Below are 72,089 nucleotides of genomic sequence, written 5' to 3'. Positions count from 1 at the left end.
AACAGCAGGACCAGTGGTAGCACCCGCTCCATCGACTCTGCGGATTACTATGGCCGCCAGGGCAAGGCGGATGTGCCAGTGGTGAGGAGCAGGGCTTTTTAGCTGACAATCGAGGAGGCTCGGGCAGCACCTGATGTGGTGACGGGTATGTATCTTCTCCTTATTAATGGGTTTTATGTACTCTAGCATTCCTATGGTGCACATACAACCCTAATGCTTTGGATCTAAGTTTTCTCTAATTATACATGCAATATTGGTTTCCAAAGCATGAAGCCTAAACTAGCATACAAAATTTCATATATGAATCATAAAACTAGTTAGAAGATTACCTTTTGATGTAGCTAGTAGAACTTTGGCCTTAAGAGAACTTATCACCCCAAGTGTTGTGCCTCAAACAAGTCACAAACACCAATAAACAACTAGATGGATATGAGAGAGGTTATGGAGACTCAAAATCGGATTCTTCTTCTTGGAATGCAAGTGGTAACCGATTTTAGGGCTAGAGTTACATATATATATATATATATATATATATATATATATATATATATATATATATATTTATATATATAGTGTAGAATTCCAAGAGTCATGAGTAACTCTAATTCTTACACTTAAGCTTATGATCCATGCATTTGATTTGAACTAATACTTCATGGACTAACCTACAAGCTTATCCCATCACAAATCATTCATGGATCATTAGCCCAATCCATATGTACCAATTTAATTAGTCTATTTTGATCACTAAATTAATTCTAAATTAATTCTTGACCAATACTAATTAAATAATATGATTTCTCAGTTAATATATTAGACTTATAATATATTAATAAATCACAAATAACCTCTTTCTCAAATATCCATCTATCAAATTGTTCTGGTGAAGGTAACCCGAAATGGACCATGCTACTATCGGGTCAAGTACATACCAATTATAGTTATGGGCTTAGAGACCTAATCCAACAGTCTCCCATTTGGATAAGTCTAATAACTATAATTGCCAATGCAACTTAAAATCTAATTAGCAATCGTAGCTCTCAAAAAGCCGTTGTCATACTCTGATGCATCCATTAGATAAGTGATCATATAATCCTCTGTTCTTCAGGATATCGTGTGGACAAAGACATGGAATATAGTCATACTCATTGTCCAACAGTTTGTTTCCCAATTTCTGATTTGTTTGACATGGAACTTAATTGAACACATCAATTGAGTCCTGACCGGGCCCGACACATAAGTCAAAACAAAATCATCGAGGGGCCCAAGATATCGCTTTTGATCCTCTTAGGATAAAAGGAACAGATAAACTTCGACTTATATGCTTGTAGTAACTATTCGTTAAATCATACACAACAACACGTTTTATAACATCAAGTTAATGATGCGTTTTCGCACTGTCAATGTACAACCAACTCATAATCAACAACTCATATATCTCGGTTTGAAGACTATACGATATTATCATCTCACAATCACTCGTGATAAATTCCATGAAGTGATTCATGTGAGTGTGGGTTTAGTCCAATTCTCAAATATTATTTCAAGAGCACTCATGAATGTTTGTAGCAAACTTTGCTATGTCTAACACCTTATACAATCTTACAAAAACCCATTCATGACAGTCTACTTTCATAGCCTACTTCCAAAGTATGATCAAATGTGGATGGTTTGAATAATCTTATTATTCTGGAAGTCAAAACATGCAAAATGAAACAATAGTAAATAATTGACACAAGATAGTAACTTTACTTATAAATAAAACTCCTTTTATTCAATCATCAAATGTCAATTACATTTTAGCTATTACAAGTTTCTAAATGTCTATCTAATCACTAAAACTAATATCGTCCTTCAGCCCGATACTTCTAGCGTGCTGCAAGTGCTTAACCCTACTCAGTCCCTTCGTAAGGGGATCTGTTGGGTACTCCTCTGAAGATACCCCCTTCATTATGATGAGTCCTTCTTCTACTCGATGTCTTATGAAGTGATATTTTCTGTCGATGTGCCTGGATCTGCCATGATCCCTTGGTTCCTTGGCTAAGGCGACCGCACCTTCGTTGTCACAGAAAATCTCCATAGGCTCCTTTATAGCTGGTACAACTCCAAGGTCTCCGATGAAGTTCTTTAGCCATATCGCCTCCTTCGACACTTCAATTGCTGCTATATACTCTGATTCGCACGTTGAATCAACTACAATCTCCTGTTTGGAACTTTTCCAAGTTATTGCTCCTCCATTCAGGGTAAATACCCAGCCCGACTGAGAGCGGAAATTATCTCTGTCGGTCTGAAAGCTGGCATCACTATACCCTGTCACTCTCAAGTCATCACTCCCACCGAGGGTAAGGACCCAGTCCTTAGTCCTGTGCAAGTACTTAAGAATGTTCTTTACCGCAGTCTAATGAGCTTTACCTGGATTCCCTTGATATCTGCTGACCATGCTCAAAGCAAAGGCCACATCAGGGCGAGTACAAGTCATAACATACATGATCGAGCCAACTGCAGAAGCATATGGTATTCGACTCATTTATGCTATCTCAGCATCGGTACTCGGACTCTGAGTCTTACTCAGTTCGGTATTGCTCTGGATAGGTAATTCTCCTTTCTTGGATTCCTCCATGCCGAAACGCTTCAACACTTTGTCCAAGTAGGTACTTTAACTAAGTCCAATTAGTCTTTTACTCATGTTTCTCAATATCCTTATCCCTAGAATATAAGCAGCTTCCCCAAGGTCCTTCATAGCAAAACACTTCCCAAGCCAGGACTTAACCTCCCTGCAAGGTTGGGATGTCGTTTCCTATGAGCAGTATGTCATCCACATACAATACCAGAAAGCTAACTATACTCCCACTAGCTTTGACATATACACAGGACTCATCCTCGTTTCTCGAAAAACCAAAATCTTTGACTTTCTCATCGAAACAAAGATTCCACCTGCGAGATGCTTGTTTCAATCCATAAATGGATTTCTCAAGCTTACACACTCTATTAGGATACTTTGCATTGACAAAACCCTCTGGCTGATTCATGTAAACATCTTCAGGCAACTTCCCATTAAGGAAAGCAGTTTTGACATCCATTTGCCATATTTTATAATCATGAAATGCAGCTATGGCTAGCATAACCCTTATAGATTTAATCTTAGCCACCGGTGAGAAGGTCTCATCATATTCAACTCCAGGAGTTTGAGTAAAGCCCTTCGCAACCAATCGCGCTTTATAAGTGTGTAGTTTCCCATCCATGTCGGTCTTCTTTTTGAAGATCCATTTGCACCCGACTGTCTTACGACCTGGTACATTGTCAACCAAGTTCCAAACATGATTGTCATACATGGACTGTATCTCGCTGTCCATAGCCTCTTTCCATTTTGCAGACTCGGGGCCTACCATGGCTTCCTTGTAGTTATTAGGTTCATCCAAATTTACCAGTGTACTATCACTGATAAATGTATCACCTTAAGTAGCAATTGTTGGGTTTTAAACATTCTAACACTCCTATGGTGTACATGCAACCCTATAAACCTTGGATGTATGTTTTCTCTATTATACATGCAAATATTAACTATTCCAAGGTTTCATCCTAACTAGCATATTATGAAGCACCTATACTACAAAGTTCTAGTTAGATGACACACCTTTTGATGTAGCTTGATGTCTTCAAGCTTTAAGAGCTTAGCCCCAATAGTGTGGAAGCCTCAAATGGAATCACAAATCACCAAAACACCTTGGAAGAACTTGAGAGAATATGTATGCACACTAAAATCGGCCCACTCTTATTTTCACACACTTGTTCCATTTTGTGAGCCAAGGAACCCTTTATATATTATGGAGGATTAGGGTTACATCCATGTAAACCCTAATACCCATGACCTTTCATTTACATAGGATCCATAGGTTAAAAGCTCCATGGACCATCCATGAAAGCTTAGCCCAACCTAAATGAACTTGGCCCATTCCATATATATAAGAGTCCATATTTAATTAGTTCTTTTTGATCACTTAATTAATTCTAAATTAATTCTTGATCAATACTAATTAAATAATATGATTTCATATTAATATATTAGAACTTATAATATATTAATATAAATCATAAATATACTATTCTCAAAAGACTATCCATATAAATTGTGCCGGTGAAGTGCAACCCAAATGGACCATGCCGGGTCGGGTCAAGTACATACCAAATATAGTTATGGACTTAGACATTAATCCAACAGTCTCCCACTTGGATAAGTCTAAAACTATTATTGAGTATGACTTCAAAACCTAACTGGCAATCGTAGCTCTTAAAGCCGCTGTCGAACTCTGACCTTGTCAATGACTTATCCATTAGATAAGGGATCATATATTCCTCCATTCTAGATATCATATGGACTGAGACATGGATTATAATCATTCTCTCTGTCCGTTTGTTGTTTCCCGATTTTCGATTTATGATGACTGACTGATTGAACAAATCAAATCAGTCCTGGCTTGGCCAAGCACTCACATGTGTCATCGCTAAATCATCGAGGGGCCCACAGATATCGCTTTTATCCCGAAGGTAAAAGGAATGGATAAACTTCGACTCATATGGCTTGTTCTACTACTTGTTGAATCATACACAAAGGCACGTTTTATAACATCGAGTTACCAATGCGTTTTCGTGCAATCAATGTATAACCAACTTATAGTAACAACTCATATCTCTAGGTTTTAAGAATATAAGATATTATCGTCTCATGATTACTCGTGATAAAATCCATGAAGTGATTTAAATGAGCGTGGATTGAATCCAATACTCAGAACTTATGAGCACTCATGAGTGTTGTAGCACCACTTTGTCCACCAACTTGGACCTCTACAAACCAACCCATGACAGTATTGATTCATATCTACTTCCAACATATGACCGACTGTGGATGGTTTGAATAACTTAATCATTCAGGAAGAGCGACTTAGTTATTCTGGAAGTCAAAACATGCAAAGTGAAACACAAGAATAAATGAATCAAATATGGTATCAAACCCTATGAATATAAATAAACACTTTTATTTATCACCATACTGATTACTCATTATTCATTGTTTCGGTTTTATCAACTTTATACTTGAATTAAAAAACACTAGTTGTCCCATGCTCCAAGCATGTACACTATGTTTTTCTTAAACAATAGCTTTGCCATACACCAAGTATGCACTCTATGTTTGTCTATGATCCTTACTTTGTGAAATAAACCAATTGAACATAATTTCAATGATTCTAATTTCACACTCCCAAATCCTTATCGAAAAATGTGAGAATTTCAAATTCCTATCATTTATCGAAATCTGTTTAGATTTTTAAACTTATATGCACTGACCCTCCTGTAATGAATATGTACAAAGTCACAAAGACTTGTCAACAGTCATTATAAGGTATTCCAATGGAGATCAACTCCATGGAAACTAAGTCTCATATTCAAAGTACATTGCTTTGGACATGCTTCTTGCATTAAGTTTTCTAATCTTACACAGATAACTTCCACCTATGGAGACAACTCCATATTCTCATTTTGACTATCACTTCTGAATAAGAGATGCCTCTTTTCAGAATATGTCAATATGGTCCTTCCAAAATTAGCACTATACTTCCAACTGTCCCTGAGCAACCAATCTTTGGTAAACCTCAGATTGTCCTCGACAATTTGCTTAATCATTTTAGTCATAAAGACATGATTCTAGACCAGTCTTTTGCTACAATATTTTTATTTGCCATGTTCTCAAAATTTGACTATGAAGAGGGATGCCGTAATCATAATCGAATTTTGAGAACGCAATATATAGAATTTTCTTAAGTTTAACCAATCCAACATGAAATTCATATATATATTCTTGACTAAAGATGATTAAGGTCTCAATCTAAGCCTTTAGAAATGAAATGAAGTATATCCTCTCCCTTAATTATAGCAAAACAACTTTTTCAATCCCTGTAGCCTCACGAATTGAAACTTTTGTTTTCTATAATTAACATTGCTAACTTGCAACACTAACAATAATTATCATGCTCCCACTAACATGATGATTATTAGCATAACACTTATGCTCCCACTAGCTTTGACATGTACTCAGAAATCAGCTGGACTTCTATAAATCAATACTTTATTGACTTTCTTACCAAAGTTCAGATTTCTGATACGAGATGCTTTGATAAAACTTTATCAAAATCATACACCTTTCCTTAGATAGCATGCATGTGTGTCTAAACAATTTCAGAACTATGAAAAGGGATGCCGTAATCATAGTCTCAATTGTTTAGACCTTTTGCCATCTGCTTCAAATCTACTTGGTGGAAGTGTTTCCTCACCATCATTTTCATGAATCGGAGAGAAACCTTATGACCCTTAGATTTTATGGTGTATGTGTTCTTATCCATGTGAATCGTCAAAACCATAGTCGCAAGACAAGGATAATGACATATCCAAACTCATATGGACTGAACTTATGCAATCTTAACTTCTTGCCACCTGGCAGTACAGGGCCTGCCATTGCTTCCAAGTTGTTATGCAACCAATTGAGAACTTTCAGAACTCCTATGCAAAGCCAACTTTAACTGGAATGGGCACAGAATATGTCAACACGATATGTTATAAACCTCAAGTCGTGTGCTAGTGAAGAACCTCAGGTTTTATTCTTGATTAGTTCTTGAAATTCTTTTTAGGATCTTTAAGACTCCCACTATCCTCTTGACATATAAGACTATCTTTCCAAATATTCAAGAGATAGTGCGGATTCTTTATCAAGACAAACACTTCACACAATTGGCTTTAGTTGGTCTTTGTTTTATCCAAAACATCACAACTTACCAATTTCAAATGTACAAGAGTAGCACACTTTTACTCTTACATTTGACAAGTGTTTTAAACATTTCTTTAAGATATGTCACTCAAGTTACAATCTTGGAGCATGACTCTAAGAATTGTTTTGGAACGAAGTATGACTCATCTTCCTGATCTAACCATTTCAACAATTCATGACTCCTCTTCTTAGTCATAAGAATGCACTAAGATGACCTTTAGAGGACTAATTGTGATATGACTTCTAAATCATTAAGATGACCACAAACATGATACTAAAGTACTCTCCCATCTTTTCAGATTTGAGAAACTTTTATCTGTCTGCCTAATTTGATTCTTCCCATTCGTTCTGCCATACATTGAGACTTTTCCAATGTTTCAGAATTATACTTAAACTTGTAAGTATAACCATATTTACTAAACTTTAGTAAATCAAATAGTCTTAACGAGCTTTGTAGTGGACATGACCAGTGCACAAGAATGTGTACTCGATCCCTTTAGTCCTTCACTTGACTCACACATCTATGTGAACAAGTAATTAGTCTTGATTTTCCAATGCTTGAAAGTTCTCATTCATCATACTATTCAACTTGCATGATTCCAAGTTTCGGTCCAATTGAAACTTGGGTGATGAGGAACTTTCCTGATTTGGTAAATTTAGACACTACCACAAATGAAAGAATCAAATCCATTTTCCAATATTGCTGTCAGTGGAATCATATAAGCAACAATTTTCCACAAATGCCATTGTAAGGATACTTCAAATAAATAAAATTAAACAATTTTCTTTTATTTTAAAACTTTGCGGAAAAACTTATCCGTACAATCCACATGGAAAATTGTTGTTATCTATTCCTTAGCAATATATAATAACTTCTTAAGCAACTGCTCAAAATTCTGATGCGATCGAAATCCACCTTCGCGATCAGAATCAGCATATACTTCCTTTAAGATTTCTCTCTATTCTTTGATTCTTAAAACATCAACATGTGACCCAGTCACATCATGTAATGAGGATCTCAGAATAGAACTTAACAGAGTTAGATAATGGGCTCTACCTGATGTAGAGTCAAACTTATTGACTTTAACATCCTTAGGTAAATTTGGCAGCTTTGCAATCAACGCCCCTTCCTTTGGCAAAATAAACATATGGACCCTTTGGTAATGGGACTATCTCAGACTTAGCCTTTCTCTTTACCATTTGGTCAACCGGGTTGACTATGGCCAATCCCTTTCCATTGGGAAGAGAATGTTTTTTCTGGATTTCCAGTATCACCATTGTCACTGTCCATAAAGTTTTTGGGAAGTTGATCTTCTAATCAAATTTGCTTTACTATCGTTCCAAATCATTGTTGATTCAGCAGCACCAAGCAAATAGATATGATCATTAAGGTTCATGTCATAGTCTGTTTCATAGTAGTCCTAAAGGAACTCACTATGTGACTTAGAAAGTGATTGAACATCCAACTTTCTCAAGACTTTGACACCCAACTCTCCCGGCTTGTCAATATGTGACTTCATCTCTAAGATGTGATCACATATAGACCTTGCTTGCCATTAGGGCTTGAGTAACCTTGAACTTGTGGGTTAGGGAGAATAATTGGAGGAGGTGGAGGAAGAGAAGTATGACTTCCATGAGCCAAACTCGGGAAGTCATATTCATTAGGAAAGCTTGGTTTGGGAAGATCATTGTTGTCTAAACCAGACATCAACAATGGAAGAAATTCACGTAAAGTTGATTTAAGTCCTTAATATAACACCCAATATGATATATTAAGGCTAGGAGCCAACAAACTATTTTTATAACTGGAAGAGGGATGCCGTAATCCAAGTTATAAAATAGTTGAAGGTAGGTAAATGACGATTTACCAATTTCCACCATGAAAAACGAAATATAATTAAGTTTTAATTGGATTTGAAACTCCTAGATCTTTTGAGATACATTGAACTTTCAATGGCATGTTTGAATCTCGAGTGTCCCCTTCAGGTTTTGTGACTGGGATGCCGAGGATCACAAAACAAGGTGTGAATAACCATGCAAATATACTTGGTACCCTTAATATTTACCCCTCAATCGATGTGCCGGTTAACCACACACGCTCCACCGATGCTATGATAAACATTAAGTTACCCTTTGCCTACCTTGTTAAATCAAGCTAGTGTGCCGGTTAACCACACACGCTCCACTAACTGACTTAAGAAAGTGCAAAGTGTAATTTCATGGGTTAGCACCAAATTCACATTTTCCTAAGTAACTAAGATTGGGAATTTATAAATGTTTAGTTACTTAGTATTTGTCATTAATACTTTTAATGAAGGGAGAATTATAGTCCTTGTCCTACCCGTTCGGCTAACGACCCTCCACCGGTCAAGGAAGCGGTGGGTGAGAGTGGACACCCATTAAACTGCCATTTTATAGGCAGTAACCTTATACCCCCCTTATAGACCGACTTCGTGAATGAGGCCTACTAATGGGAAGACGACTTGCTCTTATACATATATATAAATATTATTAACTTATAATATTATAAAGTATAAGGGTTGAACTTTAACTTTTAAAATTCTAAGGGCTTAACTTGGAATTAAAGTATTCATGGGAAAACTTTACAAATTCCAAAACTTGAGGGCATGTTTTTGAAACTATTAAAAAATTTTCATTTCATAACTTATGAGTTTAATGGTTCATTAAAATGAAGACTCTTCATTTTTTATGTAACCTCTTATTCTTTAATAACACTTTTAAAGAAGTGACTCTTAAACATCCATAACTTGAGGACAAGTTATGGAGTCATAATACTATTTAATGAAAAAGACTCTTCATTTTTTTATGTAACCTATGACACTTTTATGAGTTTTAAGATTCATAAATATGACCTTTTATGTAACTTGAGGACAAGTTACAAAAACACATTTTATGAACTACCTCTAGATTAATTAGGATTGAAAACAACTAAAACACAATTTTTTTTTCATTAATCTAAACTAACTCATAAATCAAGGAAACACAAAAAAAAATAACTTTTGGATTCCATAACTTATGGAGTTTAATGTTTTGTTTTATGATGAAACTTTTCATGTTCCATAACTTAAGAACAAGTTATGGAATTCTTTAAAACATTAAGACCAAGTTTTGTAACTCCATAAAAAATTTTGAATCAATTTTTTTTAAACCTTTTCATATCCATAACTTATGGAGGTTTCAAAAAACTCTTTAGATCAAACTTTTAAAACTAATAAAATAATCATATCATTTTATCTTTTACTAAATTTGACCTAATTCAACTCATATAGCAAATGATTCAAATTTTACAAATAATTAGTTTTTCACAAAAACAAGTAATTATCTTAAAATTTGACAAACGTCATGTTTTTTTTTTCCTTTTTTTTCAACTTTGAAAATAAAACATTTGCATCAATATAACAGAAAACAACCCATGGCTCTGATACCACTGTTGGGTTTTAAGCATTCTAACACTCCTATGGTGTACATGCAACCCTATAAACCTTGGATCTATGTTTTCTCTATTATACATGCAAATATTAACTATTCCAAGGTTTCATCCTAACTAGCATATTATGAAGCACCTATACTACAAAGTTCTAGTTAGATGACATACCTTTTGATGTAGCTTGATGTCTTCAAGCTTTAAGAGCTTAGCCCCAATAGTGTGGAAGCCTCAAATGGAATCACAAATCACAAAAACACCTTGGAAGAACTTGAGAGAATATGTATGCACACTAAAATCGGCCCACTCTTATTTTCACACACTTGTTCCATTTTGTGAGCCAAGGACCCCTTTATATATTATGGAGGATTAGGGTTACATCCATGTAAACCCTAATACCCATGACCTTTCATTTACATAGGATCCATGGGTTAAAAGCTCCATGGACCATCCATGAAAGCTTAGCCCAACCTAAATGAACTCTGCCCATTCCATATATATAAGAGTCCATATTTAATTAGTTCTTTTTGATCACCTAATTAATTCTAAATTAATTCTTGATCAATACTAATTAAATAATATGATTCCATATTAATATATTAGAACTTATAATATATTAATATAAATCATAAATATACTATTCTCAAAAGACTATCCATATAAATTGTGCCGGTGAAGTGCAACCCAAATGGACCATGTCGGGTCGGGTCAAGTACATACCAAATATAGTTATGGACTTAGACATTAATCCAACAGTAATAAGGGAACCATAAAACTCAGGTGCCATTCTAACTCTACTGGAACGCCTCAGAGGTAAAGACTCGTCAATTGGTTCAACATGAGTTTCCTCATCGGGTTGAGCGCTAGTGTTTGAGGTTCCTTCATCACTTAACTCTTGAAGCTCTTCAAGGTCAATTTTCCTCCCACTGTCCTCTTGGCATATGAGTTCCCTCTCGTGGAAAACCCTTTTCCTCGCAACGAAGACAACATTGTCACTCGGTCTATAGAAGAGATATCCAAAGGATTTCTGTGGGTAGCCGATGAAAATACATCGCTCACTATGAGGTTCGAGCTTGTCGTGAGTCTCTCGTCTTACGAAAGCCTCGCAACCCCAAACCTTGATATGTTCTAACGAGGGTACCTTCCCTGTCCACATTTCGTGAGGTGTTTTGGCAACCTTCTTAGTTGGGACTAGATTAAGGATATGGGTGGAAGTCTCTAAGGCATAACCCCAGAATGAGATGGGTAAAGAAGCTCGACTCATCATAGAATGAACCATGTTCAACAAGGTTCGATTGCGCCTCTCAGCTACACCATTAAGTTGCGGTGTCCTAGGTGGCGTCAATAGTGAAACAATTCCACATTCCTTAAGATAGTCGTGGAACTCGATACTAAGATACTCACCACCTCGATCAGATCGGAGCATCTTTATCTTCCTACTCAATTGACTCTCCACTTCTTGTTTAAACTCTTTGAACTTTTCAAAGGTTTCTGAGTTATGCTTGATTAATTAGATATACCCATATCTGCTATAATCATCAGTAAAAGTCACATAGAAGCGGTTAGCATCCCTTGTGGCAGATCTGAAAGGTCCACACACATCTGTGTGTATGAGATCCAACAAATTCTCACCCCTTTAATAAGAACCAGTGAAGGGTGACTTGGTCATCTTTCCAAGCAAGCAAGATTCACATGTGTCATTTGACTTTAAGTCAAATTACTCCAAAACTCCATTCTTTTGAAGTTGAGCTATGCACTTCTTGTTGACATGTCCAAGACGACAATTCCATAAGCATGATTTATCCAAACCATTGGACGAATCAATATACAACACATTATTTCCTAAGTTGTCTACAACCATCATAGTTTCATATATACCATTACAAGGCAATGCTTCAAAATAAAATACACCATTATAATAAGCATTAATACTACCAATTTCATTATTAAACGAAAAGGTAAAACCTTGTTCATACAAACCATGAAAGGAAATAATATTTCTCGCCATATCAGATGAGTAGCAACATTTATTCAAATCTAAGTTTAACCCACTACTAAGCAATAAAGAATAAACTCCAATCTTGGTGACATGCGACTTTTTCCTATTCCCCATTATTAAGTTCATCTTTTTCGTGCTCCACATCCCTACTTCTTTTTAGACCCTGCAAATCAGAACAAATGTGAAAACCACATCCTGTATCAAGGACCAAAGAATTAGCATGTGATGAGTTATTAGACAGAATAGTGTAAATACCTGCAAAGGACGGCTTGATCTTCCCATCCTTTATGTCTTGCAAGTATTTGGAGCAGCTTCGTTTCCATTGCCCCTTTTCATGACAATGGAAGCACTCTGCTTCTTTTGGATTTGAGAAGGGGGTAGCAGGACCACCTTTGGACCCACTAGAAGAGGATCCAACATGGGACTTTCCCTTGTGGCTCTTTGAGGAAGCTTTCCTCTTCTTTCCCTTCCCATGTACTATTGCCAAGACAGGGGCAGCAGTAGTAGGAGTAGGTACAACATATTTGCCTTTCAAACTGCTTTCAGCAGTTCTCAAAAGACCTTGAAGCTTGCTTAGAGTGACCTCCTCCTTATTCATATGATAAGTCATACGAAACTGATCATAACAAGAAGGCAAAGAGTGTAGAATAATGTCAATGGCCAACTCTTCATCGAAGTTGACATTCAGCTTCAACAAGCGGTCCATAAACCTTTGCATCTTTTGCAAGTGGTCCGTGGTAGACTCTCCATCCTTCATTTTGGTAGTAATCATGGAGGCTATGATTTCATACCTTTCCTGCCGAGCACTTTGATGGTACCTTTCCATCAAATCCTGGTGCATTTCATAAGGCCAAAAATCCTCACAGGACTTCTAAAGCTCAGCTGTCATGGTAGCAATCATAATACACGACACCTTTGTCGCGTCCCTCTCATGGGTCTTATACTCAACAATCTGTTCGGGAGTAGCAGTGTTTTCATCAATATCCTTTAGCTCTTTATCAAGCACATATTCTTTGTCCTCGTAGCGAATAGACATGCGGATGTTTCAAATCCAATCATTGAAGTTCGATCCATCAAAGATGACTCTCCCACATAGGTTCATGAGGGAGAAAGAGCCGGAAGGGATTGGGTTTGAAGAATTGTTTGAAGTAGACATATGAAAAGAAAGACAAAATTTAGATTAGATAAGGATCCTTAATATAACACCTAAATGAAACATTAAGGCTAGGACCCAACACAATATTCTACAATTCGGAAGAGGGATGCCGTAATCCAATTGTAAAATATTTGAAGGTAGGTAAATGACGATTTACCAATTTCCACCACGAAAAACGAAATTGATTATTAAGTTTTAAATGAATTGAAATTCCTAGATTCTTTTGAGATTCATTGAAATTTCAGTGGCATGTTTAAATCTCGATTATGCCCTTCAAGTTTGTGATTGGGATACCGAGGATCACAAACAAGGTGTGAATAACCATGAAAATGTGATTGGTACTCTTAAATGTTACAAATCACGTGATCAGTGTTCCGGTTAACCACACACGCTCCATTGATCCAAGATTAAAATTAAGCTACCCTTTGCTACTCTTTCCAGTCCCAAATTAGTGTGCCGGTTAACCACACACGCTCCACTAACGACTTAGCAAGGTGCAAAGTGCAATTTCCATGGAATGGCACCATTTTCACATTTTTCCTAAAGTAACTATGATTGGGAATTTACAAAAGTTTAGTTACTTTAATAATTATCATTATACTTATTAATGAGAATTAATGTCCTATCCTACCCGTTCGACTAACGACCCTCCACCAGTCAAGGAAGCGATGGGTGAGAGTGGACACCCATTAAACCACCATTTTATAGGTAGTAACCTTATACCCCCTTACAGACCGGCTTCGTGAATGAGGCCTACTAACGGTAAGATTGACTTGTCTTATACATATATAAGTATTAAACTTTAATATTATAATAGTATAGAGTTGAATTTTAAACTTTTAAAATTCTAGGGTTTGGACTTAAAGTTTCACAAATGAGACTTTTCAAATTCCAAAACTTGAGGACAAGTTTTGAAACTCTTCAAAACCTCTTGAGTTTTAGAATTTATGATACATAAAAGAGACTTTCCAAGTTCCATAACTTGAGGACAAGTCATGTAACTCTTTAAAACCTTTGAAATTCTATAACTTATAAAATTAATGTTCCATGAATGATGACTTTTCATATTTCATAACTTGAGGACAAGTTATGGAATTCTTTTAAAGCATTTAGATCAATTTTAACCAATAAAATTATTATGTAATTTTATCATTGATCTAACCTAACTCATAAGGCAATTCAAATCAAATAATACAAATAATCAACTTATTATCTTAAAATTTGATAATTGTCCTTTAATTGGATGAGTATAATCATCACCATATAAAAAACGATTTTTAATAGTCAAAACAGTTTGTGGTAATGATTCTCATCCAAAACTTGGCCACAAACAAAAAAAGTGTCCACTGAACAGTCACCACGTCGTGATCACATTGACCACGTCGTGGTGATCAGTCAAATTCCAAAGAAAACGATTTTCTTGCTTTGAACAATTACCAATGCATCAATATTAGAGAAAAACACCCTAGTTTCTGATACCACTGATGGGTTTTATGAACTCTAGCATTCCTATGGTGCACATACAACCCTAATGCTTTGGATCTAAGTTTTCTTTAATTATACATGCAATATTGGTTTCCAAAGCATGAAGCCTAAACTAGCATACAAAATTTCATATATGAATCATAAAACTAGTTAGAAGATTACCTTTTGATGTAGCTAGTAGAACTTTGGCCTTAAGAGAACTTAGCACCCCAAGTGTTGTGCCTCAAACAAGTCACAAACACCAATAAACAACTAGATGGATATGAGAGAGGTTATGGAGTCTTAAAATCAAATTCTTCTTCTTGGAATGCAAGTGGTAATCGATTTTACGCTTAGAGTTATATATATATATATATATATATATATATATATATATGTATATATATATATATATTGATGGGTTTTGAGCATTCTAACACTCCTATGGTGTACATGCAACCCTATAAACCTTGGATCTATGTTTTCTCTATTATACATGCAAATATTCAATATTTCAAGGTTTTATCCTAACTAGCATAATATGAAGCAACTATACTACAAAAGCATAGTTAGATGACATACCTTTTGATGGAGCTTGAAGTCTTGAACTTTAAGAGCTTAGCCCCAATAGTGTGGAAGCCTCAAGTGGAATCACAAATCACCAAGAACACTTTGGAAAAACTTGAGAGAATAGAGTGCACTTCTAGAAATCGGCCCACCCTTTGTACTCACACACTAGTGCTAATTTCAAGTGCCAATGACCTCTTTATATAGTATGGAGGATTAGGGTTTCATTAATGTAAACCTTAATACCCATGCCCTTTCATTTCCATAGGATCCATGGGTTAAAAACTCCATGGACTATCCATACAAGCTTAGCCCAACCTAAATGAACTTGGCCCATACTATATATATAAGAGTACATATTTAATTAGTTCCTTTTGATCACTAAATTAATTCTTGATCACTACTAATTAAATAATATGATTCCATATTAATATATTAGAACTTATAATATATTAATATAAATCATAAATATACTATTCTCAAAAGACTATCCATATAAATTGTTCCGGTGAAGTGCAACCCAAATGGACCATGCCAAATCGGGTCAAGTACATACCAATTATAGTTATGGGCTTAGACACTAATCCAACAGTCTCCCACTTGGATAAGTCTAAAACTATTATTACGTATGACTTCAAAACCCGACTAGCAATCGTAGCTCTTAAAGCCGTTGTCGAACTCTGACCTTAGTCAATGACTTGTCCATTAGATAAGGGATCATATATTCATCCATTCTAGATATCATATGGACTGAGACATGGATTATAATCATTCTCTCTGTCCATTTGTTGTTTCCCGATTTTCGATTTTTGACGACCGACTAATTGAACAAATCAAATCAGTCCTTGCTTGGCCAAGCACTTCGGGGTGTCATCACTAAATCATCAAGGGGCCCACAGATATCGCTTTTATCCCTTTAAGGGTAAAAGGAATGGATAAACTTCGACTCGTATGCTTGTTCTACTACTTGTTGAATCATACACAAAGGCACGTTTTATAACATCGAGTTACCAATGCGTTTTCGTACAATCAATGTATAACCAAATCATAGGCAACAACTTATATCTCTAGGTTTGAAGAATATAAGATATTATTATCTCATGATCACTCGTGATAAAATCCATGAAGTGAGTCAAATGAGCATTGGTTTAATCCAATACTTAGAACTTATGAGCACTCATGAATGTTGTAGCAACTCTTGCTATGTCCACTACCTTGGACATCTACAAACCAACTTCATGACAGTCTTGATTCATATCTACTTCCAACATATGACCGACTTTGGATGGTTTGAATAACTTAGTCATTCAGGAAGAACGACCTAGTTATTCTGGAAGTCAAAACATGCAAAGTGAAACACAAGAATAATTGAATCCAATATGGTCTTAGAACTTATGAATATAAATAGAACACCTTTTATTTATCACCATATTGATTACACATTATTCATTGCATACTGTTTCAAACTATCAACTTTATACTTGAATTAAAACAACAGTTGTCCCATGCTCCGAGCATGTACACTATGTTTTCTGAACACTAGTCATGCCATACACCAAGTATGCATACTATGTTTTTTCCAAACATTAGTTATGCCATACACCAAGTATCCACACTAAGTTTGTCTATGATCTTTACTTTGTGAAATAGATCGATTGAACATAATTCCAATGATTCTCATTTCACAATCCCAAATCCTTACCGTAAATGCAAGAATTCTAAATTCTTGCCATTTACCTAAATCTGTTAGATTCTAAACTTATATGCATTGATCCTCTTGTAATGATTATGCACAAAGTCACAAAGACTTGTCAACAGACATTACATAGTATTCCAATGGAGATCATTCCATGGAAATGAAGTCTCAAATTCAAAGTACATTGCTTTGAACATCCTTCGTGCATTAAGTTTCCTAATCTTAAACAGATTTAATGAATAACTTCCACCTGTGAAACATTTCCATATTTCCATTTTGACTATCACTTCTGACCAAGAGTTGCCTCTTTTCAGAATATGTCAATATGGTCCTTCCAAAATTAACACTATACTTCCAATTGTCCCTGAGCAACCAATCTTTGGTCAACCTTAGATTGTCCTTGACAATTGCTTAATCAAATTAGTCATATCCAGTTCTAGTACTTTTTCCCTCTTAATGCTCTAGGCATTTGGAAAAATTTAGAATAGATGAACATAATAGCACATGCAATCGACCATATACCCGAAGCATATGGGACACGATTCATGATGTCTCACATAAATACATGATATTAGACCAATCTTTTGCTATAATATTTCTATTTCTATTTGCCAAGTTCTCATAATTCAGATTATGAAAAGGGATGCCATAATCGTAATCGAATTTTAGAACGCAAATAATGGACCCATATATAGAATTTCCTTATGTTGACCCATCCCAACATAAAATTCATATATATATATATATATATATATATATATATATATATATATATATATATATATATATATATATATCCTTGACTAAAGATGATTAAAAGCTCAATCTAAGCTTTTGGAGTTGAAATGAAGTATAATTTCCTCTCCCTTAATTATAGCAAAACAACTTTTTCCCAATCGAAACCTTTTGTTTTCTATAATTAATATTGCTAACTTGCAACACTTGTCATAATTATCATGCCCCCACTAACATGATGATTATTAGCATAACACTTATGCTCCCACTAGCTTTGACATGTACTCAGAAATCAGCTGGACTTCTAGAAATCAATACTTTATTGACTTTCTTACCAAAGTTCAGATTTCTGATACGAGATGCTTTGATAAAACTTTATCAAAATCATACACCTTTCCTTAGATAGCACACATGTGTGTCTAAATAATTTCAAAACTATGAAAAGGGATGCCGTAATCATAGTCTCAATTGTTTAGACCTTTTCCATTCCTCACAAGTCCATGTTGGTGTGTCGGTTAACCACACACGCTCCACTAACGACTTTGAGAATGCAAACATCACACTTGCTATCTACCTAAAATCTACTTAGTGAAAGCGTTTCCTCACCATCATTTTCATGAATCAGAGAGAAACCTTATGACGCTTAGATTTTGTGGTGTATGTGTTCCTATCCATGTGAATTTGTTAAAACCATAATCACAAGACAAGGTTAGTGACAAATCCAAACTCGTATGGATTGAACTTGTGCAGTCTTAACTTCTTTCCACCTGGCAGCACAAGGGCCTGCCATTGCTTCCAAGTTGTTATGCAACCAATTGAGAACTCTCAGAACTCATATGCAAAGCCAACTTCAACTGGAATGGGCACAGAAATAGAAATATGTCAACACGATAGGTTATAAACCTGAAGTTGTGAGCTAGGGAGAAACTACAGGTTTTATTCTTGATTAGATCTTGAAATCCTTTCAGGATATTAAAGACTCCCACTGTCCTCTTGACATATAAGACTCTCTTGCCAAATATTCAAGAGATAGTGTGGATTCTTTATCAAGACAAACACTTCACACAATTGGCCTTAGTTGGTCTTTGTTTTATCCAAAACATCACAACATACCAATTTCAAATGTACAAGAGTATGACACATTTTACTCTTACATTTGACAAGTGTCAATGAACCTTCTTTAAGATGTGTCACTAAAATTACAATCTTGGAGTATGACTCTAAGACTTGTTTTGGAACGAAGTATGACTCATCTTCTTGATTTAACCACTTCAACAATTCACGATTCCTCTTCTTAGTCATAAGAATGCATTAAGATGTCCTTAGAGAACCAACTGTGATATGGTTTCTTAATCATTAAGATGATCACAAAACATGATACTAAAGTACTCTCCCATCTTTTCAGATTTGAGAAACTTTTATCTCTCTGCCTAATTTGATTCTCCTGATTCGTTCTGGCATACATCGAAACTTTTCCAATGCTTCAGAATTATACTTAAACTTGTAAGTATAACCATATTTACTACACTTTAGTAAATCATGACGAATTGTCTTATCAATCTTTTGTGGCGGACTTGACCAGTGCACAAGACTGTGTACTTGATCCCTTAGTCCTTCACTTGAATCACATAAACATGTGAACAAGGAATTAGTCTTAATTTTCCAAAGATGAAAATTAACAACCATCATACTATACAACTTGCATGATTCCAAGTTTCTGTCCAATTGAAAACTTGGGTGATGGGAATCTTTCCTTATTTGGTAAATTTAGACACTACCACAAATGAAAGAATCACATTCATATTTCCATTATTGCTAGAAATATACAAACATCAATTTTCCATAAGTGCCATTGCAAGGACATATAAAATAAAACAAAAATTTTATTTATTTATCAAATGCGGAAAAACTTTCCTTACAGTGCAACTTTAAATGGAAACTATGCTATTACATATTTCCTAGCAATCTATCATAACTCTTAAGTAGTAGCTCAAAAATGCTGATCACCGAACCATGCGATCAAAATCCATCTTCGCGATCAAAATCAGCTTACTCTTCCTTTAAGTTTCCTCTCTTTTCTTTGATTCTTAAAACTTCAACATGTGACCCAGTCACATCATGTAATAAGAATCTCCAAATAGGAACTTAATAGAGTTAGATAGTGGACTTACCTGAAGCAGAGTCAAACTTTTTGACTTGATCTTCTCTCAGATCTTTCAGGTAGTTAGGGAAGCTTTGCAACCAATGTCCCTTTCTTTAGCAATAGAAACATATGGACCCTTTGGGAATGGTACAAGGGACTATCTCAGACTTAGTCTTTCTCTTTACCATTTGGTCAACCGAGTTGACTATGGCCGATCCCTTTCCATTGGGAAGAGAAAGCTTTTCTGGATTTTCAATGTTACCATTGTCAATGTCCATGGAAGTTTGGGAAGTTGATCTTCTAATCAAATTTGCTTTACTAGTGCTCCAAATCATTGTTGATTCAGCAACACCTAGCAAATAGATAATATCATTAAGGGTCATGTCATAGTCTGTTATGTGGCTTAGAAAGTGATTAAACAACCAACTTTCTCAAGACTTTGACACCCAACTCTCCCGGCTTGTCAATATGTGACTTCATCTCCAAGATGTGAGCACACATAGACCTTGATTTCCAATAGGGCTTGAGTGACCTTGAACTTGTGGGTTAGGGAGAATAACTGGAGGAGGTGGAGGGAGTGAAGAATGATTTCCGGGACAATATCTTCATTAGGAAAGCTTGTTCCAAGAGTTTTGGGAAGATCATAACTGTCTGAACCAGACATCTTTTGGGAGATATTCAATATAGTTGATTTAAAGTCCTTAATATAACACCCAATATGAAATATTAAGGCTAGGACCCAACACAATATTTTATAACTTGGAAGAGGGATGCCGTAATCCAAGCTATAGAATATTTTAAGGTAGGCGAATGACGATTCACCAAGTTCCACCATGAAAAACGAAATAATTTATTAGGTTTTAATTGGATTTGAAACTCCTAGATCTTTTGAGATTTATTGAACTTTTCAATGGCATGTTTCAATCTCGATTGTGCCCTCTCAAATTTTGTGACTGGGATGCCGAGGATCACAAAACAAGGTGTGAATAATCATGCAAATATACTTGGTACCCTTAACATTTACCACTCAATTGATGTGCCGGTTAACCACACGTGCTCCACCGATACTATGATAAACATTAATTTACCCTTTGCCTACCTTGTTAAATCCAGGTTAGTGTGTCGGTTAACCACACACGCTCCACTAACGACTTAAGCAAAGTGCAAAGTGTAATTTCATGGGTTAGCACCAAATTCACATTTTCCTAAGTAACTAAGATTTAGAATTTATAAAAGGTTTAGTTACTTAGTATTTATCATTAATACTTTTAATGAGAATTATAGTCCTTGTCCTACCCGTTCGGCTAACGACCCTCCACCAGTCAAGGAAGCGGTGGGTGAGAGTGGACACCCATTAAACTGCCATTTTATAGGCAGTAACCTTATACCCCCCTTATAGACCGGCTTCGTGAACGAGGCCTACTAACGGTAAGACTGACTTGCTCTTATACATATATATATTATTAACTTATAATACCATAAAGTATAAGGGTTGAATTTTAACTTTTAAAATTCTAAGGGTTTAAGTTGGAATTAAAGTATTCATGAGGGGAAACTTTACAAATTCCAAAACTTGAGGGAAAGTTTTGAACACTACAAAACTTTTCAATTCCATAACTTATGTGTTTAAAGTAGTTTTAATGGAAAAACTCTTCAAGTTCCATAACTTGAGGACAAGTTATGGAAGACTTTAAAGCATTTAAAAATGAGACTCTTCATTTTCATAACTTATGGAAATCTTATGAGTTTTTAAAAAAATCATAAATGTGACTTTTCATATAACTTGAGGACAAGTTACAAAAACACATTTTATGAATAACTTTTAGATCAATATGGATTGAAAACACATTATCTCAAAACTTTTCTATTAATCTAAGCTAACTCATAAGAACAAGATAATTAAAATCATCAATCTTCAAGAAATTAGCATGAACATAAAACTAATACAAATCTTGAAATTATGACAATTATCTTTGAAATTGGATTAGCATGAACATTACCACATCAAAAACAGGCTTATAAGATAAAAATAGCTTAGGGTAAATAGTCCAATTCCAACCTTAAAAGTCGAAAATATGCTGTCAGGGGCTTCTACTGGTCGCGTGTATGAACCTACTCGACGAGTAGGATGGATTTCTTCATGGACTCGGGGAGTCCATTAGTGGACTCGGCGAGTCCAGTGCCCAGGAAGCCAGAATTTTCGATTTTTAAGCTATTTCGGCAAGTATAACTTGAAAACAAACCTGACTCTGATACCACTGATGTGTTTTGAGCATTCTAACACTCCTATGGTGTACATGCAACCCTATAAACCTTGGATCTATGTTTTCTCTATTATACATGCAAATATTCAATATTCCAAGGTTTTATCCTAACTAGCATAATATGGAGCAACTATACTACAAAAGCCTAGTTAGATGACATACCTTTTGATGGAGCTTGAAGTCTTGAACTTTAAGAGCTTAGCCCCAATAGTGTGGAAGGCTCAAGTGGAATCACAAATCACCAAGAACACTTTGGAAAAACTTGAGAGAATAGAGTGCACTTCTAAAAATCGGCCCACCCTTTGTACTCACACACTAGTGCTAATTTCAAGTGCCAAGGACCTCTTTATATAGTATGGAGGATTAGGGTTTCATTCATGTAAACCCTAATACCCATGCCCTTTCATTTCCATAGGATCAATGGGTTAAAAAATCCATGGACTATCCATGCAAGCTTAGCCCAACCTAAATGAACTTGGCCCATACTATATATATAAGAGTCCATATTTAATTATTTCCTTTTGATCACTAAATTAATTCTAAATTAATTCTTGATCACTTCTAATTAAATAATATGATTCCATATTAATATATTAGAACTTATAATATATTAATATGAATCATAAACATACTATTCTCAAAAGACTATCCATATAAATTGTTCCGGTGAAGTGCAACCCAAATGGACCATGCCAAATCGGGTCAAGTACATACCAATTATAGTTATGGGCTTAGACACTAATCCAACATATATATATATATATATATATATATATATATATATATATATATATATATATATATATATATATATATATATAGTGTAGAATTCCAAGAGTCATGAGTAACCATAATTCTTACACTTAAGCTTATGATCTATGCATTTGATTTGGACTAATACTTCATGGACTAACCCACAAGCTTATCCCATCACAAATCGTTCATGGATCATTAGCCCAATCCATATGTACCAATTTAAATAGTCTCTTTTGATCACTAAATTAAATCTAAATTAATTCTTGACCAATACTAATTAAATAATATGATTTCTCAATTAATATATTATACTTATAATATATTAATAAATCACAAATAACCTCTTTCTCAAATATCCATCTATCAAATTGTTCTGGTGAAGGCAACCCGAAATGGACCATGCTACTATCGGGTCAAGTACATACCAATTATAGTTATGGGCTTAGACACCTAATCCAACACTTATATCTTTATTTATGTTGATTTCCATGCTTATATTTGTGTGTTTTATTTTAGGATCATTCCTTGTGAACGGTATCTCTGTGTTGTTATTGTTTGATTTTGGGGGCTACCTGATCTTTTGTATCGCTTGCACTTAGCAAGAGGTTTGTTGGAGCTCTGGGGAGCTAGATTGTCCTTTAGAGGTTGAGATTGAGGATGATCGATCTGTTTGGGTATCGAGGGTTCATCGGGGTTGTGTTCATGAGATGTTCAACGAGCAGTACCCAATTGATTTGGTTTTCATTCCTTTGCCCGGGAACAAGGTTATTGTAGGGATGGACTGGTTGAGCCCCAATGGGGTGGTGATTGATTGCGAGCGTTAGTTGGTACGTATTCGGACCCCAAGTGGGGGACATTTAGTGGTTTAGGGAGAGAGAGTTCATCGTGGGCCGACTCTATGTTCAGCATCTACGGCCAGACGCTATCTTCATCAGGATTGTTCCACATATGTCGCCTATGTTATGGATACCCGGGATAAGGGTAAGGCGACTGTGGATGAAGTGCCGATTGTACGGGAGTACCCAGATGTGTTCCCGGAGTACTTGCTTGGGGTGCCTCCGGAGAAGCGGGTGAAGTTTAGGATTGACTTGGTTTCGGGTGCGGCTCCGATAGCCAAAGAACTGTATCGGTTAGCTCCTCTAGAGATGCAGGAGTTGTCTACACAGCTACATGAGTTGTTAGACAAGGGGTTCATTCGACCGATTAGTTCTCCATGGGGAGCACCGATCCTGTTTGTGAAGAAGAATGATGGGTCTCATCGGATGTGTATTGACTACCGGGAGCTGAATTAGCTAACGCTGAAGAATCATTATCCACTCCTGATGATTGATGATTTTTTCGACCACCTTCAGGGTGCCTATTGGTTTTCCAAGATTGATCATCGTTCGGGTTATCATCAGATGAGGGTCAGAGAGAGGGATGTGTAGAAGACGACCTTTCAGATTCGATATGGTCATTACAAGTTCGTGGTGATGCCCTTCGGGATCACCAATGCTCCAGTCGCGTTCATGGACCTCAAGAACCGCATATGTAGGCCAATGTTGGATTGGTCTGTGATTGTGTTTATTGATGACATCTTGGTCTACTCTAAGACTCAGGAATTGCATGAGGAGCAATTGAGGGAGGTGTTGGAGACCTTGAGGAGGGAGAGACTTTATGCGAAGTTCTCCAAGTGTGAGTTCTAGTTGCGTGAGGTGCAGTTTCTGGGGTACCTTGTAAAACAGAACGGTATTCTGGTCGACCTAGCCAAGGATGAGGTCGTGATGAGATGGGAGGTTCCAAAGTCTCCATATGAGATTCAGAGTTTCCTTGGGTTGGCAGGTTACTATCGGAGGTTCATTCAAGATTTCTCCAAGATAGCAGTTCCTCTAACTCGGTTGACGAAGAAGACTGTCACTTTTCGCTCGGGGCCTAAGTAGTAGGCAAATTTTGAGACCTCGAGACAGAGACTGTGTGAGGTACTGATTTTGACCCTGCTGGAGGGTGTTGAGTATCTAGTGGTTTATTGTGATGTGTCGATCACAGGTTTGGGTGCAGTTCTGATGCAGAAGGGTCTCATGATTGCTTACACTTCGAGGCAGCTGAAGCCTCATGAGGCGAATCATCCAACACAAGATTTAGAGCTGGGGGCAGTGGTTTTCACCCTCAATATTTGGCGACATTACATCTATGGGGTCCGTTGTACTATTTACACGGATCACAAGAGCCTGAGGTATCTGATGGATCAGTCGAATCTAAACATGAGGCAGTGCCGATGGTTGGATGTGGTGAAGGATGATGCTTGTGAGATCCTTTAACATCTGGGAAAGGCCAACGTGGTGGCCGATGCTCTAAGCCGCAAGGCGGTCATGGCTCCGATCAGGGATATTTGTATAAGGATGACAGTGATTACTCTACTCTTAGAGCAGATTCGAGAGGCTCAGGTTGAGGCTATGAAGGAAGAGCACCGAAAGAGTGAGCGCATATTGGGTCAGGTGGCTTCCTTCGATTATGATAGCTGGGGATTATTGACTCTCCATCGAAGGGTGTGGGTTCCTTATTGAGGTGGTGCGCATCAGGTTCTAAAGAAGGAGGCGCACAAATCGAGATTGTCCATTCATCCCGGGGCGACGAAGATGTATAGAGATCTTAAACTGATTATTGGTGGTCATGTATGAAGTGGGATGTAGCTTGGTATGTGGAGAGGTGCTTGACTTGCAGAAAAGTCAAGGCTGAGCATCAGCGGCCTCACGACAAGATGCAATCGTTAGTCATTCATGTTTGGAAATGGGAGGAGATCACCATGGATTTTATTACGAAGTTGCCTCGGACTGCACGCGGAGTGGATTCGATTTGGGTCATCATGGATCTATTGACCAAGAGCGTGCAATTTGTTCCGATTCAGGAAAGTATCTCTACGGAGAAGTTGGCCGATATAAAGTAGCTCTGCGGAGAGGTGGTGACACGTAACAGGGTGCCAGTTTCTGTGGTTTCAGGAAAAGACGTCCGGTTTACTTCCAGATTTTGGAAGAGGTTCCATGAGGAGTTGGGTACTCATTTGTATTTTAACATGACCTTCCACCCGCAGACTGACGGTCAGAGCGAGCAGACTATCCAGACCTTGGAGGATATGTTTTAGGCGTGTGTATTGGATTTCGGTGAGAGTTAGGATACGTATCTCCCTTTGGTAGAGTTTTCATATAACAACAGTTATCATGCCAACATTGATCGACCTCATTTTAAGATGCTCTATAGGAGGAAATGCAAGACCCCGGAATGTTGGGGTGAGGTCAGTCAACGAGTCATGGGGAGTACCGAAGTGGTACTCAAGACTACCAAGTTGATTCAGCAGGTTCGGAGTAGACTCCAAACGGCTCAGAGTCGGCAGAAGAGCTATGCCAACAAGCGCCGATTAGACCTAGAGTTCCAGGTTGGGGATATGGTTCTCCTGAAGGTGCACCTTGGAATGGTGTCATCCGATTCAGGAAAAAGGGGCAAGTTGTGTTGGGTTTTGGTATACTACAACATCCTATGGTGCACATACAACCCTAATTACCTTGGATCTATGTTTTCACAATTATACATGCAATGATGTTTCCAAGGTATTATGCCTATAACTAGCATGCAATTAACATATACCATACAAGATACTAGTTAGGGTAACATAACTTTTATGTAGCTTGAAGTCTTGATGTATTTGTCCTTAAGAGCTTAGCCCCAATAGTGTGGAAGCCTCAAATGAAGTCACAACACATCATGAACAAAGGTGGAACTTGAGAGAGAATTCCATGCACCCAAAAACCTCCATGAACCCCAAGAACATGCATGTAGGCATTTTTTAGCTACAGAACACATATTTATATGTAGGATTCCAATGGTCATGAGTATAACCCAAATCCATACCCATGGGTTTTATGATCCATGGTTCATGTGGCCTAACTCTTTATGTATCCATACATAAACTTATTCCAACATGGATCATAAGCCCAACACATATAAATATAACTAATTACCATAATTAGTCCTCATAGATTTAATTAGTCTCTTTTGATCACTAAATTAATTCCAAATTAATTCTTGATCAATACTAATTAAAACATATGATTTCATATTAATATATTATAACTTATAATATATTAATAAATCATAGATAACCTTCTCTCAAGAGTCCATCCTAACAAATTGTCCTGATGATATGCAACCCAAATGGACCATGCTACTCTCGGGTCAAGTACATACCAATAATAGTTATGGGCTTAGACATCTAATCCAACAGTCTCCCACTTGGATAAGTCTAAAACTATTATTGAAAGTACGACTCCAAAACCCGACTAGCAATCGTAGCTCTTAAAAGCCGTTGTCGAACTCTGACCTAATCAATGACATGTCCATTAGATAAGGGATCATATATTCCTCCATTCTAGATATCATATTGACTGATACATGGATTATAATCATTCTCGTTGTCCATCTGTTGTTTCCCGATTTCCGATTTATGACGACCGACTAACTGAACAAATCAAATCAGTCCAGGCCCGGCCGAGCACTTATGTTTGTCATCACTAAATCATCGAGGGGCCCACCTAGACAGACTACAGACCCATTCATGACAGTCTTGCCTCAATACCTACTTCCAAAGTATGATCGACTGTGGACGGTTTGAATAACCTAGTTATTCGGGAAGTCAAAACATGCAAAGTGAAACACAAGAATAATACTAATCCTATATGGCCCCAATACTTGTGAGTGTAAATAAAACACCTTTTATTTAATCACCATATTGATTACTCATTATTCCTTGTATAATGTTTTGAATAATCAACTTTATACTTGAATTAAAACAATAGTTATGCCATGCTCCAAGCATGCACATTATGTTTACCTATGGTCCTTTCTTTGTGAAATAGATCAATTGACAACATTTCAATGATGCTCATTTCCAAATGTAAGAATACTAGATTCTTTGCCATTTACTGAAATCTGTTAGATTCTAAACTTATATGCATTGATCCTCTTGTAATGACTATGCACAAAAGTCACAAAGACTCGACAACAGACATTACAAAGTATTCCAATGGAGGGCAATTCCATGGAAACGAAGTCTCACATTCAAAGTACATTCCTTTGAACATCCTTCTTAAATTAAGTTTTCTAATCTTACACATATTTGAAGAACAACTTCCACCTATGGAAACATTTCCATATTCCCATTTTTGACTATCACTTCTAAACAAGAGTTCCCTCTTTTCAGATATGTCAATATGGTCTTTCCAAAAATTAACACTATACTTCCAACCGTCCATGAGCAACCAATCTTTGGTAAACCTCCGATTGTCCTCGACAATTGCTTAATCATTTTAGTCATATCCAGTTCTAGTCCTTTTCCCTCTTACTGCCCTAGGTATTTGGAAAATTTAGAATGGATGAATAGTATAGCACATGTAATCGATCCTATATCCAAAGCATATGGGACACGATTCATGATGTCTCACATAAAGACATGATACTAGACCAGTCTTTTGCTATAATATTTATATTTCTATTTGCCATGTTCTCATAATTTGAATTATGAAAAGGGATGCCATAATCATAATCGAATTTTAGAACGCAAATAATGTAATTATGACTAAATTTGATTAAAGACTCACAATCTAAGCTTTTAGAATTGGAATGAAGTATAATTTCTTCTCCCTTAATTATAGCAAAACAACTTTCCAAACCCTGCAACTTTGCAAATGGACATTTTTGTTTTCTATAATCAACATTGCTAACTTGCAACACATAACATAATAATCATGCTCCCACTAACATGATAATTATTAGCATAACACTTATGCTCCCACTAGCTTTGACATGTATCCAGAAATCAGCTAGACTTCTAGAAATCAATACTTTATTGACTTTCTTACCAAAGTTTAGATTTCTGATACGAGATGCTTTGATAATATTTTATCAAAATCATACACCTTTCCTTAGATAGCTCATATTCGTGTCTAAACAATTACGAAGAGGGATGCCGTAATCATAATGTTTAGACTTTTTTCCATTCTCACTAGTCCATGTTAGTGTGCCGATTAAGCACACACACTCCACTAACGACTTTGAGAATGCAAATATCACAATTGCTATCTACTTAAAATCTACTTAGTGAAAGCGTTTCCTACCATCATTTTCATGAATCAGAGAGAAACCTTATGACACTTAGATTTTTATGGTGTATGTGTTCCTATCCATGTAAATTTGTCATAACCATAATCACAAGACAAGGTTAGTGACAAATCCAAACTCATATGGACTGAACTTGTTTAATCTTAGTTTTCTTGCCACCCGACAGCACAAGTGTTGGATTAGTGTCTAAGTCCATAACTATTTTGGTATGTACTTGACCCGATGGTGCATGGTCCTTTTGGGTTGCCTTCACCAAAGCAACTTGATAAGATGAACTATGGAGAGAAAGGATTAATTATGATTTATTAATATATTATGAGAATAATATATTAAAGGAGAAATCATATTGTTTAATTAATATTAGTCAAGAATTAATTGATAATTAATTTTGTGGCTAAAAGAGATTAATTAAACTCAAGGGACTGGAACTGTAATTATAAGATAATTGCATTTGGGCTATGGATCACCTTGGAATAATAGGTTGGACGAATTCTATGGGGAAACCCATTAGAAATCGTCCAAGGGATATTCTAAAAGGGTCCATGGGCTGCTTAGGGCTTAAGCAGTCAGATTAGGGTTTCCTAGTTGAAAACCCTAATAGCCTACATGTATATATAGTACCCTTAAGTCCCAAAAACGTGGCTAAGAGTTCCACTAGGGTTTCTGGACGTTTTGGGCAGCCTCCTCTCTCTTCATTCTTCATCCTCTTGCTCTTGGTGTTTGTGAGCCATTAGAGGAGTGACACTTGTGACTCTAAGCTTTCTAAAGCCATTACAAGGAGGATTTGAGATTGTTATTGCTACATAACAATCAAGGTATGATCTAAACCCTAATTCATATGTTAATATTGATTATCACATGCTAGATCTAGGGTTTAAAGTCTTGGATGAATTGCATGTACAATAGAGAAACCTAGATCCAAGCATTAGGGTTTGTATGAGCACATAGGATGTTCTTATGGCATAAACCCATCAGTGGTATCAGAGCCTTGATTGGTTTCTATTGTATTGATGCCTTGGTTATTTGTTCAAGCTTTAAAATCGTTTTTTGGCTCCCTGACTGATGAACTCGGCGAGTTCCAATGTGGACTCGGCGAGTTGCTCCAACTCGGCGAGTCCATAGAGGAACTCGGCGAGTTCGAGCGTCAGAAAGAGGGAAATTCGGGATTTCTTGCTGTTTTGCTTGAGGATACTTGCCTTAATTGTTTTGGATCTTTAATATTCGAATTTTATCTTATATTTGAGAATATCCTTGATTAAACAAAAGATAATTACCAATTGATTAGATAATAACTTCCTTATATGATTAAAGATTAATTATTTGTATTAATTGGGTAACTTATCTTGCAAGAAATTGAAATTAGGTCAAATTTAGATAATCATTAAATTAATTGTTTAATTTAAATTATTTGCTATTTGATCCTTGTGTTTTTGAAATGTTTCAAATACTTGCCCTCAAGTTTTGGAATTTAAATTTTGATTAAAAGGTTTGATTTGAAATATTTAAATTCTAAACCCTAATGTTTTGAAATGTTTCAAAACTTGCCCTCAAGTTTTGGAATTTAAAAGTTGATTAAAAGTTTAATTTAGAAATGTTAAATTCTAAAACCCTAGTATTGTTTTGAAAAGTTCAATTCACACCCTTATGGTTTTATTAATTAATTAAAGTGTATAATTAAGAGAGATTTAATAAATCCATAAAAGTTTTGGTTTACAATTTAATTAAATTAAAAGTGTAATTATTAAATTTGACCACCAAGTATTTTAAAAGTATAAAATACACCCTATACTATATATAACATTAAAAGTCTAGTATTATATATGTATGAGTAAACAGTCAGTCTTACCGTTAGTAGGCCTCATTCACGAAGCTGATCTATAAGGGGTGTTTAAGGAAATTGCCTATAAAATGGCGATTGAATGGGTATCCACTCTTACCCACCGCACTCTTGACTAGTGGAGGGTCGTTAGCCGAAAGGGTAGGATAGGACAGAAACCTTCCATTATAAGTATAATGAAGTACAAAAGTAACTAAATGCTTTTACAAAATTCCCAATCTTAGTTACTTTAGGCAAAAGTGAATTGATGCAATTCCATGAAATTACACTTTGTGCCCTTGCGAAGACGTTAGTGGAGCGTGTGTGGTTAACCGGCACACTAAATGGTTCTAAGCAAAGGTAGCAAAGGGTGACTCATTGTTTGTCATAGTTCGGTGGAGCGTGTGTGGTTAATCGGCACATTAGGTGACTGTAACATTTGAGGGCACCATGTAAGTTTGCATGGTTATTCACACCCTGTTTTGTGATCCTCGGCATCCCAGTCACAAATCGAGGGGCATATCGAGATTTAAACATGTCATTGAAATGTTCAATGAATCTCAAAAGATCTAGGAATTTTCAATAGATTTAAAACTTAAATTTCTTTTTCGGTTTTCATGGTGGAAATTAGTGAATCGTCATTCACTTACCTTCAAATGTTCTGCAATTTGGGTTACGGCATCCCTCTCCCAAGTTGTAGAGTATTGTGTTGGGTCCTAGCCCTAATATCTCATTTGGGTGATTTATTAAGGACTCAATCAATCAACTAACTTGAATTTTTCTCCCGTTTTGTAGATGTCAAAGTATGACAACTATGGTCTTCCCAAATCCCGTGAAAAAAGCTTTTCACATGAAGATGATATTCCACGATTCGATCAAGGAACACGAGATCATGCTTCACTTCCTCCACCTCCTCCTATTGTTCTCCCTAACCCACAAGTTCAAAAGATTGAAAAGTTCAAACTCACTCAAGCCCTTTTGGCAAGTAAACATGAAGAAGGAAAGTCAGTGTGTGCACACGTCCTAGAGATGAAGTCACACATTGATAGGTTAAGAATGTTGGGATCTATTGTCTGTGAGGAGCTGGATGTTGACTGGGTTCTTCAGTCACTTCCTGACTCATATAGTGAGTTCGTAAGAGAGTACTATATGATGAACCACGACGTAACCCTCATCGATCTCACCTATATGCTTATTGCTGCTGAATCAGCAATGATTTGGCGCACTGGAGAAGCAAAGTTGATTGGTGGATCTGCCTTCCAGACCTCTATGGATATAGGCAATGGCAACGAAAGGCATGCCATGATCGAAAAGTTTGATCATAAGAGAAAGGCAAAGTCAGAAGTAGTTCTGTGTGTTGTTCCAAAAGAGTCAATTTGCTTTTATTGCCAAGAGAAGGGGCATTGGAGACGAAGCTGCCCTATTTACCTAAGAGATCTAAGAGATGGGAGAGTCAAAACGTATGGCTCTACTTTAGGTAAAATCCATTAACTAACTCTTTTAAGTTCCTATTCTAGATTCTTAATACATAATGTGATAAGATTACATTTCGATGTCTTGTAGGATCGAAGAAAAGAGAGGAATCTTAAGGGAAGAAGTGAGCGGAATCTAATCGTGAAGAAATGGATTTCGATCGCATTACTTGAAGATTAGAATCTTAAGCTACTACTTGGAGTTAGAATAGATTGCTTAGGAATATTTAACAACATAGTTTTTCAGTTAAATTGCATTGTAAGGACATATTTTTCCGCAATAATATAAATTTTGATTTTATATTATTTATTTATCCTTGCAATGACGTGTATGAAAAATTGATGTAAGTTTCTATTATTAGCAATAATGGATTTGATTCTTAATTATGTTATTTGTGGAAAGGTCAAGAATTTACCAAATAGGGAAAGTTTCCCATCGCCCAAGTTTCAATTGGACAGAAACTTGGAATCATACAACTTGGTTGCATGATGAATGAGAAATTTCATATTTGGAAATTAGACTAATTCATTGACAAAGTGTCAAGTAAAGGACTAGGAGATCGAGTACACAAGGTTGTGTGTTGATCAAGTCCACCACAAGAGTAACAAAGATATTCGTCATGATTTACTAAGGTTAAGTAAATATGATTATACTTATGAGATTAAGTGTAATTCTCAATTGATTGAAAGAGTTTCAATAAATAACAGAACGAATAAGAAGAATCAAGTAGGCAGAAAGATAAAAGTTTCTCTATTCTAAGAAGAAGGGAGAGTACCTTTTATTATGTTTTATGTCTTAATGATTAAGAACCATATCTCAATTGATCCTCTAAGTGAGTCTTAGTGCAATTGTATGTCTGAGAAGAGGAATCAAGAATTGAAGAAATGGTTAAATCAAGAAGTCAATCATACTTCGTTCCAAAACCAAGTCTTAGAGTTAAGATTGTGAATTGAGTAACAAGTGTTAAGAAGGTTTATAACATTCATCAAATGTGAAATTTGAAAAAGGTTTTCTTATTCTTGCACAATTGGAAAGTTGTGATGTCTTGGATAAGACAAAGACCAACTAGGGCCAATTTAGTGAAGTGTTTTGTCTTGATAAAAACTACACTAACTCTTGAATATTTGTTTGTCGAGAAATGTTTATTGACAAAAGAATCTTATATGTCAAGGAGTCAGTGGGAGTCTTAATGGTCTTGAAAAGTTTCAAGAACTAATCGAGAATAAACCTTATCGATCATCACTAGCACACGACTTGAGGTTTACAACCTATCGTGTTGACATTATTTTGTTTCTGTGCCATTCCGATCAAGTTAATTATGCATGTGAGTTCTATGAGTTCTCATTTGAACGCATAAAAGGCAAGCACCTTGATCAATGAAAAGTACGTTGATATGAAAGGGTGAGCTGCTTAACTACTTGGAAGACATGGTGGGCACTCGTGTTACCATAAGGCAAGAAATCAAGATTGAGAAAGTTCAGTCCATATGAGTTTGGATTTGTCGCAAACTTTGGTTTTGACAAATTCGCATGGATAGGAACACATACACCATTAAAATCTAAGTGTCATAAGATTCCCTCCTTCAAGAAAATGACTGTGAGGAAATGCTTTCACTAAGAGAGATTTTAAGAAGATAGTGATTGTGAAATTGTATTCTCGAATTCTATTATGGTTACGGCATCCCTTTCCATAATTCGATTGTGAGATTTGGCAATTAGTCTGGATTGTTTAGACACACATATGAGCTATCTAAGGCAAAGGTGTATAAGTTTAAGAAGCTTAGATAAAGGATTATCAAAGCATTAGGTATTATAAATATTAACTTCAGAAATTCAATAAGTATTGTTTTCTGGAAGTTCAGTTGTTTTCTAAAACATGTCAAAGCTAGTGGGAGCATAAGTGTTATGCTTATATGATAATAATCATCATGATAGTGGGAGCATAAATGTTGTGCTTGTATGATTATTAAGGCAAGTATTGCAAGTTAGCAATATTAATTATAGAAAACAAGAGTCATACTTTGCAAAGTCGTAAGGGTTGAATAGTTGTTTTGCTATAATTAAGGGAGAGAATATTGTATTTCGTTTCAAAATCTAAAGCTTAGATTGAGAAATTTTAATAAATTTAGTCAAAGGATACATAGTGTGTTCTTAAATTTCGATTATGATTACGGCATCCCTCTTCATAGTTCGAATTGTAAGAACGAGACACATAAAATATTATGGCAGAAGATGGATAAAGCATCATATCTTTATGTAAGACATTATGCATCGTGTTCCATACGCTTCGGGTATAGGATCGATTGCAAGTGCTATAATATTTGACCATTCTAAAATTTTCAAAAAGTCTAGCGCATTTAGAGGGAAAAAGGACTAGAATCGGTTTTGACTAAAATAATTAAACAACTATCAAAGGACGATCCAAAGCTCGCTGAGGATTGGTCGCTTGTGAGTAGTTGGAAGTATGGTATTGGATGACATTATTATGAATAGATAAGATTCTATTAAGAATGAATTGTCATATGCCAAATATGGAAATGTTTCCATATTGGGAGTTAGATATTAAGAATCTATGTCTAGATTAGAAACTTTTATGCAAGAAGGATGTTCAAAGGAATGTACTTTGAGTGAGAGACATCATATCTATAGAATTGTTTCTGATAGAGATTGGCCGAGTCTTGATGATTTTGAGCTGTGACTTTACGAAAGAATCATTGCATAAAATGTTAGAATCTAGCATAAGTAACAAGAATTTGATATTCTTATACTTGTGATAAGGATTGGGAGTTGTGAAATGAATATGATTGGAAATGTGTTCATTTGATCTATTTCACAAAGAAATGACCATAGGTAAACATTGTGTGCATGCTGAGAGCATGGGACAAGTGTAGTAATAATTCAAGTAAGAAGTTGATTACCCGAAATAACAAATAATGAGTAATCAATATGGTGATTAAATAAAATGTTTTATTTATACCCAGAGTTTTGGGCCATATGGGATTAGTATTATTCTTGTGTTTCACTTTGCATGTTTTGACTTCCTGAATAATTAAATTATTTCAGAATAATCAAATTATTCGAATGGTCCACAGTCGTTCATATGTTGGAAGTAGGTATGAATGAAGATTGTCATGAATTGGTTTGTAGATTGTCTAAAGTGTATTAGACATAAGCAAATGTTTGCTGCAACGTTCATGAGTGCTTATGAATATGATTTGAGCATTGGATTAAACCCACGCTCACTTGGATCACTTCATGGATTTTATCACGAGTGATTGGTGAGACGATAATATCTTATATTCTTGAAACCGAGATGTGTGAGTTGTATCTTGTGAGTCGGTTACACATTGATAATATGTAAACGCACCAGTAACTTGGTGTCATAAAACATATTGTTGTGTGTGATTCGGTAAGTGAGTGCAAGCAAGCATTGAATCAAAGTTTATCCGTTCCTTTTATCCAAAGTAGGATGAAAGCGATATATGTGGGCCCTTCGATGATTTAGTGATGACACCTAAGCGCTTGGCCAAGCCGGGACTAATTTGATGTGTTCAATTGTAGTCTGTTGTCAGTCGTCATAAATCGGAAATCGGGAAACAACACATAGACAGAGAGAATGATTTAAATCCATGTCTCAGTCTATACGATATCTAGAATGGAGGAATATATGATCCCTTATCTAAAGGACACGCTTCTGATAGGATCAGAGTTGACAACGGTTTTTGAAAGCTACGATTGCAGATTAGGATCTGAAGTCATACGCCGAATAGTTATTAGACTTATCCAAGTGGGAGACTGTTGGATTAGTGTCTAAGTCCATAACTATTTTGGTATGTACTTGACCTGATGGTGCATGGTCCTTTTGGGTTGCCTTCACCAAAGCAACTTGATAGGATGAACTATGGAGAGAAAGGATTAATTATGATTTATTAATATATTATGAGAATAATATATTAAAGGAGAAATCATATTGTTTAATTAATATTAGTCAAGAATTAATTGATAATTAATTTTGTGGTTAAAAGAGATTAATTAAACTTAAGGGACTGGAACTGTAATTATAAGATAATTGCATTTGGGCTATGGATCACCTTGGAATATTAGGTTGGACGAATTCTATGGGGAAACCCATTAGAAATCGTCCAAGGGATATTCTAAAAGGGTCCATGGGCTGCTTAGGGCTTAAGCAGTCAGATTAGGGTTTCCTAGTTGAAAACCCTAATAGCCTACATGTATATATAGTACCCTTAAGTCCCAAAAACGTGGCTAAGAGTTCCACTAGGGTTTCTGGACGTTTTGGGCAGCCTCCTCTCTCTTCATTCTTCATCCTCTTGCTCTTGGTGTTTGTGAGCCATTAGAGGAGTGACACTTGTGACTCTAAGCTTTCTAAAGCCATTACAAGGAGGATTTGAGATTGTTATTGCTACATAACAATCAAGGTATGATCTAAACCCTAATTCATATGTTAATATTGATTATCACATGCTAGATCTAGGGTTTAAAGTCTTGGATGAATTGCATGTACAATAGAGAAACCTAGATCCAAGCATTAGGGTTTGTATGAGCACATAGGATGTTCTTATGGCATAAACCCATCAACAAGGGCCTACCATTGCTTCCAGGTTGTTATGCAAACAATTGAGAACTCATAGAACTCATATGCATAGTCACCTTTAACTGGAATGGGGAAAAAAACAAAAATATGTCAACACGAAAGGTTACAAACCTCAAGTCGCGTGCTAGTGATAAACAATACCCTTGATTAGTTCTTGAAACTTTTCAAGATCTTTAAGACTCCCACTGACCTCTTGACATATAATATTCTCTTGTCAAGAACCATTCCTTGACAAAGCAAATATTCAAGAGTTACTGCGGATTCTTATCAAGACAAACACTTCACACAATTGGCCTTAGTTGGTCTTTGTTTTATCCAAAACATCACAACTCACCAATTTCAAATGTACAAGAGTAGAAAACATTTTACTCTACATTTGATAAGTGTTTTAAACCTTCTTAACATTATGTCACTCAAGGCTTGATCTTGGAGTGTTACTCTAAGACTTAATTTTGGAACGAAGTATGATTCATCTTTTGATTTAACCATTTCAACAATTCACGATTCCTCTTCTTAGTCAAACAAGTGCACTAAGATGTCCATAGAGGATCAATTGTGATATGGTTTTTCATAATCATTAGGATGATCATAAAACATGATAGTGAAGTACTCTCCCACCTTTTCGGATTGGAGAAACTTTTATCTTTCTGCCTAATTTGATTATTCTCATTCGTCCTGCCATACATTGAAACTTTTCCAATGTTTCAGAATTATACTTAAACTTGTAAGCATAACCATATTTACTAAACTTTAGTAAATCATGACGAATAACCTTATCGTTCTTTGTGGTGAACCTGGTCAGCGCACAACCAAGTGTACCCGATCTCCTAGTCCTTCACTTGATTCACATATACATGTGAACAAGGAATTAGTCTTAATTTTCCAAAGATGAAAACTCTCATTCATCATAAAATACAAGTTGCATGATTCCAAGTTTCTATCCAACTGAAACTTGGGTGAGGAGAATCTTTCGAAAGAATCAAATCCATTTTTCCAATATTTCTATCAATGGAATCATATAAACAACAATTTTCACAAATCTCATTGTAAGGATACTTAAAATAAATAAAATCAAAAATTTTCCTTATATTTTAAAATTGTGGAAAAACTTATCCTTACAATGCAAATACATATGAAAACTATGTTGTTATCTATTCCTAAGCAATCTATCATAACTCTTAAGCAGCAGCTCAAAATTCTGATCTTCGAATTATGCGATCGAAATCCATTTTCGCGATCAGATTCAGCATACTCTTCTTCTATGCTTCCTCTCCTTTTTCGATTCTATAAAACATCAAAATGCGACCTAGTCACATCATGTAATAAGAATCTCCAAATAGGAACTTAATAGAGTTAGATAGTGGACTTTACCTGAAGCATAGTCAAATTTTTTACTTTTACCATCCTAGTGAACTTTCAGGTAAATAACGGAGCTTCGCATCCAATGCCCCTTCCTTTGTCAATAGAAACATATGGACTCTTTAGTAATGGTACATGAGACTATTTCAGACGTAGCCTTTCACTTTACCATTTGGTCAAACGGGTTGACTATGACCGATCCCTTTCCATTGGGAAGAGAAGACTTTTCTGGACTTCCAATGTTACCATTGTCAATGTCCATGTAAGTTTGGGAAGCTGATCTTCCAATCAAATTTGCTTTACCAGTGCTCCAAATCATTGATGATTTAGCAGCAACAAGCAAATAGGTAAGATCATTAAGGGTCATGTCGTGCTCTGTCACATAGTAGTCCTTAATGAACTCATTATATGACTCGGAAAGTGATTGAAGAACCCAGTCAACAGTCAACTTCCTTGAGACTTCGACACCCAACTCTCCCAGCTTGTCAATATGAGACTTCATCTCCAAGATGTGAGTACATATAGACACTGCTTGCCAATAGGGATTGAGTGACATTGAACTATTCAAGAACTTGTGGGTTAGGGAGAATAATTGGAGGAGGTGGAGGAAGTGAAGTATAAATTCCAGTCCCATTAATGCACAACAAATGGATTAATCTTTCACCATGATCGCCATTTGGGATATCATCTTCATTAGGATAGCTTTATCCAAAAGGATAAGGAAGACGATAGTTGTCATAACTAGACATCTATGAGGTAGAAATTCAAGTTTAGTTGATTTAAGTCCTTAATATAACAGCCAATATGAAATATTAAGGCTAGGACCCAGCACAATATTTTATAACTTGGAAGAGGGATGTTGTAATCCAAGCTACAAAATATTTGAAGGTAGGTAAATGACGATTTACCAATTTCCACCATGAAAAACGAAATTTAACATTAGGTTTTAAATGAATTGAAACTCCTAGATCTTTTGAGATTCATTGAACTATTCAATGGCATGTTTAAATCTCGATTGTGCCCTTCAAGTTTGTGACTGGGATGCCGAGGATCACAAACAAGGAGTGAATAACCATGCAAATTAACTTGGTACACTTAATGTTACAACCACCTAATCAATGTGTCGGTTAACCACACACGCTCCATTGATCTATGATTAACATCAAGCTACACTTTGCCACACATTGTCAGTCCCATATTAGTGTGTCGGTTAACCACACATGCTCCACTAACGACTTAACAAGGTGCAAAGTGCAATTTCATGGGTTAGCACCAAATTCACATTTTCCTAAGTAACTAAGATTGAGAATTTATAAGTGTTTAGTTACTTAGTATTTCATTATACTTTTAATGAGAATTTAAATGTCCTGTCAAACTCGTTCGGCTAACGACCCTCGACCAGTCAAGGAAGTGGTGGGTGAGAGTGGACATCCATTAAACTGTCATTTTATAGGCAGTAACCTTATACCCCCCTTATAGACTGGCTTCGTGAATGAGGCCTACTAACGGTAATACTGACTTGTCTTATACATATATATAAGTATTAACTTTTAATATTATAATAGTATAAGGGTGTATTTTACACATTTAAAATACTTGGTGGTTTAATCTATTAATTAAACTATACTCTTAAGTTAATTAAACTTAAACCATGTCATTATGGAGTTATTAACTTTCTTTTAATTAGACACTTTAATTAATTTAATAAAGTCCATACGGTTTGAATTTAAAATTCTAGGGGTTGGTTTCCATAACTTATGAGTTTAATATGGTTTTTATGAAAGACTTTTCAAGTTCCATAACTTGAGGACAAGTTATGGAAGACATAAAACTATTTTATGATGACATTAAAATAAGACCTTTCAATTTTTTTCATAAACTATGAATCTTAATGAACTTTTAAAAGAAAAACTCTTCATTTTCCATAACTTGAGGACAAGTTATGGAGTTCATAAAAACCATTAAGATCAAATATTCCAATTATAAAATAATCAAATAAATTTTCCATGATCTAGATTAAACTCATAATAACAAGATAATTCCTATCAACTATTTACAAGAAATTAGTCTATTACATAAACTAATAAAATCTTGAAACTATGACAATTATCTTTCAATTGGACAAGCAAGAACATTACCCTCTTGAAAAACAGGTTTCTAGGTTCAAAAACAGTTTAGGTTAATGATCCTCATCCAATAGCAAGCCAAAACACGAAATTTTTGCTCATAGGTGCATCACCACGTCGTGGTAAAAGCTGCCACGTCGTGGTGAGCAGTCAGATTCGAAAATGGCACATTTTCAACTTTGGAAAAATAAGAAGCATCAAGTATAATAGAAAACAACCTGGCTTTGATATCACTATTGGGTTTTGGTATACTCAACATCCTATGGTGCACATACAACCCTAATTACCTTGGATCTATGTTTTCACAATTATACATGCAATGATGTTTCCAAGGTATTAAGCCTATAACTAGCATGCAATTGACATATACCATACAAGATACTAGTTAGGGTAACATACCTTTTATGTAGCATGAAGTCTTGATGTATTTGGCCTTAAGAGCTTAGCCCCAATAGTGTGGAAGCCTCAAATGAAGTCACAACACATCATGAACAAAGGTGGAACTTGAGAGAGAATTCCATGCACCCAAAAATACCCATGAACCCCAAGAACATGCATGTAGGCGTTTTTAAGCTATAGAGCACATATTTATATGTAGGATTCCAAGGGTCATGGGTATAACCCAAATCCATACCCATGGGTTTTATGATCCATGGTTCATGTGGCCTAACTCTTTATGTATCCATACATAAACTTAGTCCAACATGGATCATAAGCCCAACACATATAAATATAACTAATTACCATAATTAGTCCCCATAGGTTTAATTAGTCTCTTTTGATCACTAAATTAATTCCAAATTAATTCTTGATCAATACTAATTAAAACATATGATTTCATATTAATATATTATAACTTATAATATATTAATAAATCATATATAACCTTCTCTCAAGAGTCCATCCTAACAAATTGTCCTGATGATATGCAACCCAAATGGACCATGCTACTCTCGGGTCAAGTACATACCAATAATAGTATGGGCTTAGACATCTAATCCAACAAGTTGGGCCCCAGGTACATCGGTCCTTTCAGGGTTTTGGCCTGGGTGGCTCGGGTTGCTTATCGCTTGGAGCTTCCCGAGGAGCTCAGTCAGATCCATATTTGTGGAAATGTTTACTGGATGATTCCATGGTGGTTCCATTGGAGGATATTCAGGTGGATAATTTCTTAAATTATATCGAGAGATTGGTGGCGATTCTTGACAGACAGACGAAAACCTAGAGGAACAAGGTTGTTAAGTTGGTAAAAGTTCAGTGGTAGCATTGTAAAGGTTCAGAGTGACATGGGAGCCGGAGGACGAGATAAAGGAGCATTACCCCGATTTATTTGTGGCGGCAGGCTTCGAGGAAGATGTATGATTCAAGTTGGGGAGAATTATGACATTTTAAAGTATTAGTATGTTTCCTTTTAGCTCCTTTATGCAAAAAAAACCCTTTCATTTTGGTCCCTAGCTCAGTACGTGGGGCGTACTGGCTCTCTGATAGATCGCGGATGCACCCACGTACGCCGGGCGTATGTGGGAGAACGCGGGGCGTACTCTGGCCAGCTAGAAACCCTAATATTTAGGGTTTTACCTATATATAATATCATTATGTCCTATGCGCTTTGCCTCTTATCAGCCTCCATATCTATTAAACCCTAATCTCAACCCTTAGCCATCATTTTAGTGTTCTTGAGCTCTAGTGAAGACTATTAGTGTTTTCTTGTGCATTTTGAAGAGATAAAAGGTCATTTGTCACAACTAACATTTTTGGCTAGAAAATTATGTCTATGTATGATTAACCTTTGATGTATCTTGTAACTCTAAGTTTGATGTTATACATATTATTCACTCAAAAACAACTATTCAGATCAAAACTCACTCGTGAAGCCCTAAACCTAATTCAATGCACTATATTCACTCAACATTGGGTTATAACCCTAATTTCCCGGTACAAATTTTTATTGTACCAAGATCCTCTTATTGGGCCTAATGGGCCAATAAACCCTCAACTTTATTATTTTGGTTTGAGAAACCTCATTTGGGCCCTAGTTGGACCCACATTCATTAAACTATAGCTTTTTGGGCCATAAGGCTCTTCATGGGCCTTATTGGGCCTAAGAGTTCTCACTTTGTTATCGTGGGCCTTATTGGGACGAAAACCATCTCATTTAATTATAATGGGCCGAAAACCCATATCTTTGCTCTTTTTGGGCCGTAAACAAATATGTGGGCCCACATGGATCAAAAATCCCTAATGGGCCAATGCAATATCAAGTCCAAAGTCCATGGTTTTCTTTCTTTCCTTCTCATTCTCGGTTATATATATATATATATATATATATATATATATATATATATATATATATATATATATATATATATATATATATATATATGTGTGTGTGTGTGTGTGTGTGTGTGTGTGTGTGTGTAAAAAAAATGAGGGGCCTTTTGACACCTCACTATTATATGTAGAGTATCCATGCAAACTACACTCCAAATATCTAGGCTAGATGGTAATTAACCATTAAGTAATAACTCTAAACTCTTTCCCTCTCCTCTCTTCTTATTCTCGGCCAAAGGAGCTCCCACCAACACCTTCATTTCCACTTCCAAATCACTAAAAATCCTCTCTAGAACTCCAAGAAAAATCCCATCCTTCCTCTTCAAAATTCGTGTGTGCTTGTGTATGTTTTCAAGGATACTTCATCAAAGTTCATCATTCTTGGTAAGTTACTTCCATTCAAGAAGATTAACTTCATTTTTATGTTAATCCTATCACTCATAAACACTCCATTTCGTTCTTCTTGTTCCTAGAACTCCATAAGTCCGAAAATCTCATCAAAGGAGCTTGCTAGACCGAAAACACCGCCGTCTCTTCCTCAAAACCGAATCCATCATCAAGGTGAGTTCATACCCCCTTGTTTTCGGTTTTTACTATGTTTTGGGGGAGGATACAAGTTGCTTTTGTGTTAGATCTATGTATTTATGCATGTATATGTGTGTTTTCATGTTATATGTTGTGATTATGTTATGAAAACATGTTAAATCTTCACCAAACTCGAAATATATACTAAAATTGTTGATGTTTGTAAACTAACCATCTTATGTGACTTACTATGAAGTTGAAAGGATTAAACATGCTAAGGATGTTTGAAAACTAAATAAAACCGTATTAGGGGCCATATTTGAGAAATAAACAAAAGATGAGGCCTTTATGACACTCACGGTTTTGAAAGGACCAAAAGAGTCATTTTTTTAAATAAAAATGGATCTTTATGATATTCACGGTTTCAAAGGGGTCAAAAGTGTTAATTTTCACAAAATGGACTTCTATGTGGGCCTTCGCGGTTTTAATGGGCTAAATTTGTCAATTTTCACAAAAATGGGTCTTATTTAGAAATTCATGGTTTCATGGTCCTAAAAAGGTATTATTGACTTTTTATGGAGTAAATTGTCATTTTAAACAAACATGGGCCAAAAATGTAAATTTTCGGTTAAATGGGCTGATATTGTCATTTCTATTAAATTTGGGCCGAAATTGTTATTTCTATCAAAAGTGGGCTGAAAATGTCATTATTCAAAATGAGCCCTTAAATGTAAACTTTCGGTCTTAATGGGTCTAAAGTGTCATTTTTACCAAAAATTGTGCCTTAACTGTAAATTTTCGACTTAATGGGCCAAGAATGTCATTTTTACAAAAAGTGGGCCTTTTATGTCATTTTGGTAAATAATTGAGCTAAAACAAGCAATATAATAACAAACGGGTTAATTACGTCATTCTCACTTTTATTGGGCCTTGTTTACCCATTTTCATGTTATTGGGCCTTTGTGGTCAATTTACATGTTTATTGGGCCTGATACATGCATTACATGTTTATTGGCCTTAGTGACCCATTTACATGTTTGATAGGTCATGTATACTCTTTACATGTTTATTGGGCCTTGTTGACCCATTTACATGCTCGACGGACCTTGTATACACATTTCATGCTTATTGGGCCTCATTCATTCATGTACATACACATTGGGCCTTGTAACCTAAATACATACACGGAAACATTATCTAAAACATTAAACAATGTGATACACTGTTCGCGTAAATTTTGTTAAGGTTTTTGTGAAACGTTCTTTCATCCGTACCTACCTAGTGTACAACCTTAAGTCCTATAGTTATAACCAGAGTCTCATGGAGGGAGAGCGAGTGTTTGTGTATAGATCTATACGGGGTTGACAGCCCCGCACCTGAGCTGTTCGCTATAGCTAGACTAGGTCAGTCTAGGGTGACAAACGTCTTACCTTAAAAAAGTCGACGCCTGAAAAATGTCATGACAGGCAGATCAGTCATATCAAGCATGGTTATAACGACTCACATAGAGATTAACTCCACTGTAAAATTTACGGAATACATATACTATACTTTTGATACACGTACGAGCTATTCATTCTATAACATTCGGGTCTTATGGTTTAAAGACTACAACTCATTTACATGCAGAAAATATTGGATTTTTTGGGAAACAAACATTATACATTACCTTCTACTTGCAACAAGAAATATAAATTTTCTGGAATACTCTCTTTATGCATTTTCAAAACAGAAACACACATGCTCTAATACAAGATTTGATGCAAAACTTTCAAACCATTTTTACAGAAAATATCGGATTTTCTGATGTTTACAAAGTGATACAAAACTTTTCATACAAACATGCTTATGAACTCACCAGCATTATATATGTTGACGTTTCCAAAATAACTTGTATTCTCAGGAAATCGTTAAGCGGGTTGGTCACCAAGAACACATGGATTTTGTTGTATTTTTGTTATCATCATACACTTACTATTTTGGAATGTAATTTGTAATCCAACACACTTATGTAAACAATGATGGTTGTATTATTGTATGTGTGATGATGATGTTGTCTTGATTCAATTATTTACACTGTGATGATATTAGAAGATGAAGTCACCCAACCCCCGGACGTTTCCGCCGTTCCGGTTCGGGGGTTTGACAGATTGGTATCAGAGCAATGTTTATAGTGAACTGGCATATCTAATCATACAAGATATGCAACTATAAATACATTGGGACTAAGATACTCTAAACAAAATAAAATACATACCTATGTGTGCATTATTACAATAAGATGAACTAAAAGTTTTTGGAAGAATTGAACATCGCGGTTAAACCTGGGCAGTTATGTAGTCGTATTAGGGGTAAATATAGCCTGATCAACTATATTTATTCAAAATACCACCAACATGTGCTTGGGAGTGATCATGGTGGGCAATGAATCTAGAAACTTACCAACCTCGTATCTAAAAAGTTTTAAGGAACTCAAACATAGACAATTAAAATACTATAGGAGCATTTTGGGATATCATATAACCGTCACACATACACTTTCTACACGCTTCTCACACCTCCATGTTTGCAAAGGCAACATGGCTGAATCTCACCATGAAGAGCCCTATTACCCTGCCGTAGTGACCAACAAAGGGATTGAGGACGAACCAGGAGAGGCTCATGAAGAAAACTTAAAAGTGGGTCATGAGGAGTACCTGGAGATGGACTATGAGGGAGACGATTCCGATGAGGAGTCATACGAGGATAAAGGCTCCAGAGGAATCCTTAGCGAGCCTTACCCATCAGAAGCAATACCAATTCAGCCTGCAGGACAGGAGGACCCCACCGACCGTCTACACTCCTTAGAGGAGGAAGTGATCACCCTAAGGCAACAACTCATTAAGGCTAAGGCTAGAGTAGCCTTAGCAGAACAGAGAGCGGAAGAGGCCACTCATGAAATGAGCGAAATGGCTGGGCGCTTGGTGCACCACTTCGGCATATGAGAGTCACTACACTACGTGCACTACGTCTGAGGTTTATTATGTCTTCGTTACAACTAGTAGTCGTAAATCAAGAGAGGTGCACCCTCCAAGAATCCATGTAATCCGGATCACTAATTGTATTGATAGCCATATTCTATTATGATAAACTTAGCGTTCGTACAATGTCCATTTCTACTCTTACCACAAATACATCATCAAGATGTAGGTCGAAGTATTTAGAATCATATAACCACACGTGAAATTTATATGCAAATATAAATAGATGAATACAACTAGAACTGACCTTGGTTACTCACGCGTTCATTTCTCCTCATGCAACAGAATTATGTCCTCCCATGGAAACCACCAGCCAACCGGCGAGACACCGAACCTACGAATAGACTCCGCTACCTTCCAAGCCGCAGTGACAGCTGTCATGGCACAACTCAACAACACAAAGGGGGATGAAAACGAAAAAGGTGTCAACAACTCCAAGCATAGTAATAACCAAGGGCACCAACGAAGGGCTGCCTACAGGAACACCCCTGACCACAAACCTAAGAGCAAGAAAAGAAAGTCCCGAAAAGAGAGAAAGGATAAAACAGCATGAGAGCCCGCGAAGAGACAACAGACTGTTGCGGTTCATGCTGCCACAACACCTGCCACACCGGCACCGGTCCGTCGATACGTCGGAACCCTCCCAAAGTGTAACAAGTGTAATTTTCATCACTATGGAGTCTGCCGAAAGTTACACTGTAAGAATTGCAATAGGAAGGGGCACCCTACCCGTTCCTGCAGGGCATCAACACGACCAATCCCCCAGACCCCCAACATCAGAATAAGCCCGACCTGTTACGAGTGTGATGAATCTGGACACTTCAGGAGGGACTGTCCAATAACAAGAAACTCTGGCAGGGAAGGTAGAGTGCTGACAATCACTACAGGAGAAACCCTCCCGGAATCACCTATGAACAGCGATACGTTTTCCCTATAAAGATATTCAAAGGCTTTAGTCAATAATTATAGATTACTCTATCGTCCGAACGAGACATATCATTCGTATAAAAATCAAGGGTCTTACAGGAGAGCTACGATGGCTTAGTGTATATATTAGGGTCATATATAATTGAGGTTCTAAAGGTTTAGAGTGCGTGATTACGTTCTATTTCCTGTTCCTTGTGTGGTTGTGGATTTAGGACAGAGCCCTTCAGTCGACAGTCTTCCATTCTTAACTATACATGATTCATACCCGCCAAGCAATAATAGAGAGGCCTGGTGAGGACCATGTTAACAAAATCCATCTCTAATAATCGGAACACTCATACTACTAATACTCACTAAACGTGGTACAAAAACGTTCGCAATAGTGATAACGAGGATGAAACCAGGAACATTACAAACGTGTACATGGAACGCACTCTCATCCCGAACAACCATCCCTTCCAAATCAATCCAACATCTATTACAGCAAGGAGCCCAACAGCGTCACTTGACATGGGCTGGCTTGATCCTCACCATACAAATTTCATGTAGAGACCCTACGCCTTAACCAATCGACTAACAAAATCCTCACAACTTATAAGGACAGATCCCCGAGTCATCCCTGGCATCTAGATTCCTAAGTACCTATGTAAGAAATACCACACTCGTTCTGAGCCTACAATAGAGATAAGGAACGAGAAGCAAAGGACATCGAGGGTAACCTAGAGATTTATAATCTTTACGAAGTGGACTCCAGAAGTCCTTTCGGAAATGTTACCTATACGTGGCAAATCAAGTTCGGAAATTGACTCAACTCATGAAGCCATTTCCATAGCCATACCACCAAGGACACTTAGTGCCAGCAAAAACACCGAATGTATCCGTCCAATGGAATGACCCAGTAAGTATGAGAGTTATCAAACCAAGACTTGAACCTCAGAGAACGCCTATCCAACTTATAAAGAGGAAAGGCTAAGTGTCCATAGGACCACTGACTACTAAGAATCAAACGAACCCATCCTCAAGGATCGATATCCCCTATCCCGAATCGAAGACTTACTCGACTTGCCCTCAGAAACAAGCAAAGATCAACATCCCACTAGTTCAGAATCCCGCAGTAAGGAAACTCCCATGGCAACCTAAAAAGTATGAGGCCAACTACATCACGCGACCTTAACCCTAGCGATAATAGTGTTCATCTTAGGGTGTAGAGGAACTACTTTTGGGGCGTCAAGTACACGATCCTCATTAACAGTGACCATCCATTCACCTCGCCATATAGGACGCGAAGGCAGAATACCTCTGTGTTGGGCTGAGATGACCAACACCCAACTAGCAAGAAGGAAAACACCGAACAGTACTCTTACAGGCCCCGAAATCATTCGGGAAACGACAAAGAAAATAGTTCAAATCAAGGCACGACCCCAAGCATTGCGAGACTAACAAAGAGCTATGCTGATAAACGGCGAAAGCCTCTGGAGTTCAAGTCGGAAATCGGGTGTTATTGAAGGTCTCTTCCTAGAAAGGGATGATCCGATTTGGGAAGCGGGGAAAACTAAATCCACGATACATCGGACCATTCGAGATCCTTGCCTGGATTGGTCTGGTGGCTTATAAGCTACAGTTATCCTCCGAACTTAGCAACATACATCCCGTATTCCACGTGTCAAATCTGAAAAAGTGCTTATCAGATGAAACCCTCGTTCTTCCCTTGGAGGAAATTGAAGTGAACGAGAATCTCCTGTTCATCGAAGAACCGGTTGAAATAATGGACAGAGAAGTGAAGCGTACAAAACAAATCTACATTCCGATTGTGAAGGTTCGATGGAATGCTAAACGCGGACCAGAATTCACATGGGAACGCGAAAATCAAATGATGCAAAAGTACCCTCACCTTTTCACTAGCTCTTAAGATTAACTTTCAAAAGAATTTAGGGACGAAATTCCCCCTAACGGGGGGATGATGTCACAACTAGCATTTTTGGCTAGGAAATTCTGTCTATGTAAGATTAACCTTTGATGTATCTTGTAACTCCAAGTTTGATGTTATACATATTATTCACTCAAAAACAACTATTCGGATCAAAACTTACTCGTGAAGCCCTAAACCTAATTCAATGCACTATATTCACTCAACGTTGGGTTGTAACCCTAATTTCGGGTTTAAATTTTTATTGGACCAGGATCCTCTTATTGGGCCTAATGGGCCAATAAACCCTCAACTTGATTATTTTGGTTTGAGAAACCTCATTTGGGCCCTAGTTGGACCCACATTCATTAAACTATAGCGTTTTGGGCCATAAGACTGTTCATGGGCCTTATTGGGCCTAAAATTTCTCACTTTGTTATCATGGGCCTTATTGGGCCGAAAACCATCTCATTTAATTACAATGGGCCGAAAACCCATATCATTGCTCTTTTTGGGCCGTAAACACATATGTGGGCCCACATGGATCAAAAATCCCTAATAGGCCAATGCAATATCAAGTCCAAAGTCCATGTTTTTCTTTCTTTCCTTCTCATTCTCGGTTATATATATATATATATATATATATATATATATATATATATATATATATATATATATATATATATATATATATATATATATATATATATATATATATATGTAAACAAATAATTAAAAAAAATAAATGAGGGGCAAAGGTATACTTGACACCTCACTATTATATGTAGAGTATCCATGCAAATTACACTCCAAATATCTAGGCTAGATGGTAATTAACCATTAAGTAATAACTCTAAACTCTTTCCCTCTCCTCTCTTCTTATTCTCGGCCAAAGGAACTCCCACCACCACCTTCATTTCCACTTCCAAATCACTAAAAATCCTCTCTACAACTCCAAGAAAAATCCCATCCTTCCTCTTCAAAATTCGTGTGTGCTTGTGTGTGTGTTCAAGGATACTTCATCAAAGTTCGTCATTCTTGGTAAGTTACTTCCATTCAAGAAGATTAACTTCATTTTTATGTTAATCCTATCACTCATAAACACTCCATTTCGTTCGTCTTGTTCCTAGTACTCCATAAGTCCGAAAATCTCATCAAAGGAGCTTGCTAGACCGAAAACACCTCCTTCTCTTCCTTAAAACCGAATCCATCATCAAGGTGAGTTCATACCCCCTTGTTTTCGATTTTTACTATGTTTTAGGGGAGTATACAAGTTGCTTTTGTGTTAGATCTATGTATTTATGCATGTATATGTGTGTTTTCATGTTATATGTTGTGATTATGTTATGAAAACATGTTAAATCTTCACCAAACTCGAAATATCTACTAAACTTGGTGATGTTTGTAAACTAAACCATCTTATGTGACTTACTATGAAGTTGAAAGGATTAAACATGCTAAGGATGTTTGAAAACTAAATAAAATCGTATAAGGGGCCATATTTGACAAATAAACAAAATATGAGGCCTTTATGACACTCACAGTTTTGAGAGGACCAAAAGAGTCATTTTTTAAATAAAAATGGATCTTTATGATATTCTTGGTTTCAAGGGGGTCAAAAGTGTTAATTTTTACAAAATGGGCTTCTATGTGGGCCTTCACGGTTTTAATGGGCTAAATTTGTCAATTTTCACAAAAGTGGGTCTTATTTAGAAATTCACGGTTTCATGGGCCTAAAAAGGTATTATTGACTTTTTATCATTTTAAGCAAACATGGGCCAAAAATGTAAATTTTCGGTTAAATGGGCTGAAACTGTCATTTCTATTAAATTTGGGCCAAAAATGTTATTTCTATCAAAAGTGGGCTGAAAATGTCATTTTATTCAAAATGAGCCCTTAAATGTAAACTCTCGGTGTTAATGGGTCTAAAGTGTCATTTTTACCAAAAATTGTGCCTTAATTGTAAATTTTCGGCTTAATGGGCAAAGAATGTGATTTTTACAAAAAGTGGGCCTTTTATGTCATTTTGGTAAATAATTGAGCTAAAACAAGCAATATAATAACAAACGGATTAATTACGTCATTCTCACTTTTATTGGGTCTTGTCTACCCATTTTCATGTTATTGGGCCTTTGTGGTCCATATACATGCTTATTGGGCCTGATACATGCATTACATGTTTATTGGGCCTTAGTGACCCATTTACATGCTTGATAGGTCCTGTATACTCTTTACATGTTTATTGGGCCTTGTTGACCCATTTACATGCTCGACGGACCTTGTATACACATTTCATGCTTATTGGGCCTCATTCATTCATGTACATACACATTGGGCCTTGTAACCTAAATACATACACGGAAACATTATCTACAACATTGAACAATATGATACACTGTTCGCGTAAATTTAGTTAAGGTTCTTGTGAGACGTTCTTTCATCCGTACCTACTTAGTGTACAACCTTATGTCCTGTAGTTATAACCAGAGTTTCCTGGAGGAAGAGCGAGAGTTTGTGTATAGAACTATATGGGGTTGACAGCCCCGCACCTGAGTTGTTCGCCACAGCTTACTAGGCCAGTCTAGGGTGACAAACGTCTTACCTTAAACAAGTAGACGCCTGAAAACGTCATGACAGACAGATCAGTCATATCAAGCATGGTTATAACGACTCACATAGAGATTAACACCACCGTAAAATTTACGGAATACATATACTATATTTTTGATACACGTACGAGCTATTCATTTTATAACATTCAGGTCTTATGGTTTAAAGACTACAACTCATTTACAGGCAGAAAATATCGGGTTTTTTGGGAAACAAACATTATACATTACCTTCTACTTGCAACAAGAAATATAGAATTTTCTGGAATACTCTCTTTATGCATTTTCAAAACAGAAACAAACATGCTCTAATACAAGATTTGATGCAAAACTTTCAAACCATTTTTACAGAAAATATCGGATTTTCTGGTGTTTACAAAGTGATACAAAACTTTTCATACAAACATGCTTATGAACTCACCAACATGATATATGTTGACGTTTTCAAAATAAGTTGTATTCTCAGGAAATCGTTAAGCGGGTTGGTCACCAAGAACACATGGATTTTGTTGTATTTTTGTTATCATCATACACTTACTATTTTGGAATGTAATTTGTAATCCAACACACTTATGTAAACAATGATGGTTGTATTATTCTATGTGTGATGATGATGTTGTATTGATTCAATTATTTACACTGTGTGATATTACAAGATGAAGTCACCTAACCCCCGGATGTTTCCGCCGTTCTAGTTCGGGGGTGTGACATCATTGAAGATTCATTACTTGGAGTGAAGCTTAGAGATCCAAAGTTGTCACCTTTTTTGCAAGCTATTGAAGGTAAAAAGTTCTTAGCTTGGTAACTCCTTATGTAGATCTAGTTTGGGGTGATTCATGGCTTATTTTAGTCCCTTTTGTTTGTCCTTGTGAGTAAAGGTTACCCTAGGAGCTTATAGATCTGGACGTTTTAGAGGTCCCTAATGCATAAAAATGTCACCTTGATGGGTTTTGTGCAACCATGCAAAGTTGATGTCTCATTTTATGAAGCTAAGATGCTAGAATTGGACCTTGGGGTGTTTTTAGCCATGCAAAGGCTTAAAGCGTTTGAAATTTATGGGTTAGGACCTTAATATAATGATATTTTGTGAATTGGATGATAAGTTCTGAAGTGATTAAGTCGTTTGGCTAAAGGTTTGGGATCAGGCAAGTTGTGGGGCGCACTCCTAGGTACGATGAGCGTACTGGCTGCAAACCCATTTCTGAATCGATCGTGTACGCGGGGCGTACGATTTTCAGTTTATGTTTCAGGTATTTCTAATTCGAAGCGGAAGAGTCCGGGATGATTACAGTGCACACTACATTGTTCCGCATGTTTATTACTCTGATGTACTTGGATGTTTATTTATACACTCTGATTTATTATGGTTTCTATAAAGTTGTTTTGGATAATGGTTTTATTAAATTAAAATTCGAAATTTTTAGTCTTAATTTTTGGGACATTACATACAATCTGGCCTAAAGCATAAAAATAGATATAAATAGTAATTTGTAATTGATAGTTGATCAAGTGGTTAACTATTGAATTGCTTATGGTGGGTTGGAACTAATTTTTAATTCAAAATTTGTAGGAAATATAGGATGATCAAATTGAAGCCAATTGTTGTGAAGGGCCTAGAAGCTCCAACCACTATTGAATTCAATAGAAGAAAAGATTTCAAAATCTGCTAAGGAAGAATTTGATTACCATACACCAAGAAAGAATTTAATTCCAGTAGTATATTGTAATTTAATATTATATATTCTTAAAATCCGATTAATTTTATAAAACTTTGTATATAGTGAGCGAGCTGAGAATAGAAATACCTTCACCAAATGGTGGTACCATTAGAGGAGCAATCCAAACAGATGCACCCATTAATTCAGGTAATAATTCAAATCTAGATCAATAATTTTAACAGAAAATAAAAGTTTTGGTTCAATTCCACTTTTACAAAGTAAGATACACATTTCTTAGAGTTTTGTTTTAATTTTATTCGCCCCTCTTGGTTTCACTTTCTGGAATTGGTATTATCTATGAAATTTATATTCAAGGGAGTTACATGGTTTTCCCCTTGGATATTGGAGGAATTATATTCTTAACTTGAAACTTAATTAGTAAACTGACATTTTTTCTAGGTTTAAACAACGCCTTGATAAATATCAGGAGGTTGCAGATTTTATTAACTTTGGATGATGAATTAATAATAGAAACATTCATAATACCTAATGTTGATAAAGGAAGGAACATAATGTGTGTTTGAAGTGAAGTTGGCTCTTCTATAATGTCGAACTTTGTTTATTTGATAAATAATAAAATAAATTTTGAAGTTACAAGTTATACATTACTACATTACCGCAAAAGTCATATTTCATTGTTTTTGTTTCTCATTATTTATGGTTTTTTGTTGTTAAAAGGTATGCGGACCTGAAGAACAATACATCGACCAATTACGAAGGAATGGAGTCATCTACTCCATTGGTGGGATGGAATCGAGGGACTACAGAATGGATTGGACGATTCTTGAAGAAGTATGATTCCTTCCGTGTTATTAGTTTTCGTTCGTTCCTAAGGTGGTTTTTTTTTCATCTCATCATGGAATTGAATGAAAGTTTGTAATATGACCTATTTTTATTTATGAATACTTACCATCACATGTCTATTAAATATACTGATTTGTTTATTATAGTAACAGTAATTAACAGAATAAGATGTTACTCGATCGCATTTCAATAACCTCTAACCCCCGCAACGCGGGAACCATCTATGATTCTTAAAAGAATAACAACAAAAACTATAAAAATAACAATGAAAAAATATAATAACTACAACCAATCTAAAAAGAGTATATTAAATAATACAAACATTATAAACGAATATAGGAATTCTTGGAAAAATTACATCATACTAAATACTAACTGATTTTAAAAATAATACATTTCATTTTATAATATATCTCAAACTTCTTCCATTGCATTCTTACCAAGAAAACAAACATCGTGGCCCTGTTTTAAAAAGAAAAATAGATAAAATAATTTAAATAACCTAAAAAATAATAAAATAAATAAACTTTAATGCAAATGATTTAATGTGGGCACAATAGAATTAGGGTATAAAACTCTATTAGGGTATAAAACTCTGGTGTATAACATCGATAAATCCACTACCTGCAACAGTAGCATCACTTAATCTAAGCGGCAATGAATCATTAACATATATATATATATATATATATATATATATATATATATATATATATATATATATATATATATATATATATAAAATGTGGATTGTAATTATTGTATGGATGTAAGGCTCCTTTGTGGTCCAAACATTTTTGCTAAATTAAATTATATTTAAAAATGGAAACTATCGGATTTTAATTGATATTTGATTTTTTAATTTTAAAAATTATGATTTTTTTTAGTTAATTCAATTCGAACATATTTTTTCTGATTTTGTTAGAACGATATTCTATAAGATTGAAAAATCTTAGAAAGAGCAATTTTTATTTTGCATTCTTGAAGAATGAGATACCAAATAAACATTATCAAAGTAAAATACAAAAAAAAAAAAATAAGAATATGTTGATGATGCATTCTAAAAGATTAAGTTTGATCTATTTTAAAAGAATATATGTTGATGATACATTTTGAAAGCAATAAGACGATGAACATTGTTTTCTTTTAGAAAAATCAATAACCATTGATTATCTTCATCCCACACACCATCATCCAACCTTTAGACCCTTGATCATCATGTTCCCCTTCATGCACCATTTTTCTTTATTACCTTCATGTCTGCGATCATAAATTCTTTTAGAATAAGTTCCATAATATCAAATTCTGTCATAATGATATTCTATGAGATTGAAAAATCTTAGAAAGAACAATTTTTATTTTGCATTCTTGAAAAATGAAATACTAAATAAACATTATCGAAGTAAAATACACAAACAAAAATTAGAATATGTTGATGAGGCATTCTAAAAGATTAAATTTGATCCATTTTAAAAGAATATATGTTGATGATACATTATGAAAGCAATAAGACGATAAACATAGTTTTCTTTTAGAAAAATCAATGACCATTGTTTATCTTCATCTCACACACCTTCATGTCTGCGATCATAAATTCTTTTAGAATAACTTCCATAATATCAAATTATGTCAGAATGACTAGCGTGAGCATAACAAGATTTTATCCCCTGTTATGCTATTCATGACTTTTCATGATCAGTAAAAAAGAATAAGAGACATTTGATGAGAAACATGTTTGATAAAAAAAAAAGAATAATAATGTATTCCATTAGAAACATTTATTATAAAAGAAAACAAATTGACAAATCAATGAAAGTAGTTGTTATTTGTTGCTTTGAGCCTTTATTTATTTGATAGAGATTATATATCTCATAATGATGGCATCATGATATGTGATCATGTTGCATAACATTGTATCTTTGCATCTAATCATATCAGCCTATGTATCAAGATTCAAGACATGTCAATGTTGAATGGTGTAATATCTTTTTGTCAAGATTCTTGTTTTCAAGGTAAAAAGCCCAATTAAGTCTCAAGATGGGGTTTGCATTTTACCTTTCTTCTATATGGGGGCTCTGTCAACACTGGAAGATAACAATGTCAATGTTCAATTCTCAAGCATTAGATCACTGTTTAAAGATGTGTACTGGTTAATGAATGAGAAAAAGAATGTAGTGCATTTCAGTTTCACAAAGTAATAAAAATGTAGAAGAAAATTAAAAACAAAAGGAAACACCTGAAACGTTGTGCAGCAAAGGACGTTGGCTTGTAGAAGACTCAATGGATATGAATTTGAGTTATGAAAATATGCAGGCTCGGAGGATTGGAGAATACGCAGTGGAGGATATCAACGTCAGTTCTCAAGATATCTACATCTATTTCTGTTTCATCTTAATGTATCGCCAATTTCTTATTTTCCGCCTAAATTGTTTTACTGTTACGATTTCTTTGTTTCTGATTTGGAGGCATCCCATAATATCCGCAATAAATCTTCAACAAATGAGAAAACTCACATGAATTGTAGAATCCATAGAATTATAGGTGAATGAGGGAGATAGGGTGGAGAGTAGTGGCAAAATTGACAACGCTTTGACCATGTCCGGACCAACAGCAACGTTACAGGAAGGTTCGGGACACTTTAGAGTTAAGCATCCAGGGCCGTCGTCGATGGCGGTGCAGACGTAAGTCGTCCAACACATCTTACAGAATTTATGTTCACGTCCACATGTCGCAGTGTTACGCTTTCTAATCGATTCAAAACAAATCCTATAATCGAGAATTTCTTTACCTGATTGAGGGAATTTAATAGCCGGATCAACATCCGGTCAACCAACAAAACTGCAAACTTTATCTTCGTCTTCAAACCAAGCTTCGTTAACACTAAAATTAAGGGCGACCAGTGGGTTGCGACGTTCCAATCGTAGCTTCACAGGAGAGAGGATGTGCTATTCGGAGGTGGTTCAGTAAATCTCGATGGAAGCGGAAGGGATACGATTTTGTGAGTGTCGATGGAAGAAGGCAATAGGGTTATAAATAAAGTAATTTGCCTAAATTAAATGGTAGATGATTCAATTAATTATTTATTAAAATTAAATAATGTTTGACCCATATTAATCCATACATCTACACAATATTTGTTCATCCACATTTGAACCTACCTTTATATATATATATATATATATATATATATATATATATATATATATATATATATATATATATATATATATATATATATATATATATATATATATATAGGGAGAGGATCAAATGAGAACACCTAAAAGGTTGAGAACGCGACGCGAGAACAGTTCTGGACCAATCATTTTATAAGGGTATATTAGTAACTTTATATAAATATTAACTAATGATTTCCTAAAATCTAGGGATAATGATTTTAATTACCTAAAAAAAATTAATATTTCCATTTAATTAATGAAATATATATATATATATATATATATATATATATATATATATATATATATATATATATTATGATTTTTCCCAAAAATAATTTATGACCGTTTCAAAAAAAATTAGCTAAAAAAATTAATATTTCTTTTTATTTTAAATCTAAAAAGAAAATCTTAAAAAAATTATTATTTTCTACTAGTTCACGTTTTTGTTTTTCAAAAAAAAAAAATGAATAGAAATCCAATCCCAAATCAATACACTTCCAATCATAAATGAAAACACATCAAATTACAAATAATTCAATGCATTTTTCATCAATTGAAAATAAAAATAGTGTAAAAATTATCATTTCTTCATAAAATGAATACCTCTAATAATAAATAAATATACACATTCACATGAATACACTACTATTCATAAATAAATACAATCATTCACACATGAATACATTGCAATTCACAAATGAATACATTGTTATTTATAAATTAATACACATTCTTATCATATAATGAATACATCTAATCATAAATAAATACATTCATTCACATGAATACACTACTATTAATAAATAAATACAACCATTCACACATAACTACACTGTTATTCATAAATGAATACATGTGCTATTCATAAATAAATACAACCATTCACGCACCCCCTTCATGATCCGTTTTTTATTGTCGATCGACTATAGCGACATCAAGAGTGAATCGGTACTGTTGAGTTCATCGTAGCCCAAGGTAGATTGAAGGCTTCCTTCCCGTCACTCCCTTTACTGTCGCTGTCGTATTCATAAATCTTGCCATTGGATCACTGGATAAACAATGGACGGTAGAAGGACTGACACCACCATCCTTTGAATGTCACCACCACAAACATCTCTATCATTCTCTTTTCAGTCGAACAAGCAAGCCAAACACCGCCGTTCTTCATCTTCTTCCTATTTATTTCAAGCAACAAAACACCACCAAAATCTATTGATTAAGCTCATCAATTTCTGTTAAAAAGCAAACCCAAAAACCCACCTCAAACTCCACAAATTTCAGCCAAAATAGAACAAAAAAAGGGAATCAAACAAACACCCACTTGAGCCTATCGAGTTCTGCCAAGTCAAACAAGAAGAAAAAAAAGAAGAAACCCTTACCTGTTGTTGAATCGTTGCTGCCTTTCTCGATCATCAAACAACCCAATGTCGAGGCTTTGTCACCGGAAACCAATGACAAACTCCACATCCCGCTGCTTCCATTCTCTTTTCTTATTCTCTTCGATCCACCCAAGCACCAAAGGTGCCCCATCTTCAACCCCCAATCGCATTGTTGCATCCACCAAGACCGACGATCCACCCCTCGCTGCCTCCTCCTTTCCTCCTCTTCAGCCTCGTCGACCCTGGAGACGCTCCCCTCGTCATCACGACGGCCGACCACAGACGTTGCCGACTGCCTTCACTTCCTTCCTACGTCTTTCATCGACCTTGTTGCTTTCGATTCTTTGATTTCTCCGGTCCCATCAAGTGACGCCTTGGAGGGTTTTGGTGTGGCAAGGTACGATGATGATATTAGGTCAACGAAATAGAGAGGCAGAGAGTAATTATAGGAGTTTACAAAATTAGGGTAATGTTTATTTACCTTAATACCCTTAATAATTTTCTTTAATTTAAAAATTAAATTTTAAATGTATTAATAATTAGAAAAATAACAATTAATTATAACCACACATCTTAATAATTAGATGATCCAGATCTGTTCTCGCGTTCTCAACCTTTTAAGTGATCTCATTTGATCATACTCTTATATATATATATATATATATATATATATATATATATATATATATATATATACACTAGATGTGTGCCCGCGCAAAGCAGCGACGATAAATGACTCTTTTGACGAACAATTTTTTTCATGGGGAAATAATTATTAGATTTATTATTAGCTATTATGTAATAAAAATTATCACTTTCAAATAAAATATTTATGTTTAGAATTTATATTTATATTTCTTGTTTATACATTTTATAAAAATTAATTATTTTCGGCGTCTAGTTTAAGAAATATAAATAAATTTATATAGATAAATCTAATATTTTAAAATTTTCATTTTGCTCCAAATTAAATTTATTAATAACCTTCCTTAATTTAAGTTTTCATATTTTTGTCAAGTACTATTGATTTGTACAAAAAACTTTGTATCTTATACTTCTTTAAATTCAAGATATGACTAATATACTTTATAATATAGTATAAGATATATATATATATATATATATATATATATATATATATATATATATATATATATATATATATATATGGAAAACTACAATAAAATCCTTACAGATTGCCCTCATAATCGATTTAATCATTATATCTTTTTTTATTCAATTAAGTCCCAAAAACCGGTAATCGTATTCAATTTAACCATTTTACCCGGTTAACAGGTCATCCAACTTTCAAAAATTACATTTCCGGCCTAGATTTTAAAATGGGCAAATGACATAAAAACCCTTAAATTTTCAAAAAATTGTTGGTTTTATCCATTGATGAGTTTTAGGTTCAATAATACCTAATGTTTTATGAAATATGTTCACTTTTGCCTTGTATCCGGTTTAGCCGGTGGCATTTACAGGAGGTGTGACATAAACACGCTGACTGGACGCATTTTGAATGACGTGGCACCAAGTAGACGCTGACATGGATGTCACCAATTCACTTATTTAAAAATCGATAGTATAGGGTTCAACAAAGATTCGAACACAAGACCTCCCTTACACAAGGAAACCGATTTACCACTAGACTGAAGCATTTCTCATCGGGATATATACAATATATAATGTGTAACACTGAAACATTATTATTACTATTATTATTATTATTATTATTATTATTATTATTATTATTATTATTATACGTTCTTAAACATATTTAAGAGTACAAACACACACACACATATATATATATATATATATATATATATATATATATATATATATATATATATATATATATATATATATGTGTGTGTGTGTTTTTAAAAATGTATTTACATATATTTAAATATGTTTAAACATAGTTATTGTATTTATTTGTAACATTAATCATAAAAACGTTTTTATGCGTATAAAAAGTTATGAAAATATTATATACATACATATATATATATATATATATATATATATATATATATATATATATATATATATATATATATATATATATATATATCCTTGAACTCGTCAAATTCACAATGTAAATCTAAATTCACACGGTGAATCCGAAAAATATATTTAACATTCACAATGTTAAACTATGAATTTAGATATTTTTAGTTTTTTTTTTCGATAAAAAATAAGCTTTAGAACTTAAAAAAAATATTTGGTTCCTTGGAGAACCAATAACTATGGTTCTATATTGAACTTTTCCATATATATATATATATATATATATATATATATATATATATATATATATATATATCGAAAAAAATATTTATAAATTTATAAATACACATTTATAAAAATTTGTATATGTTTTTAAATATGTATAAATACATAATAATAATAATAATCACAGTAGTAGTAGTAGTAATAATAATAATAATAATAATAATAATAATAATAATAATAATAATAATAATAATCACAATAATAATAATAATAATAATAATAATAATAAGAGGAACTTTTGTGGAATTAGACGTAATATACAATATTTTAGGAATTAAAACCAAAAGAACATTCGGCGTAGTGGAAAAGTGTGTTCGCATCAGAACGGGAGGGGCCGAGTTCGAAACTTGTTGTAGGCTCTTTGCCGAGTCCTCTGCCTCTTTTTAATTAAGAGGAACTTTTGTGGCCACATTAGCGTCGATGTGTCGTGCCAAGCACTCTCCACGTGTGCTTCGACCGGCTGGTAACCGGGGTACCGCTTAAAAGGGTAAAAATACACGGTTTTACTTAAAATTGCGTCTTTAATGAACCCAAAAAAACTCAAAGGGTGAAACCAACAATTTTATGAAAACTTAAGGGCTTTTATGTCATTTGTCCTTTCAAAATTTATTAAAAATTTGGTCCAAAATTTACAATTTTGGCCCAGATTTTAAAATTTATTACAAATTTGGTCATAAATTTACCATTTTGGCCCAAATTTTAGAATTTTGTTATGAATTCATCGTAACTTTAGTTTTTTTTTTAAAATTTTTTTTCTCAAATTTTGTTTTGAATATGTTTTTTTCTTTATAAAATCATTTATACAAAAAAAACATACTTTTACATAAAAAATCTTATATTTTCTATAAAACCTTTTTTTAAAAAAAACTTTTTTGTATACGAAATTGATGATGTGATTATCAACTACGAATGTTATACATGAAAGCAACAATCTAATATATTAATTTTACAACACTAAACTGTGATTTCCTTAATATAAGTTCACAAGTTTTTTTTTGTGATACTAAAAAGACTAAGACGAAGGAGCCACAAAAGTTTTTGAAATGTCATGAATACAACACATTTTTTTACAAAAAGGTTGGTTAATCGCATTACTTTACTATCTTCTACATAAGTGTTCAAGTAAACTTACTCCATGAAGAAAATCATGCATTTGATGTTATATGGAAGTCTTCAAGTACAAATATTTATGAATCGTGTATTGTAGTGAGGGTTTAAAAGTGAACCAACAAAAAATACAAACATGAAGAAATTATATGGGGTTTGTGCTTATTGTTTTACACATAAAAAGAATCAACACAAATCTGATTACCTAAAAAAAGAAATTAATTTGTTTAGCTAAAACATCAACATACTTATTTTTAACCTACAACATTAACATACTAATTGTCAAACTGAAACAAATCAAAGTCTGACCAATAGCAATATGTATTTGGTTTGCGCTCCTTGAAATATAATACGTTTTTGAATAGAATTAATTCCAAAAATAAACTATTCATCGCCTGTCGCATTGCGCGGGTAGACGGCCAGTGTATATATATATATATATATATATATATATATATATATATATATATATACACACACACACACACACACACACACACACACACACACACACACGTTTACTATGAAATAAGTGTTTTTTTATATTTTTTTTATAAATATGTGTTTGCATACAAATGTATTTATAATAAAATAGGTGTTTGTATATATATTTTTTGTAAAATACATGTTTATACAAATTTTTTTATAAAAAAATTTGTATATATTTATGTACTTAATAAATACCTATTTTTATAAATAGATATTTCGTATACAAAAACGTTTTTAAAAAAATGTTTTAATATAGAAAAAATAAGATTTTTTATATGAAAATATATATATATATATATATATATATATATATATATATATATATATATATATATATATATATATATATATATATATATATATAATTTTATAAAAAAACATATTCGTAATATTATTTTGAGAAAAAAAGTTATAAAAACAACTAAATTTACGATGAACTCATAACAAAATTCTAAAATTTGGGCCAAAAGAGTAAATTTTGGACCAAATTTGCAATAAAATTTAAAATTTGGGTCAAAAGTGTAAATTTTGGACCAAATTTGTAACAAATTATGACATTTGGGCCACAAATGTAATTTTTAAAAGTTGGTTGACCTATTAGCTGGGTAAAAGGGTTAAATTAAATACGATTACCGGTTTTCGGGACTTAATTGAATAAAAAAATATAATGACTAAATCTATTATTAGGCCAATATATATATATATATATATATATATATATATATATATATATATATATATATATATATATATATATATATATAGTGACATACCCATTTTCACGACCAGATCAGCCCGATTTTGTTTATGCTTTATAAAAATCAGAGTACCTCTTTTAATAAAAATGTTGCGGAATTTGTTCCCAGAAAAACATGATAAATACGTTATCAAATCATTTCCGAAGAAAAGTATTTTTATCCATTTTAAAACATTTGGGATGTCATCGTCAATACATAAACATAAGCATAAACAGAACTTACATTCATTTACACTAGTGATCTACATCTCTTTTAAATCCCTCAGTGTAAAGTAGCTTCATATCGACACTTGTGATACAAATAAGTTTGAGTGTGTCAGGTTGGGAAACCTGGTGATTACATACGGTTTTCAACCCACAATAATATAATTATTATGTTAAACATAAAAAAATCAACCCAATTACCCATCCTCATTATCTTCTTTACTCTTAAGGATCTACCCTAAGATTCAGCTATTCCTCGTTTATTCATTCCTAAGGAGTATCCTAAGTAATCGACACTAAGTCGGCATAGTCGCCAAGGTTTATCTCGTTTATTGACAGTATCGTTTTCGAGAATCCACTCGTAATACCTGTCAATGGGTTTTTAGAGTACACTGGGTGAACACATCGTTCACAACACCTACAGCTTGCGAGCCTGCTAGTGTTCCACTAGACTGTTTAGAATAGTCCGTGGTTGTCATCCATACTCTGCTAGATGACGGGGCCATTGCTTGGGTCATCGTTTGGCTCAACGTTTGGCTCATCGCTTCACACCATATTTTATCACTCATATATCATCGCTCATCATTCATCTCATCTTTCATCGCTCATCATTTTTCTCATCTTTTATCGCTCATCATTTATCTCACCTCTAATCTACCCATGTTTTTCCCAACACATTTTGTAGATATAAAATACATATACAGTTTAGATCACTTAAAACATGTATAAAACGTTTCATCCAGCATAGACAACAAGTATTCAGACAGTATACACACATAGCACGTAATTTATATAAAATACTTCCTATCTATGTGTAAGATGAAAGTAACTATGCACTCACTTGTTAAAGTGATGATTCCCAAACTCGGGCAGCGCTTCGCTTCTAACGATTCTATTTTCCTCCGACGAAACCTAGTATTATTACCACTAGATTTTAGTCTAATATTTACCGTGACTAGTTATTAGTCTTAGAATTATTATTATTATATAAGCGTTTAAACAATATTTTCCAACCACTATGTGGGGCCAGACATAAAACACCGGAGGGCAGGACCATTTTGGCATATAGCACTTCTGAAATCCAACAACCCTATGAGGCCCTTTAAACCAGATTCCCCGTACCGCGAGTGGTTAAAAAGATATTATAACGACACTTATATAACTCATAATAATAGCCCAAATACTTATTATAAGGTCCTAATAACATTACTATATAGGACATAAGCTATACTAAAGATAGGTTAGGCATAACTCACTTACAGCGGGTTTTCTCGAAAACCGGGCTTCGCTGGAGCAGCGTTCCCGAGCCAAAAGGCTCTTTTCTCGGGGCTTCGGGAGCCTCGAGGCTTCCTTCGGGTGCTAGGGGGTTTACCTAGGCTTAGGGGGGTTTTGGGGGCTAGAGAGAGAGTTTAGAGAGAGAGAGAAAAAAGGTTGGAATGGTGTGAAGAATGAGGGAACCCGACACCTCTATTTATAGGCTGGAAAACAGCTCTACTCGTCGAGTAGGAGGTCATACTCATCGAGTCCATGCCACATGTCACCTTCTGGTGGCTAGCCTTGGGGTGGAAGCAACGGCCAGGATTGCGCCACGTGACCCGATTTCGCACAGCAGCCTCCCGTCTTAGAAAAATCATAACTCTCGCATACGGGCTCCGTTTTCGACGTTCTTTATATCCACGCGTAGGTAAAACAAGATCTACAACTTTCATTTAGACTCTGTTGGCTAATTCTCGACCGATCTTAAACTTACCAGTAGGAGGAGATTAGATTGTTAAATGACTGTGAAGAATTCGTAACTCCTTCATACGGACTCCGTTTTCGTCTGTCTTTTTATCGTTGAGTTACTATTAATGAGATCTTCAACTCTCATTCAGGTCGCGTAGGCTAAAAACCGCTCGAACTAAAATTCGAGTTTCGGGCCGTGCACTGCTGTGCCAAATCTTAGAAAATTCATAACTTCCTCATACGAAGTCAGATTTGGGCGTTCTTTTTTTTGTATGTTCTCGGTTTAACGTATACTACAAATTTTGTTTAGATTACTAAGGCTAAAAACTCCTTTATCGTAAATTCACTATTTACGTCTCCCGGTGCCGTGCCGGTTTTGCCAAAAAACTTCGACGGGCCATAACTTCTTCGTTATAACTCGGATTTCGGCGTTCTTTATATGTACGGAACCCTTGTAACATATACTACCACTTGGTTAAGATTATTCCTTCTAAATACTCTTCCATCAAAAAACTCATTTTTGATGCTCATTGTCTCTAAATTGACTAGCCCGGATTTACGGGCGTTATAATTATCTCCCCCTTAGGATGATTACGTCCCGGAATCATCAACGAAACCGGGTTGTATAATGACTCCTTATGTTATCTCTTCATCCTAGGTAATAACTATAACTTCTATGTCGCTTCGAACGAGTATCTAACTCTTGGACTCCTTGATTGCAGGCGGTGCTCGATCTTGCACCTGATCCGTTAGACTCCAAATTATGACCTTCAAGTGACAATCCCGATCCTTACTGGAGACTCCTTCTTCTTCTTATCAAACTTAAGATAAGTTCTTTTATTACTACAATGGATCGATGTGTCATATTCTAATGACCTATCATCGTATGTTGCAACGCTCAGACTCAGGTCTCTTAGAGTCAAATTCCGGAATGGAATATACTTTCCTTCATGTTCTGATCACATCTTAAAAGGTATCATTTCTAGCTACAAGCAATTATCGCGATACCTCTACTGATCGCTTTGATTTCAATCTTCTGGCTTAAGTCAGATGTGACATTGAACTTAGTTCTCTGAACCACGTAACATACTCATCGTAGTCGGACTCAATTTGATATGACCACTAGGGTCGGAATAACAATCATCTTCTTAGTCATTACCGAAATGATGGTAACGACATACTTTGAATAAAACAGAATCAATTACTAGCTTCTTGGTAACCTTGTGACTTTCCCTGATCCAAGTGTGAGTCCTGTGCTTCCGGTAGTATAGGCCTCTACTACCATTCACACCTACTCATACTCGTCCCAAGTATTGTCTCGCAGTTTTCCAAGTCACCATACAAGAAAATCACATAACAACTTAACACATCAGATAGCAAAACGAAGGTTTTATATTATTCCTTGAAACGATTACATAGATGTTCAAGTTCACCCTAGACTATGCCTCTAACAGGCTACATCATACGATACTATGGCTACTGCATAACTCGATCTTCGGATATGAAGTCCTCATCCTTGATTCCTCGCGTTGTTATCTGCTTCGTCGAGGATCATGTGAAATGCCCTTGGATTTGGCGGTGCATTTGGCCTTGCTGCTTCGTTTTCTTTTGGGCAGTCTCTAGAAATATGCCCTTCTTTGTTACATCCGAAACATACCTTCTTGTTGAATGTGCACTCGTTGGCGTAATGGCCAGACTTTCCACACTTGAAACATATCACCTCTTCGCCATATTTTCCTAAGTGTTTCTTCTCGCACTTATCACACCATCTTGCTTCGCCTCTTCCTCCTCCTCCAAACTTCGAGATTTTACTCTCCTTGTTGGGCCTTGAAGATCCTTCAAACTTCCTCTTTTCTCCTGCCTTATCTTTTTCTAGACCCCTTTCTCTTATCTGGGTCTTTATGTTCTTAGCTGCTCTAACGGCTGTTTTCAAAGTAGTTGCCATTTTGACCGTTGGGCCAAAGTCTACGGGCAGTCCGTTAGCGAACCTATCTATCTTGGAGAGTTCAGTAGGCACCAAGTAGGGAAATAACTTCATCCTCTCAGTGAATGCGGTGGCATACTCATCAACACTCATCTTCCCTTTCTTCAGGTTCTGAAACTCGTTGTTTAGGTCTATCATATCTATCTCTGAGCAGTACTGCATTTTTAACTGCTCCGTGAATGCTTCCCAAGTCATTAGTATGGCTTCCCCTTGTGGCATTGTATCTGCCAGCAACTTCCAACAACTTAACACTCCGGCCTTTAGTTGTCTGACTGCAAAGACTGTCGTTTGCTTATCGCTGCAGTCGCAGCTCTCAAATACCATCTCCATCTCGGAGATCCAGTCCATAATCTCCACTGGTTTTAGGCTTCCAGAGAGACTCGGTGGTTTTGCACCCAATAAATTCTTATACATCTGCCCATCCTTGTCATTTCCCTTCTCCGGGCCATTCCTCCTTTCCCCTTGGGTTCCAACTTGACTCACTGTGCGGCTATAATTTCCTTCCTCCGATTGTTCAGCGATCAACTCAGGTTGCACAATGGGCACCGTAGGTTCATCCCTATTTTCGTGCAACATCTGCCTCATCTCTTCTCTTTGCTCAGCCAGCATAGCCCGAATCATGGCTTGTACTCCAGCCATTGTGATTGGCTCAGGAGTGGCTACTACAACAGGTATTTGCTCAATCACTGGTGGTTGAGGCGGTTGATTTCTATTTCCATTCGCGTTTCCACTTCGGGTTCTTGCCATTTCGTTCTATACACCAAATCAGACGTTCGGTGCGAAACGACGAGAATTAAGATAGGAAAGATTTTATTTACGATCGACGTGTAAATCTCCCTATTACTCCGAAAAGTTACATGCCAGTTCTAATAACGTAATTAAACGTTTAGAAGTCTGAACACGTAAAGTTTCCAGATCCGGTCGGCAACAGACCATAGATCCGATCATATAATGCATATCATAAATCATTTAGCACATAAAAGCATGTTAGACATTTTCCTAAATAAGCTAGTACTTTTGTCTATTCAGGTGTATTACCTAAATTTATTAGACACACTCCTCACGGTCATCACTTAGCATTCTAAGTTTAAGTCTAGAAATAAATCCATATTCCTAGTTCGCTTAAACTAATGCTCTGATACCAACTGTGACATCCCCATTTTCACGGCCAGAAAAGACCGATTTTGTTTATGCTTTATAAAAATCAGAGTACCTCTTTTAATAAAAATGTTGCGGAATTTGTTCCCAGAAAAACATGATAAATCCGTTATCAAATCATTTCCGAAGAAAAGTATTTTTATCCATTTTAAAACATTTGGGATGTCATCGTCAATACAGAAGCATAAGCATAAACAGAACTTACATTCATTTACACTAGTGATCTACATCTCTTTTAAATCCCTGAGTGTAAAGTAGCTTCATATCGACACCTGTGATACAAATAAGCTTGAGTGGGTCAGGTTGAGAAACCTGGTGAGTACATAGGGTTTTCAACCCACAATAATATAATTATTATGTTAAACATCAAACAATCAACCCAATTACCCATCCCCATTATCTTCTTTACTCTTAAGGATCTACCCTAAGATTCAGTTATTCCTCGTTCATTCATTCCTAAGGAGTATCCTAAGGAATCGACACTAAGTCGGCATAGTCGCCAAGGTTTATCTCGTTTATTGACAGTATCGTTTTCGAGAGTCCACTCGCAATACCTGTCAATGGGTTTTTAGAGTACACCGGGTGAACACATCGTTCACAACACCTACAGGTTGCGAGCCTGCTAGTGTTCCACTAGACTGTCTAGAATAGTCCGTGGTTGTTATCCATACTCTGCTAGATGACGGGGCCATCGCTTGGGTCATCGTTTAGCTCATCGTTTTGGCTCATCTTTTTGGCTCATCGCTTTGGCTCATCGTTTTGGCTCATTTCTTTGGCTCATCGTTTTGGCTCATCGCTTAGGTCATCGCTTCACACCATATTTTATCACTCATATATCATCGCTCATCATTCATCTCATCTTTCATCGTTCATCATTTTTCTCATCTTTTATCGCTCATCATTTATCTCACCTCTAATCTATCCATGTTTTTCCCAACACATTTTGTAGATATAAAATACATATACAGTTTAGATCACTTAAAACATGTATAAAACGTTTCATCTAGCATAGACAACAAGTATTCAGACAGTATACACACATAGCACGTAATTTATATAAAATACTTCCTATCTATGTGTAAGATGAAAGTAACTATGCACTCACTTGTTAAAGTGATGATTCCCAAACTCGGGCAGCGCTTCGCTTCTAACGATTCTATTTTCCTCCGACGAAACCTAGTATTATTACAACTAGATTTTAGTCTAATATTTACCGTGACTAGTTATTAGTCTTAGAATTATTATTATTATATAAGCGTTTAAACAATATTTTCCAACCACTATGTGGGGCCAGACATAAAACACCGGAGGGCAGGACCATTTTGGCATATAGCACTTCTGAAATCCAACAACCCTATGAGGACCTTTAAACCAGATTCTCCGTACCGCGAGTGGTTAAAAAGATATTATAACGACACTCATATAACTCATAATAATAGCCCAAATACTTATTATAAGGTTCTAATAACATTACTATATTAGGACATAAGCTATACTAAAGATAGGTTAGGCATAACTCACTTACATCGAGTTTTCTCGAAAACCGGGCTTTGCTGGAGCAGCGTTCCTGAGCCAAAAGGCTCTTTTCTCGGGGATTCGGGAGCCTCGGGGCTTCCTTCGGGTGCTAGGGGGTTTACCTAGGCTTAGGGGGGGAGGGGTTTGGGGGCTAGAGAGAGAGTTTAGAGAGAGAGAGAGAAGAGGTTGGAATGGTGTGAAGAATGAGGGAACCCGACACCTCTATTTATAGGCTGGAAAACAGCTCTACTCGTAGAGTAGGAGGTCCTACTCGTCGAGTCCATGCCACATGTCACCTTCTGGTGGCTAGCCTTGGGAGGAAGCAACGGCCAGGATTGCGCCACGTCACCCGATTTCGCACAGCAACCTCCCGACTTAGAAAAATCATAACTTTCGCATACGAGCTCCGTTTTCGACGTTCTTTATATCCACGCGTAGGTAAAACAAGATCTACAACTTTCATTTAGACTCTGTCGGCTAATTCTCGACCGATCTTAAACTTAACAGTAGGAGGAGATTAGACTGTTAAATGACCGCAAAGAATTCGTAACTCCTTCATACAGACTCCATTTTCGTATGTCTCTTTATCGTTGAGTTCCTATTAATGAGATCTTCAACTCTCATTCAGGTCGCGTAGGCCAAAAACCGCTCGAACTAAAATTTGAGTTTCGGGTCGTGCACTTCTATGCCAAATCTTAGAAAATTCATAACTTCCTCATACGATGTAAGATTTGGGCGTTCTTTTTTTGTATGTTCTCGGTTTAACGTATAATACAACTTTTGTATAGATTATTAAGGCTAAAAAATATTCTATCGTAAATTCACTATTTACGTCTCCCGGTGCCGTGCCGGTTTTACCGAAAAACTTCGACGGGCCATAACTTCTTCGTTATAATTCGGATTTCGGCGTTTTTTATATGTACGGAACCCTTGTAACATATACTACCATTTGTTTAAGATTATTCCTTCTAAATAATCTTCCATCAAAAAACTCATTTTTGATGCTCACTGTCTCTAAATTAACTAGCCCGGATTTACGAGCATTATATATATATATATATATATATATATATATATATATATATATATATATATATATAAACTCATTTTTTATGCTCATTGTCTCTAAATTAACTAGCCCGGATTTACGAGCGTTATATATATATATATATATATATATATATATATATATATATATATATATATATATATATATATATATATATATATATATATATATATATATCAAAATTGAAGTAATCTATAAAGAACAATTACAAAGGTACAACTCCAACTAACCCAAAAAATAAAAATAAAACTTTGATTATTGTAATATAATTTATTTCAGGGCGGTTTGCTAGCTAAAATAGTAAATTAAAAAATGATTTTGTGAGAGGAAATTATTCATTTGGTTTTATAATTTTCAGAGCTAAAACTATAAAATTGAGATCTTATAATTGTTAAAGCATTTAATACAAAATTCAAATGAGGTTATATTTTGAAATAGCAATTTTGACTTTTCTTATAGCTAACTTTTATATTTATATTTTTTTCCCTCAACTAACTTTTAAATAATATTTTGCCTCCCTAATTGTTAGAAAGTTATATAATTTGTATTTTGTAAGTTGAGATTTCAGTTCTTTATTATATTTTAAAGTTATATTTTAAAGTTATATTTTACGTCCCTTACATAATTTGTTCTTATAGTATTCATTGTCATTAATATTATTTTTTATTAATTATATTAATTGTCTTGTAGTATTGTACCAAATAAATTTTATTTTTGTCCGCCTCTTCTATACATAAATGTTAAGATAGAAACTTTATTTTTATATTTTTGTAGTACAATTTGCAAAAGGTTACCTTGGGAC

The sequence above is a fragment of the Lactuca virosa genome, chromosome 3 (assembly GCF_052849685.1).
Source record: "Lactuca virosa cultivar CGN04683 chromosome 3, Lactuca_virosa_CGN04683_v6, whole genome shotgun sequence".
Taxonomy (NCBI): Eukaryota; Viridiplantae; Streptophyta; class Magnoliopsida; order Asterales; family Asteraceae; genus Lactuca; species Lactuca virosa.
The sequence above is the reverse complement of the archived record's forward strand: the minus strand, read 5'-3'. Positions refer to the sequence as shown.